Raw genomic sequence first — 72,089 nt, 5'->3', positions numbered from 1 at the left:
TTGTATTTTTTGTATTTCGTGAATTTTTTTAAAGATTTTTTTTCATGAAAATTATACTTTTTAAGTTAGGTGTGTCTAAAAATTAAAAAAAAATGCTTAAAATATTAAAAAAATTCAGCAAAACAAACAAAATATATAGAAAATAAGAAAGTAGAATTTTTTTGAAAAGTGTTTTTAGAAAACTCAAACCAAGGAAAGTGATTTTATTTTATTTTTTGTCATATACAAACAATCAAATTTCTCATTATTTATGCTATATTATAAATTAATAATTTTTGTTTGTATATAGATGCATAATTGTTTTCCAGATCAAGAACATATAAAAACAAGAAGCATTAAAGAAGAAGGGTTATTCAATTACAATAATCAATCTTTGAACTACCTTTCCCAATATACACAAATCTGATTATGTAAAAAAATCAAACTCTTCATAGATTTTTTTTTTTAATTTATTTTTATGTGAAGAGTTTGATTCAATCAAATCCCAAGATTTTTACATAGAAAACAAACAAAATTTTATTGTCTTATATAAATGAACACTACCAAACACAGGTCATAGATGTACAAGAATGTGGGGGAAAAAATAAAGCAAATCGGTTAATATATGCAACCTCTCCAAGTCCTTTGATTTCAAACAAAAAGCTCAAATAAAAACTAAAAAAGATATTATTATTATTATTATTGCTTGAATCGAAGCCAAAAAAAAAAAAAAAGAGACAAAATTAACATATCCACAGACAAAAAAAGATTACAAAACAAATACATAAGATAAGATAAGATAAGATAAGATGATTGGAGAAGCCTTGTATATAAATAAATAAAAGAAATCAAACACTTGATAATAACAATGAAAAGGTTTCAAAAAAGCTATGAAACAGATTATTTGTAAAGATTTACATTGTTTTCCAGATCAAGAATATATAAAACAATGAAAATTTTTACAAATATATATATATATATATATATATAACTAACTTTGAAAATAAAAAAAGGTTTAGAAAGTTCAAATTGAACAAAAAATCAGTGGAAGGGCCACAAATGCTTCTGATAAAAATCATATAAGGAAAACCCTATAAAAACCCAAAAACAAAGAGAGCAAAGTAAAGGGAAACGATGATTATCACCAAAAGAAGCTTTGCCAACGGAAATCGGCTAGAAAACCGCAATTGATCTACACATGCAAAACCAGAGCTCCTTATTCTCTACCTAGATGTATTGAGTAGCAGATCTCGGTTTGCTGAACCCTAATGTGTGTATCTATTAGATAGACAAGAAAAAGGTAAATTGGCCTTTTTAACTCTTGTCCCAGATCAGAGGATATGATATAATGGGGGGAGGCTGGTGTTGTATATCCATCAATTTTTGAGGATATACATTCCTATAGTAGATTATATCCTCTCTAAAAAAAGAGTGTTGCTATTAGCACTCCATGAATTATTTTGGACCCCTCATTTCTTTGGATTTCCACTTATAAATTTTGAAACCTTTAAAATTTCTTTTTTCTCCTAAATAATACCAAAATTATCCTTAAACATTTCACTCATTGAATACACACCCCTAAGAAAACCTCTCTTCCAAAAAACCCTAACAAAACCCACTAAGAAGAAGAAGAGTCTCATCCTTTTCAAAATCCACAAAGAAGAAGAATGATAATAATATTATTTCTGCCGATTTAATTATTGTCATAGTTGATATGCTCTCTCTTTCTCTTTCTCTTTAGATCATCATCTTCATCATCATCAATAACTCCCCTTGATCGATGATTCAATCAATCAAGAGAGATAATAATTCTCTCTCTATATATGTATTGTTTTGATTGTGATCAGTCTGACATTGTGAAGAATGAGAGAGAAGGATGATGAGATTGGATTCCCGTTTCAGTTTACCTCATCCTAGTATTTTGTCGGAGATTCCTTTCTCTCTCTCTTGTTGTCTAGCCGCCGTGTTCCTTTTTTATCTTTCTTCAGAGTAGAGAGAGAGAGAGAGAGAGAGAGAGAGGAGGAGGATAATTGGTTACCATTCGATTTGAAAATGGAGGAGTATCTGAAGGAGAATTTTCAAGTTCCGCCGAAAAACCCATAGGAAGAAGTTCTAGAGAGATGGAGGAAATTATGCCGAGTGGTGAGGAATCCTAAAAGGAGGTTTCATTTTACAGCAAACTTGAGCAAGAGACACAAAGCAGATGCCATGCGACGTACAAACCTGGTTACTGTAGTGAGTGTATTGTTATACCCCCAAACTCACCCCTAAAAGTTCGGGCATGACCTATGCAAAAACGGACACTTAACCTGATATACATAATATATGGGGCCTGAACGGAAGCATTTAATATTACAAAGTAACATAGAATAACATCCATTGAGCTAAAACTAACATGTCAGGATCACATACGTGAGAGCCATTTATCTATATACATACCCATACACATAATGGAGCGTATAATCAAACATTGGTAAAGAAAGGGGTTATCTACATACATTTTAACCTTAGGTAAATAATTAAAGTGCAAGCCAAAATCTTAACAACACTCCACATAAATGCATGGGCTTGGTCTGGGAGTCTGGGCATACTGAGGTTGACAACTGAAGGGTGAGCTTTAAGGGTTAGGACGGACTCCCAAAGTGATTACCTACAGAATGGACATAACACAAAGTGAGCGAAGCTCAGTGAATAATAGTACATAACAATTCAATACTCAACGTGAATTATAACACATTTCAATGCATACATAACTAAGAGGGCGTAAGGTTAATTGATTCTGTACTAATTTCATAACGGCCTTAGGCCCAGTCTTGAAACATAATGTCTTGAAACATAACGGCTTGAAGCCTTTGAACAGAGTGGCATAAAGCCCTTGAATATAGTAGCATTAAACTTTTAAACATGTTGGCATATAGCCCTTGAACTTATGGCATGAAGCTCTTAAACATGTTGGCATATAGCCCTTGAACTTATGGCATGAAGCTCTTAAACATGTTGGCATATAGCCCTTGAATTTATTCGTATGAATTCAAGAGGTGTCTCACACGGATTCTTGAGGTGACTCCCATCGTAGCACTTAATTCCATGTAGCACTTTATTTCATATCATAGCAACTTATACGGAATGGCCATAGGCCTCATAACTTTCATAACAGAATGGCTTTTAGCCTCATAACTTTCACAGAATGGCTTTCAGCCTTATAACTTTCACATATGTATGGACTCAAGAGGTGGCTCATCTTGCAACACTTTGTTCCATACTAGAAATACAGAATGGCCTCTGGCCTAATAAATCTTACAGAATGGCCATAGGCCCAGATTGGCTTTAAGCCTAGTTCATATATGTATGGACTCAAGATGTGTCTCACACGGACTCTAGACGTGGCTCACAGTGTAGCACTTAGTTCCAAGTAGCACTTTGTTCCATACCAGTAATTAATTGGTTTTACAGACCAACCATACATATCATGTCATGTTATAAACGGAAACAAATTCATACATATGCATTATGCTTGAATCATATACAGAAATCAGAATTCATACTTAATTATACATGTCACTTCAATAGCGCTAACAAGTCAACATATAGCATTCTTGTTAGTTCCATAAAGGAATTCCTCGGTACTAAGAACTTGTAACATCCTTGAACTTGTAACATACGTGAACCACGGTATTATTACCCCCAGGTAAGGGCCTTGTGCTAAGGATGCCTTGAATACCTTTATATAAATGAACAATCATTCAGTGATTCAAAACGTAACATGTTAGAAAATAGGGCGTTTCTTGTCATATCATGTTATTATCGTACGCTTAACAAACATAGAATAATTCACATTCTCATGAGGGTTATATAAAAATGTTAAACTTTTGCCCTTATGTCGTGGTTTCATAGCTTTCCAATTATTCCAATTTTTCAAAGGTGTCTACCTTTGACAACCTATAACTGTCTCATATTTACTCAAAATCCGTTCTTCAAGAATGAATATAATTTGTCTTTATTCCTTAAGAAACGGCGTAGTTCACTTGATCTATTAATTAGTAGCACCTAGAAGCATACACCTTTGTTTGATCGTTCGTATGTGTTAACATAGTTAACTTGTAATTAACAGAGTACTCATGGTAACCGTTACATCATTCACATGAGTTAACATAGTTAACTTAAGTCTAACAGGACATTCCTGATAATTATTAACAGAAGGTAAGCATGTTGTACAGATTGAATGATATCAGAGATACGTGAATACCATGGTTCCATAGTGCTTATACGTTCCCTTGGTTCGTCATGAATCACTATAGCTATCTTGCAAATAATGTTAGTATTCTCTATCAACAGTAAATAAAATGTACTGCGCAATAATGCCCTTAGATTTTTCAATCAACATAAGTGCTACAACGGAGTACTTGACCCTCCTGGAGTGTGCCCTCAAGAATCAAGCAAAAGAACGAAGCTTTGATGAGAATCCTTCGCAAATCCGAGTTCCAATTGGTTGAAAATGTTGATCTTCTCTTGTTCTCCATTCTTAATGCAAGAACTGTGGTGGATTGTTGATAAAAGTGGAGGAAATCAAGGTTTTTGGAGGCTAGGGTTTCGGACCTAGAATGAGAGGAAAGAGGAGGGGAAAAAAAATGTGAGAAATGATCTAAAAATCCCGTTTTTAAGCTGCTGAACTCGCGACATCCACTCGAGCGTCTCTATTCCCGCTCGAGCGTACCTGCTTCCAGCACAGATTTCAAAACTTCAAACAGGTATAACTTTCTCATCCGGACTCCGTTTTAGGTCGTTCTTGTGTCCAAATTGAAGCCCCGAAAATAAGCTTTCCAATGATTGTAACCTCACATACAAATTCAAAGTGTGGAAAAAGAAAAAGACAAATGAGTGATGGCTGATCGCAGGATGATTATCTGAACTAAAGTTTTTAGTCCAATCTTACTTTACCATCATATTACCACCTCAATCAATACCCCAAAATAAATAAGGAGGTTCCAAATACACTAATAAAAAAAATGCCACAAACGACCCACGTGCTTCAGAAATCCGTCCGAGCGTCTAACCTTGCGCTTGAGCTCTCAGACCAACAAAGCCGTCCGCTCGAGTGGCCACTTCTACGCTCGAGCGAAAATTTACAACTCTCAGAAAGTTTGGTCCCTCAAACTTTCTTTATCATGTAATCCTGTTATAAGTGCTCATGTAATTCTTCAGTTCAAATAATTCACAGGCTAACTAGATATTCCGCACAGTTATTCTAAAATTCTCAATATAATGAGCATCTCCTAGTCGTATCCATACATCAAATAAGATAAGGCCAAAAGAGTCTGTTGTAGAACATTCAAGGCATAAAATCTTCTGTAGGCAGGTTCTATATCCTGACAAGAAGTTCCCTTGCATCCTTTCTCATACACCAAAATATACAATTTTTTTTTTTAATACAGAGACATAATAAATATCGTTTCTTTAAGCATATTCTTCATGTGTTTCCATAACATACGTTAATTTCGGTTACCATAAAAAAAACATTCTTCATTACATTCATAATTGGATCAACCCAATATTAGTAAGTCATATGCAATTCTCATTAGAAAGTACACGTTCAACTTGTTCAGTTAAGTAATTCCTTGGGTAAAGTACATATCACAAGCCACTCAGAGACGAGTCATTGATTCAGATCATAGATAGGTTCCAAAAGAAATCAATTACGTGTCAGAAAAATGGAAAAGAATCCAAGTCAATAACATTAATTCTTCATAGTTGCACTTCTACATATATTAACACAAAAAGAACCATTACCAAAGCAAATAACATACATCTTTTCATGCAAACATACCATCGTAGTTACTTAGTCATGTCATCACAAGTCTAAATTTGAAGAATAAATACAACTATAAAAGCCATTATTTTGAACAAAGGGAACCACTCAAAACCAAAACCAGAAATCAAATCCAAAATCATGCTTAACTAATTAATCGTAACCATAAGGTGTAACATCTTTCTTTAATAAGCATTTCTTTTTGTTACAGCACAAACTAATTTAGTCTACTCTTAATCATTGTAGTATCCCTCATTCACATGGTTCTTTCTTTTCCTATCGTAAGACACGAAATCAGCCACATGGTTTCGTATTCATAACTTACCATTATCATGATAGTGGGTTAGCACATAGTCATACAGAAATTGTAGATCAGCCACAGGCAATTAACATAACAAGGTATACAGTATTCACATCCATCTAGATTCTATACGGTCTTGAGATTCAACAATTTAGCGACAAAATCATTTAGCCAATTAATATCAGAGTTAGAATTCTCATCCAGATCAGTTCAATAGGATAGAAAATCGATTCGGAATCACATTGCGCATATTAGCGCATCAAAAGAGGTAATTGTCCAGTACATATCGTTAACTTGCCATCAATAATTCCCTTGATTCCCCATCAGGAGTTGTCAATAATTTCTCGGCTTACAAAATCATCTTAATTATAACTTGTTTCGAAATCATAGTTCATAGTGCTTGACCAAGTCGGTATTAACGTTCAGTGTTTAAGCAATTTGTCTAAACAGAGGATAGGTAACTATCAATCCAAAAATAACAACTGATAACATACACCTTACTTAAGCATTTGCATATAAGTTGCCTTACCAACCATTGTTCCTTTTCATTCTGTTTAACCAGACGAAGGTAGGATCCTTCGGATCCTCTATCCTTATTCTCGCCATGTTCTGCATAACCAGCAATCACAATATGCACATGGAATGTCCAATCGACATAAATCAGAATCGTTAGCGTTAATAGATTGCGTTTAACGTTGCCATCATTTCCTTTCATATGCACTAAGGATGTCATGCATGGGGCCTAAATCTTTCTAGACATCCTAAAGCTCAATGGATTCGTGTGTGAGATGGCAACTCATGCTCTGATACCACTTGTCATACCCCCAAACTCGCCCCTAAAAGTTCGGGCATGACCTATGCAGAAACGGACACTTAACCTGATATACATAATATATGGGGCTTGAATTGAAGCATTTAATATTACAAAGTAACATAGAATAACATCCATTGAGCAAAAACTAACATGCCAGGATTACATACGTGAGAGCCATTTATCTCTATACATACCCATACACATAGTGGAGCGTATAACCGAACATTGGTAAAGAAAGCGGTCATATACATACATTTTAACCTTAGGTAAATAATTAAAGTGCAAGCCAAAATCTTAACAACACTCCACATAAATGCATGGGCTTGGTCTGGGAGTCTGGGCATACTAAGGTTGACAACTGAAGGGTGAGCTTTAAGGGTTAGGATGGACTCCCAAAGCGATTATCTACAGAACGGACATAACACAGAGTGAGCGAAGCTCAGTGAATAATAGTACATAACAATTCAATACTCAACATGAATTATAACACATTTCAATGCATACATAACTAAGAGGGCATAAGATTAATTGATTTTGTACTAATTTCATAACGGCCTTAGGCCCAGTCTTGAAACATAATGTCTTGAAACATAACGGCTTGAAGACTTTGAACAGAGTGGCATAAAGCCCTTGAATATAGTAGCATTAAACTTTTAAACATGTTGGCATATAGCCCTTGAACTTATGGAATGAAGCTCTTAAACATGTTGGCATATAGCCCTTGAACTTATGGCATGAAGCTCTTAAACATGTTGGCATATAGCCCTTGAACTTATTCGTATGAATTTAAGAGGTGTCTCACACGGATTCTAGAGGTGACTCCCATCGTAGCACTTAATTCCATGTAGCACTTTATTTCATATCATAGAAACTTATACGGAATGGCCATAGGCCTCATAACTTTCACAACAAAATGGCTTTTAGCCTCATAACTTTCACAGAATGGCTTTCAGCCTCATAACTTTCACATATGTATGGACTCATGAGGTGGCTCGCCTTGTAGCACTTTGTTCCATACTAGAAATACAGAATGGCCTTTGGCCTAATAGATCATACAGAATGGCCATAGGCCCAGATTGGCTTTAAGCCTAGTTCATATATGTATGGACTCAAGAGGTGTCTCACATGGACTCTAGAGGTGGCTCACAGTGTAGCACTTAGTTCCAAGTAGCACTTTGTTCCATACCAGTAATTAACTAGTTTTACAGACCAACCATACATATCATGTCATGTTATAAACGGAAACAAATTCATACATATGCATTATGCTTGAATCATATACAGAAATCAGAATTCATACTTAATTATACCTGTCACTTCAATAGCGCGAACAAGTCAACATATAGCATTCTTGTTAGTTCCATAAAGGAATTCCTCGGTACTAAGAACTTGTAACATCCTTGAACTGGTAACATACGTGAACCACGGTATTACCCCCAGGTAAGGGCCTTCTGCTAAGGATGCCTTGAATACCTTTATATAAATGAACAATCATTCAGTGATTCAAAACGTAACATGTTAGAAAATAGGGCGTTTCTTGTCATATCATGTTATTATCGTACGCTTAACAAAGATAGAATAATTCACATTCTCATGAGGGTTATATAAAAATGTTAAACTTCTACCCTTGACAACCTATAACTGTCTCATATTTACTCAAAATCCGTTCTTCAAGAATGAATATAATTTGTCTTTATTCCTTAAGAAACGACGTAGTTCACTTGATCTATTAATTAGTAGCACCTAGAAGCATACACCTTTGTATGATCGTTTGTATGTGTTAGCATAGTTAACTTGTAATTAACAGAGTACTCATGGTAACCCTTACATCATTCACAGGAGTTAACATAGTTAACTTAAGTCTAACAGGACATTCCTGATAATTATTAACAAAAGGTAAGCATGTTGTACAGATTGAATGATATCAGAGATACGTGAATACCATGGTTCCATAGTGCTTATACGTTCCCTTGGTTCGTCATGAATCACTATAGCTATCTTGCAAATAATGTTAGTATTCTCTATCAACAGTAAATAAAATGGACTGGGCAATAATGCCCTTAGATTTTCCAATCAACATAAGTGCTACAACGGAGTGCTTGACCCTCCTGGAGTGTGCCCTCAAGAATCAAGCAAAAGAACGAAGCTTTGATGAGAATCCTTCGCAAATCCGAGTTCCAATCGGTTGAAAATGTTGATCTTCTCTTGTTCTCCATTCTTAATGCAAGAACTATGGTGGATTGTTGATAAAAGTGGAGGAAATCAAGGTTTTTGGAGGCTAGGGTTTCGGACCTAGAATGAGAGGAAAGAGGAGGGGAAAAGAAAATGTGAGAAATGATCTAAAAATCCCGTTTTTAAGCTGCTGAACTCGCGACATCCACTCGAGCGTCTCTATTCCCGCTCGAGCGTACCTACTTGCAGCACAGATTTCAAAACTTCAAACAGGTATAACTTTCCCATCCGGACTCCGTTTTAGGTCGTTCTTGTGTCCAAATTGAAGCCCCGAAAATAAGCTTTCCAATGATTGTAACCTCACATACAAATTCAAAGTGTGGAAACAAAAAGACAAATGAGTGATGGCTGATCGCAAGATGATTATCTGAACTAAAGTTTTTAGTCCAATCTTATTTTACCATCATATTACCACCTCAATCAATACCTCAAAATAAATAAGGAGGTTCCAAATACACTAATAAAAAAATGCCACAAACGACCCACGTGCTTCAGAAATCCGCTCGAGTATCTAACCTTGCGCTCGAGCTCTCAGACCAACAAAGTCGTCCGCTCGAGCGGCCACCTCTACGCTCGAGCGGAATTTACAACTCTCAGAATCTCAAGCAACCTGAAAAAAAAATACTGGGGGCCTCACAAGTCCGCTTGAGTGTCAACTCCCCCGCTCGAGCGGAAGGAAAAATTTTGAGATCGTCATAATAAGCATATAAATACGCATAATGAAGGACAGAAATATACCGGGAACACATGTGAGGGTTGGGTTATTACATGTATAATGATGTCAAATTAATCATCAAGTACTAATGTTTGCAACAACTGAAAACAATTCAAACTAATGGATATAATTAAACTTCAAAAGCTCTACCAAACAGAGCCTAAGTTTCAAATTCAAGTTGGAGTTGGAGTTGATGGTGATGGAGGTGGGCGCTCTTATAAATCATAATTCATGATGTAGAGAGTGTGTAGATTTAATTGTCAGATAGGGTGTCCCAAAATTAATGATGTCATTTGTAGTAATTTTATTTGAGGTTATTATTGTAATAAAAAAAAAGTAAAAAATTGGGGGATTTAAAATAATGGGTGATTCTACTTACACCACTCTTTTACCTTCTTACACCCTCCATATAAGATTGTTTTTTTCTTCTAATTTTATCCATATGTGAAATTACTTAAAGGGACAAAACACTTAAATTAAATGTATTTGATTATCTCTTTACACCCCCTGACCTTTCAATTCCTACTTCTCTTTTTCCTTTCTCAACTTTTCTTTTCTCTTACACATCACTTTTGAAAAACTGATAATCATAGTGTTTTGATCATTAAAAAAAGCAATGGATGAAGAAACGGTGGTGAAAAACCATAAAAAAAGTGAAATGGTGAGTTTTTTTTTTAGTTTGGTAGGTTTTTGTTTTGATTTTCTGGGTTGGTGTGCGACTTTTGTTCGGTGTTTCAAAATTGAAAAAAATAACATAGTCCGGCATCACAGTGCCGAAAAAAAATTATAAGTCTAGCATTATATTACCGAACTGCCCCAAATTATTATTTATAACAAAGTGGCTCTGTAAATGTATACCAACAGAATGTTAGACAAATATATTTTTTCCAGCAACATAACACCGGATAAATGTAATTTGTCTACTATTGTGTGACTGAATAGACACTTCACAGTGAGCTCCACTGACTTTGTTATGAAGCAAATTGAAATTTTCCAATTGTATGGCAACATAATGTTGGGAAAAACTATTTTGTCTGGTAACACAACACTGGATTAATTAAAATTCATTAGCATTTTATTACTGAACAACCCCAGCACAAATTATTACCACATCATTTGGGAGGATGTGACTCTGTAAATGTATAGCCACAAAAGGCTGGACAAAACCATTTATTCCGGCGTTATAGCACCGAATTTTTGTAAATTGTTTCGCATTGTGTGATCGAGCAGGAACTTCAATGTGGACTCTACTGGCTTTATTGGAAAGCGAACAAAAATTATCCAATTGAACGGTAACATAATGCTGGGAAACAAAATTTTATCCAGTAATATGGAACTAGAGTAGTTCAAATTGTTTAGCATTGTATTACCGAACAGGCCCAGCACAAATAAAAAAGACATTATTTAGGATAAAGTAGCTCTGGAAATATATAGCAACTAAATGCTAGAGAGATCTATTGTTTCCGGCAACTGAACACCGGAATAATTCAAATTGTTTAGCAGTATGACGTTGAACTGGCCCATAATACTTAAAAAAACAATGTTACTTCTAGCAAATGGTACCATATCCCTCCAAAACACTTTAATACCATTACAATGCATTACAAACAATAACAAATCCATATGTTCACCAAAACAAGTTTCCATTGACATAAATATTTAATACAAAATAGATGTGAAACTGTTTAAAATTCTTACAAAAGTATGACAATTCATTACTTGCCCAACCAAGCATCCAGTTTATAAAAGATCCAAGGCATCCACAAAAACTATGCCATTAGGGAAAAGTATATCCCAAATTCTGTACGGCCTAGGCATTCACAAAAACTATGTCATAAAAAAAAAACTAGATCTCAAATTCTGTACGAGCTAGGCATTCACAAAAACTATGCCATAAAAAAAAAACTACATCCCAAATATCATGTATGGTTAACACAAAACTATATCCCAAAATGTATACGGGCTAGACATTATGTAAAATTATGTCATCAAACAAAAAGTAGATCTCAATGCTCATGTACGGTCCATCCTACGGCGTTTACGATAGTAGACTTGATGCTCTGTACGTATTGAAGTAGATCCCAAACTTTGTCCATCAAAAACTTGCAGCATGCGACCAATGGTTTCATACAGCATGTCAGGGTGCAAGACACACTTATCATGACCGAGCCTATGGACTGCATCACCAACATTGAAAGCAGCATCATTACACTGCAAAAAAATTGATAAAAATCGTACTTAGTGTTTGATTTATGGTGAACCACTTAAAAGTGAAAAAAGTTAATTGACAATTTGCTTACCCACTCAGGATCCATAATAACATCATTCTCGGGACGTTAAACACGTGGATCAAACTGAGAGTGATGTGTAGGATTTTGAACAACCCGATGCGAAACACGAGCATACGACTCACGGTATCCTTGTACACATTCAGATGGCCGCTGCTATACAGGCACACTACGAGCATTAATGGACAACACATGATTCTCTCATTGCGCCCATATTGTGTCATGGTATTGATACATGATTCTGTACTGTCCTGGTTTATTGCACCGTGTAGCTCGAACAGGAGATAATGGTTCTGGTGGGATGGTTTGGACCCTACATAATATGAAACCTTATGAAGTGGATGGTGTGTCCTACATAAATGGTATGGATCCCACTCGATCTACAAATAAGGAATGCAATGTTAGTCAGGAAATCTTTTTTTTTTTTTTACAATATCACACTATTATAAAATGTCAAACCTCATTAGCACGTAACATGTCAAGTTGCTCTCGTAATGTTTGCAAGTGGTCTTCTGTAAAACCTCCATCTCTCCGCGGACTCCAACGACATACACAAGGTTGTTCATCAGAATAGGACAAATTTGGGTGAGGCCTTCCTTCGACTTCGATCGCTCTCTCTATCTCTCTCGCCTTCGCCTTCGCCTCTCGCGATCTCTCTCTCTCTTCTCTCTTTCTCTCTCTCGGCTTCTCTCTATATAATATATATCTTATATAATATATATTTTTATATAATATGAATTATCAAATATTATACTGAAATATTATATTATACTTACATATTATCAAATAATATATATTTATACATATTAATAAAAAAACACAAATATATGTATGTAAAATCAAAATAAATTATATTATACTGAAATTATAAATTATTTTATACTGTTGATAAAATATAAATTATTTGTAATTATTTTACACTGAAATTACAAATTATATTACACTGGTGGTCAGTTTTTTTCCTTTCTCTGTTAGGAAAAAAAATTACAAATAATTAATTAATCACATAGTACATTACACTGAAATTACAAATTATTTTCAATTTATTTTCCACACCCTTTGTCTTGATTACTTTTATTTTAAAAAAAAAAATTGTCTTAATACTGTGAATGATTAGTCTATGTTAATTTATCTATTTTTTACTAAGATTGTGCGCCTTGCTTCAATAAAGCCCGTGCCACGCCTTGCGCCTAGGCCCCGAAAGACCTTCAGCGCCTTAGTGCGCCTTGAGTCTTTAAAAACACTAGACACTTCTAATGTTTGTGTCATGTGCGTTATGCTCCTGGAGTTGCTTCTTATGGTTGCCCAAGTGGAGATGCTATCTCTAGGGGCTAACATTTTTCCTGGAAAATATGGACTCCCTTTAAAGGAAATTTATATAAAATAAAAAATAGAAAAGGTTCTAATTAATGGCTATTTGATTCCCCATTATATTGTGACTAGAAAATACAAAAACCACAACTCTTGAACCAACTGATTCAATTAAAGGCTCCATTGCAGTGAGTTTGTGAGCTTATGAAAACCAAAACAAAATCTCATCTATTCTATTACATAAATCCTACACATAACTCTGACTCTATTTGACATGAAGTTTTGTGAGTATATGTAGCCTATGAAAAGAAAAACAAAATGCCACTCGGCACAATTCTAGAAAATTTGAATAACATTTTGAAATTTTTCACGAAACTGTCATTAGGCTAAAACAAAATCCCATAAGGTATGGTACGGCCATAGAGCGTGGTACCCTTCTACTACAAAATGTGTGTATGGACTAATTATGTTTCCGTTCGCTAGATTTTCTCAGCAACCAAACAATTAACAAGCAAAAGAGAATTGTTAACGAGAGTAATTTGAAACTACAGTTGTACTTGTAACTTGACAGCATACGCAACTTAAAAACTACTCAAAATGAAATCAAATTGAACTAATCCCAAGCAATAATGAACTAGTATACCTCAGAATCAGTGTGTTTCGTTTCACTTTTTTTTTTAAAAAAATTGAGTTTTTTTTTTTGTTTTTAATAAATATTTTTAAAAACTCTGCTGGAATTTTCAAAACTAACCTAGAAATTCAATTTTTTTCCACAACTATTGATAACCTTCTATGGCAGCTCTTTACCCATAGAATCCTAACCCTTTCCACTTAACTATCACTCTTAAAAAAAAAAAAAAAAAAAAGAAAGAAAGAGACAGTGGGCAAAACAGAGGACCAAAAATCTGATAAAACATAGAACCAAAATCTGAATTTCAACATTCAAAACTAGCACCAAAAATCACAAACCCAATTAAATTCCAAGATCAAAACCACCAAAGCTATGTTGGGAATGTGCTATTCTTTGTCTATTCGCAAAAAATGATGACATAGATGATATAGATATATAGATAGATACACATATCTATGTCTATCAATATAGAGAGAGAAAGAAGAGTTTTCTCACTTACCTTTGGCAAATGAGAAGAGTGAGTTCAATCGTCCACGTCGTCCGAACGCCTCCACGCCAGTGTTGTCTACTCTTCTTTCTTGTGTCGTTCTCTCTGCGTCGTTCTCTTTTCCCTCCAAAAGTATGGGTGTAAAGAGATGGGTTTTGAAGAGTTTTTTATCCTAGGGTTTGTTTTGGTACTTTATTAGGTGTAATGAGAATTCAATTTTTTTTTAAGTGGTGCAATGAGATGGGGGGTGTAAGGAGATAAAAGAGTGGTGCAAGTAAAATCACCCAAAATAATTTATAGGGTGCTAATAGCAGCACTTCTAAAAAAATTACAAGCATAGGATATATGGATCCCACAGTATATAATATTCAATCTAACTCTTTATATGTGGAAATCAAAGAGGACCAAAGAGTTTTAATCCAACCCAGCCCGATTGGCCGATTTATAAAATATTAATTTTAATTTGTATATTTTCTAGTTACAAAATAAAATAGAAAAATTATAAAAGGTAAAAAGATAAAGTATAAATATAAATATATATATATATATATATAGAGCTTAAAATAACCATATTTATTTTAGAATATAATTTTGTTAATATTTAAAATTCAAATAAATATTAAAATAATTAAAATAATTTAACAACCCTCAAAGGCTTTGAAAAAGAAAAGTTCATATTTATTAGATTAGGTGTGCCGGGATTTAGACATCTCTTTAAGCCGAAATTGAAATGGATAGATTAGGTCCGATGTTAAGTCAGATTTAAAATAATATATATACTTTTATGGAAAAGTCTACAATGTGCACCTTATAAAAAAGCATATAATATGCACTTATTGTGTGGTCCATATTGTGCCACATCATAAAAAGTGACCTGCTAAACTAGTCATGTAATAGGTTACAGAAAGAATCATAACTTTTTTTCAAATATCATAACAATACTACAATGAATCATAACAATGTCATAATATTGACCTAAGTGTCATAACAAAGACACTATAAATCATAACAATATAATAACAACTCATAACAAATATAGTTATTTGTAATTAATTATCATAACATTTGAATCGTAACATTTTTTATTATGATTCACCATGGCAAATCATAACTTTTGGCGGTACAAATCATAACTTTTAGTGATGAATCATAACCATAACATATTGAGTATAACATTTTTTCCCATAATCATAACGACATTAACAAACTATCATAACTTTTATCAATGAATCATAACATAGCATGTTGATTGTAATTTTGTCCCGAAAATCATAACAACGTTAACAAAACATCGTAACTTTTAGAATTTCAAACACAATTGATTGTGTAATCAATTGGTATAGCATATTGGAGTGAATGGAAAATCATAATTGATTGCAAAATCGATTGGATTGAAAGACCACAATTGATTATACAATCGATTAGTGGCCAGAGTTTTGAACTTTCACAATTGATTGTACAATCCATTAGAATATAAGGGAGATTCAAATCTGACAATTGATTGTACAATTGATTGTAGGGATCCTTGATATAATAAACCTAATTGATTCAATAATCAATTAGTTTTCATAAGCCACACTAAACCAATTAATTCCCAACTTATTCACAGTTCCCAATGAATTAGTAAAAGCCTAATCATTAATATCAATTTAGTCAATATTCAAATAGTAATTGATCGGTTGATCGGTTGCCATTTATATGTAATTTTGTTGTTGTGTTTTCATTACCTCAAACATTATCACTAACAAAAATGCCTGACACTCCAACTACGTTTGTCGTTTTACAACTCTCTCTCTCTCTCTCTCTCTCTCTCTCTCTACGCCAAGAATTTTCACTTTTGGTGACTAAATTTAGTCGCCAAAAGTCATATTTTAGTCGCCTATAGTCGTTAGCGACTAAATTTTTTGGTCGAAAAATTAGTAGTCAAAGAGTAGTCGGGAAATATAATTGCCGACTAAACCTAATTTAGTCACCAATAGGTTTGAAGATTAATTAAATAATACATTTTTGCCGACCAATTTTTTTTCTCGCCAAAAGCCAATTATTTAGTGGCCAAAAACTTTTTAGCTACTAAATTTTTTAGTCGCCAAAAGCAAAGACTAGTGTTTTGGCTACTAAAATTTTAGTCGCCTAAAGTCAATCTTTTTTGGCTACTAAAATTTTAGTCGCCAAATACTATTTCTTTTGGCTACTAAAAATTTAGTCGCCTAAACTTCAACATTTTTTGCTACTAAAAATTTAGTCGCCTATACTACGACATTTTTTGCTACTAAATTTTTAGTCACCAAAAGTCATATTTATTCTTCAACTTTTGTTTTTAGCTACAAAATATTTTAGTCACCAAATTTTTGATTTTCTTTTAGTTACAAAACTTTTAGTAACCAAATGTTTGATTTTCTTTTGGCTACAAAACATTTTGTAGCCAAATGGTTGTTTTTCTTTTGCGTACAAAAAATTTAGTAGCCAAATGTTTGATTTTCTTTTGGCTACAAAACTTTTAGTAGCCAAATGTTTGTTTTTTTTTTTGTTTTCCCTTTTTATTGGCTACAAAATGTTTAGTCGGCAAAAACATGATATTATGTTTTATTGTTAATATTATAATGTGTCCATAACCTGTCTGTATTCCATTCAACCTGTAATACGTATATAAATAAAATGATACATAAATTATCAATCATTCCACAATATGCATCCGTATACAAAAAATAAATTACTTTAACTATCCAAGTACATACAAACGAACTATTGTCCAAACTAAAATAATAATTCCATACAACATATACAATTATACAAAATGTAAAGCCTTCCATATACAAAAATTACATTTACAATACCATGCGAAATGACCATTTGGCATGGTACAAAGTACCATCGTAATTTGTACCACGACAAAAGGTGAAGTATGTACCAAGCCAAAAATACATTTATGTACCACGACAAAAAATCAATTTAGTGGACGATGTCAAAAGGTGATCTATCTACCATGCCAATAATTATCTGTTCGCTGCCAATAGTTTTCTGTATCAGGAATAGTTAACTGCACAAAAGCTAGAGACGACAAAAGAATTATATTACTTCTATACAAAAGTACAATTTCTTCTCCATACACAAAAATATCTTTGCAAGTCCACGCAACGAAGTCATCTACAAAAAACAAAAAAAAAAAAAATTAGAATTGGACCCAAAAATGCCCAACTTCATGAATGAATTTGGGAAAAAGTGACAAATAAAAACAAGTGAGAAGCAACCTTCCATGATGAATCAATTATCAGTCATTGTACAGTCTTTCTAAAGTCTTTTATTATACGGAACATTGTTAAATGCAGAACAATCATTACTAAATCTTTCATTAGTAACATATAGCTAATGTAACAATCTTCTATTTGTATGCAACATGTATCCAAATTCTGTGGCTAAACCAATATCAAAGCCCAATGTGAATAGAAAGTATTCTTTTTTACCAACTTCCTCATTATTTGTTTGCAAAAGGCACTTGAATCATTAGATTGGATATAAAACCATCGGTGCTTATTAATGTATGTCAGTGCCATTTCAGAGAGGATATTAGAACATGTGATAAAAATAATAACACATGTGTGTACGTTCACAAAATTAGCAAGTTTAAAACATTTTGTTAGTTGTCACAAGTCCTATTTGTAATGGAAAAGCTGCCCGCAAGAGTCAGACAGAGGTTCGGGGGATGTTTTGAAGTTTCACCCCCGAAACGCCCTTTTCCAACTAAGTTTTGGGCGTATTCATCTGTAAATCCCAACCTACGGGTCCGAATAACATCCCGTCAGTTGTCACAAGTCCTATTTGGCATGGGGAAACTGCCCGTGTTAGCCAAACGGAGGTTCAGGGGCTGTTTTGAATTTTCGCCCCCGAAACGCCCTTTTTCGACTAAGTTTTGGGCGTATTCGGCTCTAAATCCCAACCTATAGGTCCGAATAATATTCCGTTAGTTGTCACAAGTCATATTTGGCATGATGAAACTATTCGTTTCGGTCACACGGAGGTTCGGGGGCTGTTTTGAATTTTCGCCCCCGAAACACCCTTTTTCGACTAAGTTTTGGGCGTATTCGGCTCTAAATCCCAACCTATAGGTCTGAATAACATTCCGTTAGTTGCCACAAGTCCTATTTGGCATGGGGAAGCTGCCCGTGTCGGCCAAATGGAGGTTCGGGGGCTGTTTTGAATTTTCATCCCCGTAACGCCCTTTTTCGACTAAGTTTTGGACGTATTCGTCTCTAAATTCCAACCTACAGGTCCAGATAACATTCAGTCAGTTGTCACAAGTCATATTTGGCATGGGGAAACTGTTCGTTTCGGCCACACGGATGTTCGGGGGCTGTTTTGAAGTTTCGCCCCCGAAACGCCCTTTTCCGACTAAGTTTTGGGCGTATTCGTCTCTAAATCCCAACCTACGGGTCCGAATAACATTCCGTCAGTTGTCAAAGGTCCTATTTGGCATGGGGAAGCTGCCTATGTCGGCCATACGGAGGTTCGGGGGCTGTTTTGAATTTTCGCTCTCGAAACACCCTTTTTCGATTAAGTTTTCAGCGTATTCGTCTCTACATCCCAACCTACGGGTCCGAATAACATTCCGTCAGTTGTCACAAGTCCTATTTGGCATGGGGAAGCTACCTGTGTCTGCCAAATGGAGGTTCGGGGGTTATTTTGAATTTTCGCCCCCGAAACGCCCTTTTTCGATTAAGTTTTGGGCGTATTCGTCTCTAAATCCCAACCTATAGGTCCGACATTCTGCCAGTTGTCACAAGTCCTATTTGGAAAATTTAAGATGAGAAAATCTATCCTATCCAGTCTAGGTTTGAGCTTATTTCGGCTTGAGTTACCCATCCAGTCTAAGTTTGAGCTTATCTCAGCTTGAGTTATCCAAACTCAATACAACAAAACTTTTCGATTATCTTAAACCAATGTATTGCAATTTGTTTTTAAATATAAAAGTCTTGAGAAATTATAAACATGAAACATAATCCAGGTTGCTTGGTTAGAGAGATCCCATGCGATGTTCAAATTTAATTTGGATTGACAAATTTTTACTCTAAATTTGGAATTATACTAACCAAAGGCGTTAAATTTTGCAAGCTAAGGTTGTTCAAGTTAGACTCGCCGAAGTTTCACCCATAGCTCATGCAGCCATGCATATACTGGATCCTTTGTACCTAAAAAGCCTTTTGTCCCTCTAACTCATGCACACATGGCCACATGATTTAGGTCTCATGCACTAACAACCACATGATCTTGGTGGTCCTCAGTTCTCTAGGAGTACAACTGAATTATTAATTGCTGTGTCCAACAACCTCATCCCTTAAGGCAATGTTAGGCTATGTTTGGATGAAGTATTTGTGGTGGGAAGGAAATAAGAAGGGGAAAATGAATGAAATAGAATCATATTTCTCTTTCTGTTTTCTGTTCTTTTCTTTTCTCAAATCGTAAATCCAAACATAGTATAGAAGTGCTGATCCACCCTACAAAATGTAGGACAAACTTTTTACGCAGAAAAACAATTCATACAAATAACAATATGTTTCATGTTTGGTTTGCATCTGTATGCAGAAAAAAAAGGTTAGGTTAACATTTACTAATGAGGAGCATCTACCATTCCCAACCATCCAATATTGATTGGGATAAATAGATCCCCTGGTTTTGAGATTGAAGTTTACAAATGCCCACCTACAATTTATGATAAAACTAGGAAAATTGATATGTTGTAACTCTCAAATCACAGGTCTGAACCAATCTTGATTGTGCACTACAAAATATAGTGGCTAAATGTGCAAGTATTTTTAAAAGGACTAAGTTGACGAACACAGAAATTGGATTCATCTTTTTTGGGAGCCAAAGAAACCAGATTTACCTTTTAGGAAGATGACCTTTTGGATATCAATAAACTAGCAAAATCAGTTGAATTTATAGAGACATCCTTAACAATTTTCTTACAGAAGGAAACTAAATTTTTTTTCACATCCAAAATAAATTATGTGAATGAAATGAAACGCACCTAGATAAAGTTTTCAAGTTTGGTGCATAAGCCATACTCCAAGCTTCATACTGTGGTTTGATGAAATTGTTTAGCTCAAAAGAACACAATATCCTAGCAAAATGCTAATGCAGTGGCAATCCATAGGTGTGACAAAAATAGTGTGTTTTTGCTTAAAAAAAAATCAATAACTAGTGTCCTAATGTAATGAACAAAGATACCATAGCACCAATTCAATTTTAACATTTATTTAAAAGGACATACAAAATAAAAAGAATAAAAATAAAACATAAATTAACAGGTACCAACATTGGGAATTGTAGACAGGAGATTATCATAGTTGGAGGTCTGAATAAGCTGTCAGTTTATTAACAAACTAATGCTGCTCAGTGAATTTGTCGGAAAAGGAGCTACAGCGGAGGATAAAGCTTCAAGAAAGTTGATCTGGTCTTTTCATGTGAGGAAAATGTCTATTGACACCACTAAGTTACCCTATTTTTTTCCTAAAGAATTTTTTCCTGAAGAATTTTTCATCAACCTAATAGAGCCCAAAGAAACATTCCCACTAATGCCCTTGTAAAGGATGGTAAGGGAAATTTCTTTTCCTAAAAATTTTCCTTAGAATTTTTCACCAAAACAGCTCAAGCCTAACCCTAATGATCTTTTAAAGGATTATAAACAACACAGAAAAATTGATGATGCAATAGCATGGTTGGTGAAGCAAAGATTTAACACCCTATAAGCCTCTATAATAGATATGTAAGCCATTATTAGAGCAGACAAAAATAAGGAAAATGACCAAATAGAATTAGAAGACAGAGAAACCTCCAGACATCCTTCAAGAAAATATTTATGAAGCTTGAGTAAAATCTAAATTTTCCCCTATAAAAGGAAGGCAGAGACTAGCTCACTAGCCAAAATCCCAGCTCCTTTAGAAAGAAAGGTTGTAAATCCCATTCAGCGTCATCAAAACCAGACACCTCAACAACCCATCACGGCACAAAAATTGAATTTGAATTTGAATTTTAATATACAATCTTCACCACCACAATTACAAGCTTGCTTATGATTATGATGTTACTAGGCTAGCGCGCTTTCTATTGCCTACCTTGCCAGCCATATCAGCAAAAGAGGCATTACCTCCATGTTCACTGTTAATACATATTTTTGTATTTTCAAACAATGTCACAATCAATTTAAAAGGCTGTTGAGGCTTATGGATTAAGACTCACTTCAAAGATCAAGAAAAGCAGCTTACAACAAAACCTTGCAGCTTAAAAAAACAAAGGCTTGAGCCCAAGAAGCAAGGCTCTTATAAAAGACAAGCATCACACTTAGACTGATCTTATGCCTGCAATGCATGCTTCTCAACCTAGCCTAATGCAAGCAACCTATACCGATCATCACAAACTTACTTTTTAACTATCAGTCTTGCTAGTTTATTTCAACACATTAAGATACATACGTTCTACAAATCACACCACTAGTTATAGATATCCCTATTTTTACTTCTTTGCACGGTCAATTAGAAGTTCAAATCATAACAACTTGGTAGCTAAATTAAATTTCTATGAACTTTGCACAAATAATTTGCTCCTAAAACATAGAATCCCAAAAATAGTTGTAAGACATTGGTGTCCTCATATACTGTTAAAAATCTCATCATTTCATAACTTTTATTCTATTGTTAATACCTTGTAGATTTTCTAATTTAGGCCTTAGTCCTATCAAATTTTGGCATTTCATTGTCTCCAAGTTAACTCATAGACCATTTTATAGCATCTCCAACCTTTCACCAATTTTTTCAACTAATTTGATTTCAAATTTGAGTAAAAAAAACTTGATTTTATATGAACTACTCAAATCCTTTCATTAAAATCTTTTTAAAAACCTTCATCTTATCCAAAATTCCCCGTTTCATCAAATTTGATCAAGAAAACCCACCTCCAATGCTTCTTTTTTTTTTTCCCCATCAAATTTAGATTTACTTTATTGGTTCTCAATTTGTTTAAAAAAATAACTCTCCCTTCATGAGATTTAATGAAATAATTAGAGATAATTTTTTAACACTTTTGATGAAAAAAAACAAAAATAACTAAATGGGTATTCAACTAAGTCACAGTAACATCAAAATATCCATTCGTTTCTCACTTTCCACAATTCCCAAACAATTGCTAAAGGTAATACATCCCAAACCACTGTAATTTTCTTTCTAATAGGAAAAACAAGCCAGCACAAGAGTAATTGTTACAAACATAACAGATTTCAATAAACAAATAAAAAATTACAGTCTCATATCAGTTACATGAGTACAAAATTCAATTACCCACACATCAGATTTTACACACTCAAGCCAAATTTCAAGTGTATATAAATATATATGAAATCAAAACAACTACCAAAGCAAACAAACATCAAAAACCTAACTCGATTCAATTCATATTTTGACATCCTTTTTATTAAGGCTAAAGCAATCGGAGCTGATAAATACTGTATAGACACATCGATTATCAATGCTAGATTTTATATTTAGCGTAAAAGAGATGAAAAAAGAGACAAAATTTATATGAATTAAAATTTTAAGGGAGCACAATGAATTTCCTTGTGAATCATGGCAAACTTATGAGTTTCCTTCTCATGGTGCAGCATTATTATTTTCTTCATCTCCTAATTCTCTTTTGTCATGTTTTTTCATAGCTGATTCAAGAACCTCAATAAAACTGTTGGAGGAGGAGTTATGTTGTCTAAGGATGAAGCATAATGAGATCCTTCAAAGAATTAACAACATGCGGTACTGGTCAAGATCTATGTGAATGTGCATAAAAAAATAAATATAATACTACAGGTTATCTGAATCTCTTACTTTGCGCGGTTTGGCCAGTCTCAATATTGTTTGCACAGTTTGCACAATTGAAACAGATATATGGAGAGAGAGAGAGAGAGAGAGAGAGAGAGAGAGAGGTGTTTAGAGTGAGGAATTTATATGTACAATGGCTGTTTATGAATCCTTTGCTTAAAAGTTTCTAAACCTCTTTCTCAACTTACAAGTGTCTTTCATGAGCTAAATGGTTTACTTGTCATCATAATCAGCCATTACTGTACAAACTCCCTAATTTAGTACTCCATATCTTATCTACTATCAGACAGTAATCAACTAAAGCTTATAGATCTAGAGATGCAGTTTCTCTAGCATTTGTGATGAAGTTGTCTCACGGACTAATTCATGTTAGTAAACTTGGATTATCAATAATCAAGTTCAAACAGTTATATTTGGATAACATAAAAGAGTAGTTTGTATATTCCTCTGTTTTTCAACTCTCTTGTTGAGATTTCTGGTCTGTTCTTATGTTGTCAAATTTAATCGATTTACATTTCAATGCAGGATTAAATTGTTCAACCGCAAAAGAGGTTGGCAGTTTCACTTTCATAGTGTTCCACACATAATTAGTGCACTCATTGTTCTAGATAACAAATGGTGTCTGCATATTCTTTATGTTCTTTCACAAATAAGATTTGTTGCCTTTAATAATTTTGGATGCTACCAGCATGCTTGGTTTGGTTTTGTGAAGTCTTGTGTTAAGAAGTGTAAAAAAGCTAATTCTTTGATTCACTGTACTATTACTATGTCTGTAGAGCTATAATTGTCGTTTGGAACATTCCCTCTACACGGCTCCACTGCTAGCAATTTTTTATAATGCAGTAGATTAGGAGAGAAACATGGGTGTAATGTGCTTGCCACAGATAAGCTGATGTATATACTTCTGAAACCCATCCACATGTTGAGCAAACTAGTAATTCTTTCATGTTAAGTTTTATGGGTATTTCTCTCTATTTGACATTTGATGAGGTTTTGTGAAATTATTTAACAGCTATTAGAATGTCTAATACAATTCCATTACCTGGAATTTTGCAATCCTTTTTCCAAATAAAAATCTCTCAAAGCTGTGTGTGATAGTTTCCATAAAAGTATTACCAGCACTTCAGTTTTAGAATTTACTTTATCTGATTTCCTCATATAACTGACTGAATTGTTTTGGCACAGGGAAGGGTTCACTACATCATGCCTAGATTTCCAGAGGAATATTGAAAAGGGACAACTACCAAAGCAAACAAACATCAAAAACCTAAACCGATTCAATTCATATTTTCCTAATTTTATAAACCAACCTAGTGAGTTCACAATGGTGAAAGGGGCAGTTTCGAAGAAGGGAATTTCAGTCTAGGGTTTCATAGAATGGAGATGGAGAAAGGGAGAGAAACAAGTTGCAGCGAGAGAGAGAGTTCGAGAGACATACCTTGAGGCGAAGTCGAGGGCACGTTATGTTCGCGGGATAGTCTTCAAGGGCGAAGAAGAGCTTCGAAGTCGTGTCTGAAAAAAGCTTCGGAGTCGTGTTTGAAGAAGGCGAAGATGAGCTGCGGAGTCGTCTCTGTCGGATTGGTCTAAAGAATGGTTTTGGGAAAACAAAGTGAAGAGGGTTTCTGAACATACAACAATCGGTGAAGAAAATTGTAACCGGTTGAGAGGGTATTCAATACTTTCAATCAAACTATTTGATGGTTGAGATTATTTTATAAATATCTAATGGCTTAGAATAAATGTGTACATGATGTGCATTCTTAATAAAGTGCACATCTTAACAGCTCCCTTCTTTTATTATATAATGCAAATCTAGCCTAACTTGATGTATGTCCCATCCCTAATAAAATGACAATAAATCCATAATTGTGGTGGGATAAAATAGCAATTTGGACAATTAATTATGCAAGTTTCAACAATTTTTATAACTTGGTCCATAAAATCCTAGGGAAATGAAAGCCCCTCGTAATGGCAAAAAAAATCCTCCCAATAGAATAAGAGTTTGGCTTATTTTAAGGCCAAGTTTGGGAAGACTAAAAAAGTGCACTTTTTGTCTTTTTGGACTAAAAAATTGAGATTGAAAATATGGATGTTTGGGTTAACTTTTTGACTTTTTATTGAAAAATGTGTAATAAAAAATTGTAAAAATTGATTTGTAGGGAAAAATTTGAATTGGGAGTTGTGCAGCCGTAATTGTTGACTTTTGGTAAATAGTGTTAACTTTTTAGCTTTTTGAGTAACTTTTTGGCTTTTTGACTTTTTTGGATCTTCCCAAACTTGGCCTAAGTTGGCAATTTTAATTTGAAAGAGCGTTTAGATTTGATTAGTTTATTTTAAAAATAATTTTAATGATCTGAATTATTTATTTTTTAAAATTTATTAAATAAAATATTTATGTAAAAAAAATAAGATGATCGAAAATGAATAACTATATATTTAAAAATTATATTTATCATTTTATAATTTAAATATATAATTATCGATATTCAATTATTTTATTTAATGAATCACATAAATATTATACTTTCCATATATAATTATCGATATTCAATTATTTTATTTAGCGAATCACATAAATATTATACTTTTTAACAATTGATCAACCATTCGAATCACCAAAATCACTCCTAAAATAAGTTTATTGAGGATTTGGGGTCACTGCTGTGATAAATACACAGCAGTGACTGTTGTGGTTCATTTTGTAGTGCATTATGGGATTATTTTTATGATCTGAACCGTTCATTTTGTAAGATTTGTTGAATACTTCAAGCCTACCAAAAATCATATTAATCGGATACCAATAACTATATGATTGATAACCAAAAAAATAAACAAGAAGTTTTTCTTTTAAAAAATAGTATAAAAATATACAATTCGATCATATAGTTGTTGATATCCGATTAAGATGATTTTTGATAGGCTTGAAATACTTAACAAATTTTACAAATTAAACGGTTCAGATCATAAAAATAAATACATAATGCATCACAAAATGAACCACAACAGTCACTACTGTGTATTTACCACAGCAGTGACCCATAATCCGTTTATTGAAAACCCTAAAATAATGTAGGAACCTTGAACGCGAAAATGCCGTTACAACTCACTATTCCCAATTTCCCCCCACCCCCACTTGTTCACATTCTTTCGTCTCCATTAAGAAGCTTCAAAGCAGAGTTCACAAAGCCCTCTCAATTCCCCAATCTTCTCTACCTTCTATAATTCGACTCTGATCATCTTCCAAGTCTGGTATGTTCTCAACTGTGGATTTCGCTTATCTGTTCCTCACGTTACTCAATTCGTATGTATACATGTTGCTTTTCGTTGAAATCACACTTTCAACTTTTTTACAGATTTCTATGACCTAGATTTGAATTGTTTTTTGGTTCTCTGAAATGTGAGCTTGTTTATTCACTTGCTTTCTGTTTTTATGCTAATTTAGCTTTTCAGATAGATAAGATCTGATGCCAAATCTGCTATTCCAAATTATCGAAGATCCATTTTTTGAATTATTTTTATCTATCTGCCTATGTATATATATTAGAAGTGATGGCACACGCCATACGTCCGCATATGATCATTTTGTTTCAGAAAAATAAGATTAGAAATTCTATGATTAAATTCAAAATCTGAAAATTGAAATGAATTTGGAAAAATCATTAGTTGAGAGATTTGAAAAAAAGAAAAAAGAAAAAGAATTTAAGGTATAACTGCTCATGTAACTACGTCAACACCAACTCTAGCCTTCACATAGATATATACTAGAAGGTGTGTGCACACGTGACGAGTGTTCTATGAAAATAAATTTGTTGATGGTAGGTAGATGGAGGATCTTTTTACAATTTGTCCAAAAAATATAGATGGAGGAAGAAGAAAACTGAAAAGTTATTAAATTTTAAAGTTTGAAATTTGAAATCAAAATCTTAAGCAATTGTATAGGGACCATTTGGGAATACAAAAAGCATGACAAAATTCACGCGAAACGGAATTGTACAATTTATATAATATAATGGAATAGATATATAAGATAAACTAGAAGTTGTGTGCACACGTGATGCGTGTGTAATATAATTGTAGATCAATCAAAACAATTATTCAAAATCTCACATAGCTAACTGCCTGCTACCAAGGTTGTTAAAATCGGGATCCTACGTTGGATCGTTGGAGGTGTTTATAGGATCGGATCGTAGAATCGGATCGAGGATCGTAAGATCCTACCGAAAAGGACAGATTACATAATAATTTAATTTAAATAAATATTTCTTATAAAGTATACACGAAATGAACCTATATTCTATTAAAAAAAAGTGAAGATATTATGAAAAATATAATACTTGTAAAATGTACATATAATATTATATAATAGAAAACTCGATGGCAAAAGTATTATATTTCATCAAAAAAGAAGGTGAAGAAGAAGAAGAATTCTATAACAAAATACTTTACAATCTACAATAATGCATAAAAAGTGAGGAAAAAATATTTAACAAAGTTGGATATGAAAATATATTAAAAACTCAAAAGAATAACTTAACCGAATGATAAGGTTTGTCGTTAACATCCCTGGTGGAGCGGATTCAAGTCACAAAAATAATCTCTCCAAAAATTGGGATAAAATTGTAATCATCTTACCTTCCTTAGACTCTGCTAAAGCTAAGTTTGTTTTTCCGACTATTTAATTTTTTTAAATTACCGCAATATTTGAATGTTTGTTTTCTAGTTTGTTTTTCTTTGTCTATTTGATTCAATACTACTTAATTTTTATTATTTATTTTGACCACATAAATTGGTATTTAGACAACAAACATAAAATTTACAATAAAATATGTCACACAATACAAAATAAGGCTTGTAAATTGGATCGGATAGGATCGGATTCGGATCGGGATTCTACGATCCTATAAGATCCCACTACTAGAATCGAAAGATCCTACCTATAAGGAGTTTTTTGCACGATCCGGATCGATTGTACTTAAATAGATCGTAAGATCGTAGGATCGTAAGATCCGGATCGGGATTCTGATGCTACAGTTATGTGGATATTTTGTTCACACCAGTTGGGTGTTTAATAAGGTATATAGTATAGATATTGCAATCACACATTCAAATTTTTTATATTTCTATCACCTAGATTTGAATTGTTTTTGGATCTCCGAAATGTGAATGCATTGAGGTTGTTTTAGATTGATTGGTCACTTATTTATTCATACACTTTCTTGTTTTGATGCCAATTCAGTTATTCCAAATATTGAAGATACAATTTTTGAAGCTTCAATATATTTTGATTTTGATGAGCATGATTTTAATTCCATGTTGGAAGTAAGAAAGAAGTTGGGATATTGTTTGTAATGGAAGTGAAACTTTTGGTGGGTTTTGACGGATTTTAGTTTATTCAATCAAAGGGGCTTTGGGTGTTGAAATCTAAGGTCAGCAATGGAGGACGAAAAGAAGAAGAAGAAAAACAAGAAAAAGAAGAACAAGCAGAGTAAAACAACAGGTGATGTCACTGATGGCATTGGAGAATCAGCTAATGCAGATCAGAGTCATGCCATTGAGCAGAATCATCACAATGGTACTGAAGGAGTAAGTTTGGGTTTACCTAAAATTATGTTTTTCTCTAAACTCTGCTGAGTAACTTTGTGTTATGGCTCTCCGTTTTGGGGTTCTTTTTGTCATCATCTAGCAGCTGTTAATCTTTGGGTCCTTCTGCTAACTTTTGGTACTGGTATTAGCTGAAGCAGACAGAGAGGCAAGGGTAGATTCCAAATCTGCTTTATTATAATGCCATGATTATGTTTCTTTGATTTTGACATTCATCATCAGTAATTTACTACTGGCTTTTTTACGGGCTAACTTGGAAGAAATGATAAAAAAATTGCAAAAAGAAAATGATAACTGCATACAGAAAGAGGTAATAAAAATGGAATTTACTGGGAGGAATAGATTGGTAATGCAACATAGATCTTTGTTGAGATGCTTTATTTATTGTAATCATATTAATTGCATTTTTCTTCTGCTGTGTTGACTTCCTTTTTTTGTGATAGGATAAAACATCGGTTCAACTGTATAAATTACATGCTGGCATTGAAGAGGCAATTGAAAAATTACAAAATGAAAATGAGGCACACATACTGGAGGAGGTAATAAAAGGTTAATTTGTTGGGAGTAACATAGTGGCAATTGAACAAATGACTTTGTAGTTGTGCAGCTTGTGCTTACTTTTTTAACATACTGGTTTTGTGATGACATCTGTTCTTTTGTATGACTCACAGGCTAGATTGGAAGAGACAATCAAAAAATTGCAAAAAGAAAATGATACACACATGCAGAAAGAGGTAATCAAAATTTCACTTAGTGGGAGTGTGGTAAATTAACAAAGAACTTTGGAAACGTATTACATTTTGTTTCCACTTGCATCAAGTTAGCCATCTGGCTATCCGATGCAATGATAGATCCATTATACTGTATGATTCACAGGCTTTTTTGGAGATGAAACTTTTGCAATTACAGAGTGAGAAAGATTCCTGGCTTCAGAAAGAGGTGTGCTTTGTGTTGGATGATGCGAATATCTTGAAGTTTGTATATTTTGGAATTCAGCAATTTATTTTTACCCCTTTCAAATTTATTTGATAAAACAACAGTTTTCTTTCCATGAATACTGCACATGATCATTTTTGCAGTTATCTTTTAATAGCCCTTCCTTTATTCTCCAAATATGAAATTATTTTGATTGGTTTTTGTAATCTAGTAATTTGAGGTTTTCTTGAAATTTTTAGGAAGCTGGTGTAATCTAAATTCTTGTTGTATGCAGGTTGGTTTTGAGGAGAAAATTAATGAGTTGATGGACGAAACATCTACTTTGAGTTTGAAAAGGGTAATTGCTTTTGTACATCCTGATTTCATCAGTAACATATACTTTTACTTCATATCACATTTCATTTATTTATTTAAACTGAACTCTCTTTGCTTCTCCTTTTATTATCATTATCATTTGCTTAGTATTCTACAATTTTGCGAGTTATCTCCAGGTGAGCTTAGAGGAAAAAATCAAGCAATTGGAGGGAGAGATAGATTATTGGTTCCAAAAGGAGGTAAATGTTTTTTGGTTATTTCATTGTGTCATTTTTTGTTTTCGTTTTTGGTTGGTAAGTGAATGGCTTTTACTGTCATCACTTTGGAGGTGGAATCAATAGTTATTCACTTTCTGTGTATTATGCATCATTTATCCTCATCATTACTGTATGGGGAGGAAATAATTCTCCTCGTATAATCCTGTTGACCCAGTCCACGCTCCTCCGTATGACGTCGCTTTGTTACCTGAAAACACAAACGTGAGCTAGCCGGCGGGTGTGTGCCGGAAACCTCTCCGATGCCTAAGTCAGTAAGCTTGACAAATAGACAAAGTCTTATGCTCTCAGAAAGAATTGTGTTCAATTACCTCCTCCAAGGTGGTGCTTGTGAGCTTTTACAGGTTTCGAGTGGCATAATCCTAGTAGGACTTTTATTTCTCCATGCAGAGTCCTCCTAGGATTCATGTTCCTAAGGATAATGCTTATCCTTTTACACCCTCCCCCACTGCTTAAACCAAGTGGGATGGTTTTTACCATGGCCGAACTTCTATGTGACCGAAATAACACTGGCTATGCTGAGCCATAGAATAGGCCGAACTATCCTTAGTTCGGTCTTCTCTTCTAACTCCTTACCTCGGCTGCCCCTGTTCAACCTTGGTGTGTTCAGATCAAACTTCCAAGTAGCAAGTTCTGATCGTCCTAACCATAGTATGTCACGACCGGACTAAATGCAAGGTCGGACTTACTTCAAACTGCCACCGGACTAATTCTGAAACCGGCCTACCCAGAACATACTGCGACCGGACTAACTCTGAGACCGGCCTAACTCCAAGTTGCCTCCGGACCGGAGTAACTTTACACTTCCTTGGGCCGAAGCAACTATCCCTTCTTGAGCTGGAGTAACTACACTTGTCCTGGGCTGGGGTAACATTGCAGCCTTTTTTACCTAGCCCTTGGCAATTTTGGCCACAAGGCCCATCACATAGCTCGGCCCAATTTTTACCAAAAATTACCCTCTCAATTACCCCTTAATTCCATCTGCTCAGCATGATTGGGATTACCAGTCCTTCAGCCGAGCTAAAAACCCTTTAGCTTCTCCAGCCGAGCTAACTTTACTTCGGGCTTTACTTTATCCGGTCAAAACGTCCCTTCAATCACGACTGTAACGCTTCCCTTTCCAATGACACGTGGCAGATTCTGGTAGGCTGAGGACGGCTGTCACGCCGTCTTTCGTACTTCGCGAATTTTGAACAGTCCCGCCCAAATTTTGGGTTTTCTAACAAAAACAATCCCTGAGGCTAGGGTCCCTTCACTCTTGCTATTCCTTCATCTTCTCTCTCCGCTCTCTTGCTGTTCGTGTTCTTCTTTTTACTGCAACAGATTTTCAACTTCAGTCCCTTCTTCTTTAACCTGGTAAGCAAATCCACTTTCCCTCCATGTTTCTTTGCTTTCACATTTATTTTATGCATCTGTATATCTTGTTTCGTATGCTTTTTGCAAACATTTTGTTCATTTCTGGTTTGCTTCTGTATTTTCATGAAAAAACCATAGAACTTGTACGTGTATGAACTGTTATGTAGAAAAACCAGTCTTAGATCCAAAATCACATAGCAACCGAACTAGGATCCTGTTTGCCCCAAATACGTAGATCTTTATAGTCAATAACCGAACTAGGTCTTGAAAGGCTCAAAGAGTCATTAACGTCTCACTTCACTCTAGCCGAAATAAGATCACCGAGTTTTGAACATATCAAACTAGGAACCTCGGTTTTCAACCGAACTAAGCTTTTGGGGCCAAGCTAGCTTTCTCAGTTTCTAAACCGAACTCAGAAAGCTGGCCCTAGAAGCTTAACCGAAGTAACTATACTCACACTACAACCGATTTAGGCCTTGGGGCTAAACCAGCTTTCTTAGTTGTTTAGACCGAACTCAGAAAGCTGCCCCTAGACGATAAACCGGTCTAACGAGCAATCTGCTCAAGCCGAGCTACCAACCCTTTTGATGAACCGAGATAGAACTAGTTTTTTGAGGCCGAAGTAGGGCTTTTATACCTTGCTTTTTAAATTGTAGCACGGTCCGTTGATCAGTGCTTTAACCCCCCTCTGTTTTTTTACTTTGCAGACTTAGGTTACCCAGGCACTCCTGTGTGCGCTCAACCGAGCTACTGAGCATGATTTTTGCACCGATATAACTTATAAGTAAATTATACATCAGATGGGTAAGTATAGGTATCTAGTTGAGACCCCTAGTGGCATGGCCGAATTTAGGAAAGACTACCAAATTCCAGATGACGTCCATCTGACGTTGGCCAAAAAAGATGTTATCCCTTTTACCCTTCAATCCATAATAGAAACCGGACTACGGTTTCCTGTCCAACCGTTGATCTGCGAATTTCTTAGGCAAACCAGACTATGCCCAACCCAGCTATCCACCAATACATACCGGATAATAATGGGTATTGCCGAGCTAAATCGCCAAACAGGCTTGAACCTCGGTTTAGCCGAGATCTTCCACCAGTACTCCATAGGTTCCAAAGATGATGGCTGGGTTTATTACCTTAGGATACGCCGACGTAGAGAAAAGATAATCAAAGATACCCCGGATAAGGATGTTAATGACGACGACTTCTTCTGGGTATCGGGCAATTTCGAAGATCAGCAAGCCCCAATCCCAGGCCGAAGTATAAACTGGAAGAAAGGAGAACCTGGTAGAGTTACTTCGGTTTCATACATGTTTTTCTGTTACTTCGGTTTCAGATTTCACAACCGGTCTGACAGTTTGAATTTTTTTTGCAGACTCAGCTCATCTTGCTTCCCATTATAGTTATCCAAATCTGAACACACTTCGAGCCGCACTACGGATTAAAGAAAGAAGTTGGTCAAGGCTTCTAAACTTTGAGCCGACCTATAGATATAGCGGTCGTCGAAAAGCTCGAGTGACCGATTTCCTTCTTGAAGAAGCACCCGAACCGGACCCAACCTTGCCCGAAATACGACTTGTCCCACTAACAGCTGAAGAAGAGATGGCGAAGAAAAGCAGAGTGAGGGCCCTTCTAACCGCGACAACCAGGGCCGAAGTGCAACCATCCTTAGAAACGCAGCCTGCCGTTGTGGCCCTCCCTTCTCAGCAGCCTTCTTCATCTCGCCCTTCCAAGCGCGCCCGATCTACATCGACCGAACAGCAACTTGTCGATGAGGTTGGATCCATCCCCCAAAGTCCTCAACCTTCCCCCCAGCCAGAGCAAACTGACCGAGCCGAATCTCCGAAGTGGGCTCCGCCGCTGACCTTTAACGACCGAGACATCAAAGCTACTGACTCGGTCGTGGCTGAAAAAGATCACCAATTGGCCTTTAACCTGGCCAAAAGTGTGTGCCTCCCCAAGGACATGGAGCACCACTTAAAGCAATTGAACACCGAAATGAAGTCAATTCGGTCTGCATCCAAGTCCATGATTTTGGTAAGTAGCTCTGTCCATTTTTTCTTGTTTGAAGTTTCCAACTTTTACTTCGGCTTAAGAGAAGTCTTCGTTTTGTCAGGCCTTGCAGAAGAACAACATCACTTATAAGAAAGTCCAAGAACTCCGCAAAACCACAAGGCAAGCAATGGCGGAAGCCGAGGCAAAGGCGGTCGAACTAGAGGAGGCCGAAAAGAAAATGACCGAGCTTCAAGCAGAGAACGGTCGACTTGCCGATCTGGTTAGCTCGGCTGAAGCGGAGAGGCAGAAAGCGGCCATTGCTATGAAAGACAAATATCTGCGGGAGTTGGTGAAGCTTGAGAAGAGAAAAGACACCGAAATAAGCAAACTAAAAAAGAGCGTGGAGGCGGCCGAAAAGGAGGGGTACAAGCGAGGTTACAAGGAGGCAGAAGACGCCTATGTCAAACAATGTGACGCCGCGAAGGAGCTGTTCTTTAAGTGCGGCTGGAGGGCGGCTGTGGAGAAGCTCGGTCATGATCAACAGACCGAGGTCTTCGACCCTCCAGCTTACTTTATACCGAAGTCCCTTGCGGAGTATGCAGACGCCTTGCAACAAGAGTTTTTGGAGGACTCAGACTCTGATGACTCCTCTGCTCCCGAAGACATTCCGGTTGTAAGTGCAGACCCGTCACTTCGGTTGGAGCCCATGGTGGATGACCTACCTAACGAACAGCCAAATGAAACCGTAGTTCCAACCGAAACCAACCCCGCGACCGAGCGTGATCTTCCCCTTGAAACCGGTTTTCAAGTTGATGGTGATGCGGCCTTTGACGCCGAAATACAAGAGCTCTTTTCTTGACTTTGTACTTTTTTCTTTTTCTTATTTCGTCTTTGTAACCGGGCTTTGGTCCTTGTTTTGTACTTATTTTGACCTTTAATGAAATGGAAATTTTGCTTGAACTCTAACTTCGGTTTTGATATGTACGTCTGTACTTTGTAATGCCTTCAGTTACTCCAACTGTTATTTCGGTTTTGGCTGGTTAAACTACGATTACTAGCCAACCACTCCTTAGCCGATATAATCACTTCGGCTGAGGAGTACAAAGTGCTTAATCCAGTCAATCCAATTTCAGCCATACCCTTACTATGGCTGAAGGGTAACAAGTGTTGGTTTATTTCAGCCAACCACTCTTCAGCTATGAACTTACTTCGGCTGAAGAGTAACAAGTGTTGGTTTATTCCAGCCAACCACTCTTCAGCCATGAACTTACTTCGGTTGAAGAGTAACAAGTGTTGGTTTATTCCAGCCAACCACTCTTCAGCTATGAACTTACTTCGGCTGAAGAGTAACAAGTGTTGGTTTATTCCAGCCAACCACTCTTCAGCCATGAACTTACTTCGGCTGAAGAGTAACAAGTGTTGGTTTATTCCAGCCAACCACTCTTCAGCCTTGCACTTACTTCGGCTGAAGAGTAACAAGTGTTGGTTTATTCCAGCCAACCACTCTTCAGCCTTGTACTTACTTCGGCTGAAGAGTAACAAGTGTTGGTTTATTCCAGCCAACCATTGAAGTTAGTTTTTCCAGCTAACTTATAGTATTTGGTTATTCCGACCAAATGTCCTGCAGCCTATGAAGCACGGACACGGACACGCGACACGACACGGACACGACACGGACACACCGACACGCAAATTTTCAAAAAATGGGGGACACGACACGCTGGGGACACGTTCAATATATATAATTAATTTTATTTATTATATGTCATAAAATTATTAAAAAATAATTAAAAAAACATTGAAATAACATAAAATTGCATTCCATCAATACATAACATGTCATTTGAAGCTACCAACCATCAATTGTTACAAAATGCATGAAAATCAAACCACAAAATATAAAATTATCCAATGTACCAATAACTATCATCTATTACAAAATCCATAAATATCAGAAAATGTGAATTTAAGTAGAGGAAACTATTACAACATCTTCTCCTTCACCACCACCTCCATCTTCTCCTTCATCTGTAAATAGGACCGCCTCCATAGCCGGTTCATCAAGTGAGAGGTTAGCTATCCCAAGCATTCCAATATCATCAAGTGAGTCAAAATTATCTCCAGCAATGTCCCACATTTTTGTCTCTCCTTGCAAGTATTGGGAGCTCCTCCTTGATAAAAGACGAAGATTGCTATGAATGAACACCAAGTCCTCCACTCCCAGGCGCACTTCCACTCCCACTCTCACTCCCACTCCCACTTGCACATGTCCTCCTTTTCTTTGATTCATAAGCATAACTACTACCAATTGATACACTAGAAGGGGGTAGTGGTACATTTTTTGGATGAGCATTTTTAATTCTCAATTCAGCAGCATCATTCTCATTTTGCAATTGTGAAAGTTTTTGACTTGTAATTTTCTTACAACCACCAATTCCCTTTCCTGGAAGTTTTAATAGATGTGCCCTTGCTCTTGTATATGAACCTTTGAAAGTATTATTACAAAAATTACATTGTAATTGGCAATTTCCTCCACCTTCCCCAGGTTTTGCTAATTTAGTTACATACTTCCACAATGGTTTGTTCTCATCAAAATAATCATCAGGTACATCATTAGAACTACCACCCGCAGTAGCCATTGTTTCAGAATTACAAATTTGTTCCTATAACAAAATTAATAAACACACTTTATTATTAAAATTAACAAAACTAATAAAATATATATATATATATATATATATTAGCAAAACTAATAATATATATATATATATATTAACAAAACTAATAAATATATATATATATATTCTGAAATAAATACTGAAAAAAAGACTTATTAACAAAAATTAATTAATAAATATATATATATATATATTCTGAAGTAATATAGGGAAAAAAAATATAAAAAGAAAATAGAAAAAAAAAAAGAGAGAGACCGAAGTCGAGGAGAAAGAGAGAGACCAAAGTCGAGACGATGGACGAAGACCAGACAGAGAGAGAGAGAGAGAGAGGAGACCTCGACAGACACAGAGAGAGAGAGACATCGACTGGCGAAGACCAGAAGAAGAAGGAAGAAGACCGAAGCTGAGGAAGGAAGAAGATGTACCTTACGAGCGACGAGCGACGGCCGAGGAGCGACGACGAGTGACGAGCAGCGACGAGCGATGACGAGCGACGGACGAGCCCAGGTTCTCTTCTCCTCTGTTTCTTCGCCTTCTCTCTTTCTCTTTTTGATCTCTACTAAGCTGTTAGATCGATTAGGGCTTTTGATCGATTAGGGCTTTTTGATCGATTTAGGGCTTTTTTACAGATTGACCCCAAACATATTTTGTAAATTCTGAAATTGACCCTAAAAATGTTTTGTAAATTCTGAAATTGGCCCCGTGCGTGTCCGAAAGTGTCCATAACGTGTCCTGGACGTGTCCGGATTCAGAAAAAATAAAAAAAAAATTGGACACTCTGTAGTGCGTGTCCGACACGTGTCCACCGCGTGTCGGACGCGTGTCCGTGTCCGACACGTGTCCGACACTGGTACGGAGCCCTCGGAGAGGTGTCCGTGCTTCATAGCCTGCAGCCTGGATCCTTATCCTGGGCTTAGGAATGGTGTTGGTTTATTCCAGCCAACCTCTAAGTTAGTTTTTCCGGCTAACTTAGAATGAAAAATGCTTGCAATGCGCCTAATCTCTACTAAAGCTAACTTTTACAAGGAACAACTTGTGCTAAAAAGAATTTCTCATTTTATTGAAGGAAGAGAAAATTACATATGTTTGAAAAAGAAAAGCTAAAAGTAAAACAACTTGAGATTGGCCGTATTCCATGGCCTAGGGATTGCCTTGTCATCTTTGTCTTCTAGGTGGTATGCCCCTTTGCCTGCTAACCCAACCACCTTATAAGGACCTTCCCAATTTGGGCCTAACTTGCCGTCTCTTGGGATCAAGGTGTTTCCCATTACTTTGCGTAGTACCCAATCCCCAATCTTGAATTGTCTTGGATGCACCTTTTTGCTGTATTTTCTGATTAACTCTCGTTGGTATGAGGCGATGTGGACTAGTGCTCTTTCTCTTCTTTCTTCTGCAAGGTCGAGTTGTAAGGTTATGGCTTCTCCATTTAAGTCTGGATCAAAATTTTCGCTTCGAATTGTGGGGAGGCCAACTTCTAGTGGGATCACTGCTTCCATTCCATAAGCTAAGGAGAATGGTGTTTCTCCAGTTGATCGCCGGGGCGTGGTGCGGTAAGCCCATAAGACGTGAGGAAGTTCATCTGCCCACTTGCCTTTTGCTTTCTCTAGCCTTTTCTTTAGTCCATCCAAGACGACTTTATTTGATGCTTCAGCCTGCCCATTTGCTTGAGGATATGCCGGTGTGGAATTATAGAACTCTATCTTGTATTCTTCACAAAAGCTTCTAAAGATTCTGCCGTCGAACTGAGTTCCATTGTCTGAGATCAGTGCTTTTGGTATGCCAAACCGAGTGATGATATTCTGCCAAACAAACTTCTTCATATCTTTTTCTTTGATTGACGCCAATGCTTCTGCTTCCACCCACTTTGTGAAGTAGTCTGTTGCTGCGAGAAAGAATTTTCTGCCGTCGGGTGCTGTTGGAAGTGGTCCTACTATGTCCAAGCCCCACATTGCAAAAGGCCATGGGCTAGTTAATGGTAGGAGTTCTCTTGCTAGTTGATGTATTTGGTGCGCGAATTTTTGGCATTTCTCACACTTCTTCACATATTTCTCTAAGTCTGCTTGCATATATGGCCACCAATATCCTTGCGAAATAGCCCTGTAAGCGAGCGATCTTCCCCCTTGATGACTTCCACACACCCCTTCGTGTATTTCGAACAGGAATGCTTCTACTTTGCTGGGATGAGCGCACTTGAGGTAAGGTCCAGAGAACGACTTCTTGTATAATGCCAAAGATGGAGATAGCCAAAATCGCTGCGACTTTGTCCTTATTCTGTTGGCTTCTTTTTTCTCTTCTGGTAGGATGCCGTCTTTTAGGAATAGGATGATGGGATCCATCCAAGAAGGGCCTAATTCTATGCAACATACTTCTTCTGCTTCGGGGTCTTCTATGCTTGGTCTTGGTAAGAAGTCGACGAGTAATGGATGAGGGATTGATGTATCTGCCATTGAGGCAAGGCCTGCTAATTCGTCCGCTCGGCTGTTTTCCTCCCTGCCAATTTGTTCTATCCTTACCACATCAAACTTCTTGATCTCTGTTCTGACTAACTCTTGGTACTTGGCCATTTTGTCGTCCTTTGCTTCGTATTCGCCAGAAATTTGGTTTACCACCAGCAGAGAGTCACTGTATACCATTAGTTCGGTTGCTTTCATGAAGTGTGCTGACTTGAGTCCTGCGAGAAGCGCCTCATACTCCGCTTCATTGTTGGATGCTGGGAAGCCAAGGTTGATTGCTTGCTCTATAACCAGGCCGTCTGGAGAGATGAGGACTATGCCAAGCCCTGCGCCATGTCGGTTGGATGCTCCATCCACAAAGAGCTTCCACATCTCTCCAACGAACAGTTTCCAGCAAGTGGAAGGATCAGATGATGTCGTGAGGTCAAGAATGGTGTTTTCTTCAAGGTCCATGTTGGCTGTCTGTCCTTTGTCCTCTGTTTGAACTGCTGGTGAGCCTTTGTTTGTCTCTCCCTTGTTGTCCTTAGTATGGTCTGCCTTGGTGCTTGGTTGACTGCCTTCCACTAGGGGTTGCGCTATTCCGGCGTCAACTTCCGTCCCTAGTTCGGTTGTGTCAGTTAGGTCGACTGGGCAGATATGATGACTTCCAGGAGTAAACTCTGCGACGAAGTTTGCCAAAGATTGGGCTTTTATTGCGGTCTTGGGTTGGAACTTGATGTCGAATTGTCCCAACTCTACTGCCCACTTCAAAATTCGCCCACTAAAGTTCGCCCTTTCGAACAGAGCTTTTAATGGAAAGGCTGTGAGGACGACTATGGTGTGGGCGTGAAAGTAGTGCGCCAACTTTCTGGATGCCATCATTAATGCTAATGCCAGTTTCTCCAGGGGCAAGTACCTTGTTTCGGCTCCCAATAATGTCTTGCTGACATAAAAGATGGGCAAGTGTTGTATTCCTTTTGCACGAACCAACACTGCGCTGACTGCGTGTTGAGAGACTGTCAGGTACAAAAAGAGTTCTTCACCAGGTACTGGTGTAACAAGTAGTGGTGGGGAAGACATGTACTCCTTTAAGCTTTCCAGAGCTCGGTCGTATTCTTCATCCCACTCAAACTTGGCTTTTAAAGCTTGGAAGAATGGTCGTAGTCTGTCTGACGACCTGCTTATGAACCGGTTGAGTGCAGCCGCCATACCAGTGAGATGCTGTACTTCTTTGACTGAGTTTGGTCTCTCCAACTCCTGGATTGCTTTGATCTGAGTGGGGTCTGCTTCTATACCTCGGTTGGTCACCAGGAAGCCCAAGAATTTGCCAGATCCAATTCTGAATGCACATTTGGACGCATTGAGGCGCAGCTTGTGTTTCTTCAGGATCTGGAACATCTCGCCTAGATCTTTAAGATGGTCATTCTCATCCTTGCTTTTGACCACCATGTCGTCGATGTAAGCCTCCATTGTTCTGCCTAACAATGGTTCAAACATCTTGGTGACCATCCTTTGGAATGTCGCCCCTGCGTTCTTTAGGCCAAAGGGCATGACCTTGTAGCAATATAACCCCCTTGGTGTTGTGAAGGATGTGACCTCCTGGTCTGGTTCGTGCATGGCGATCTGGTGGTAGCCTCTGTATGCATCCAGAAAGCTAAGTCGGTTATGCCCTGCCGTTAAGTCCACCAGTTGATCTATCCTTGGTAGAGGAAAGCTATCTTTCGGGCACGCCTTGTTGACTGTTTTGTAGTCGACGCAGACACGCCATTTACTATTCTTTTTTGGCACTACAACTGTGTTGGAAATCCATCTTGGGTAGTGCACTTCCCTTATTGCTCCTGCCTCCAGCAGGTTGCCTACCTCTTCTGCCACTATTTCGGCGTGGTGGAGTGCCGATCTGCGTGTGCGTTGGATGACTGGTCTGGCGGATGGGTGGACATTGAGTTGGTGACTGATGAAGTTTGGATCAATGCCTGGTATGTCGTAGGGCGTCCAGGCAAACACTTCGATATTAGAGGTCAAGAATTCCAAGACCTCTAATCTCTCAGTGCTGGACAATGATGAGCCAAGTAAGAAGAACTTATCCGGGTTCTTCTCATTTATTTTTACCTCCACCAAGTCCTCCACCGCTTTCTGATCAGCCTCTTTGCCGACGTCCGCGAATAGTTCATTACTTTCTGGTTCTTCCACCGAATGAACGTATCCTTTGGCAGCTCGGCTTCCATTCGCTGTGGCGAAGCATTGTTTTGACATGATCTGATCGCCATAGACTTCTTCAATTATACCGGTGTCGTTAGGGAACCTCATTACCTGATGGTATGATGACGCTACCGAACGCATGGCATGCAGCCATGTTCTGCCCAAGATGATGTTGTAGGTGGAGGGGACCTTCAATACCCAGAACTCCACTTGTTTCGTTACGCTCCCAGCTCTGACTGGAAGGATTATTTTGCCGACAGGCCACTCTGGCATGGAGTTGAATCCAATCAGGGGAGAAACTGCAGGTGCCAAGTCTTTGTCTTGCAGCTTTAATTGCTTGAATGTGTCGTAGTACATGATCTCACATGAACTACCCTGGTCAATCAGAATCCGCTTGACGTCAAAATCCTTGACTCGGAGAGTGACGACCATCGCATCATTGTGAGGACAGTATATTCGATCCAAGTCCTTATCCGAAAAGGACATGACATTTGTTGCCTCTGTCTTCCCCTTCTTGGCGGCAGGTTGGGCACTTAACACTTCTCTAAAGTGCTCAGCCTTTTTAATTGATCCCCTGAGCTCGCATACACGCTCAGGTTCAAAGACTCCATGTATTACATTGATGATGCCCTGTGGTGGGGCGTCGATTGGTATTCTGTTGGGATGGTCATTATGATCTTGGGGGGCCGGTTGCGTCCCTCCTTCAATGTATTTGTCCAAGTGGCCTGCTGCCACCAATTCTTCCAAGTGCTGTCTCAGTGGCGTGCAATTCTCAGTTCGGTGCCCCTTTTCTTTGTGGAAGGTGCACCGTGATCTGTCGTCATAATTTTTCTGTCCTTCCCCTAGCTTGGCTGGCCACTTGACAAAAGGCTCGTCTTTTATTTCGCTCAGAATCCAATATATTGGTTTTTTGAACACCGTTGTTATGGCAGTGCGGATTCTCAACCATCTTTTGTCTGGGTCTTCTCCGTTATCTCGTCTGCCACGCCCGTTTTTGTTCTGCCTATCTACTGTATTGACCTTTGCTGAGGCCTTCTTTTCTGGTACCGTGGTTGCACTAGATTTTGCTTTTGCACGTGCGCCATCCTCTTCTACCCTGATGTGCTGATGCACTCTTTCCATCAGGGCCTCCATGGTGAGGGGTGGCGTCATGGTAATCGAATCCCTTAGTCTGTTCCCTACTGGTAAGCCTCTTTTATATTGCGCAATGGCTAGATTGGTGGAGCAGTCTCCAATCTGGTTGAATGTCTCCCAGTAGCGACTGTTGTAAGATTTGAGGGTCTCTTTTTCACCTATGTCGATGGAGAGTAACTGGTCTATCTCCACCGGTGTTTTAGTGTTTGTTCGAAACCTTGTTACGAACGCTTCTGCCAATTGGGCCCAGGAGGCTATGCTGCCCTCTGGGAGCTTTTCGAACCAAGTCAAGCCTAGGTCGCCAAGACTTGACGGGAAGAGTATGCACATTAAGGCCTCGTTTCGCTTGTACACAGCCATGACTTGGCGAAAGTGGCTCAAGTGTGAATACGGGTCCGTCTTCCCTTCATATGTTGTAGAAATTTAATGTATAAAGAGAAATAAAGAATTGTATTATTGATTCATGTATTGATGTATATTACAATGATTCATGGTTCCTATATATAGAAGAGGGTGAGTGTGTAGTAGGTAAGGAGTAGGTGAAGTGGAGGTGGTAGTGGTGTAGTGGGTTAGGTTTAGTGGAGTAGGTGAGGTGGTAGTGGTGTAGTGGGTTAGGTTTAGTGGAGTAGGTTTAAGTGGGTGAAGTAGGTGGAGAGTAGGTGGATTTTAACAGCCCCCCGCAAACTCAAGGGGGATAGGAACTAACCAACTTGAGTTTGGAGAGAGTAACAAAACAAGAAAATACATAAAAATAAAAGAGGATAAGAGACACTGTATGGTCGTGTCAGACCATTGGTGAAGACACTAGATGGTGGTGTCATAACGTTGTAGAGGACACTGTATGGGGGTGTCATAACCATGTAGAGGACACTGTATGGTGGTGTCATAACAGTGTAGAGGACACTGGATGGCGGTGTCAGACCGATGTAGAAGACAGTTTATGGGGTCATGTCGGACCGTTGTAGCAGACAATGTTGTGACAGTTGTTGTGACAGTTTACAGAGTCTTGCTGGACCCTTGTAGAAACTAACCGGAATCAATGTCGGGACAGTTTACAGAGTCTTGTCGGACCCTTGTAGAAACTAACCGGAATCAATGTCGGGACAGTTTACAGAGTCTTGTCGGACCCATAAAGGAGCTAACCGGAATCAATGTCGGGACAGTTTACAGAGTCTTGTCGGACCCATGAAGGAGCTAACCGGAATCAATGTCGGGACAGTTTACAGAGTCTTGTCGGACCCTTAAAAAGTCGCACCCTCAAAAGGTGTGCCCAATCTTTCAAAAGGTGTGCCATCAAAAGGCGTGCCCAATCCATAAAAAGACGTGCCATCAAAAGTTGAGCCCTCAAAAGGCGCGCCCACTTCATCAAAAGTCGTGCCCGACAGAAAGCGTCGAGCCATCAAAAGGGGCGCCTGACACGCGGCGATGCACGTGATTGACAGAGCGCGTGTCGGCCTCGTCGTCTCTGTCTTTATAAACCAAAGCGAAGTCTGAGGCTTGGAAGCATAACAAACCAGTTGAAACCTCTTCGTTCTCTGTAACATTCTGTAACCAACCCTTCTCTGAAACACTCAGCAACCCAAAAAACATGGCCTCTTCTTCCCGTTCAGCTACCCAGAATATGGCCTCTTCATCCCGTGGTTTACTCACTCTCTTTCCCGACCTCAATGAGTCAACAAGAGAGAGAACTGGTGCGGTGGCCAGTGAACCTCAACCAAACACCTCTGTGTTTGCTCCGTTGAACTTTCCGATGCGGTCGGTGGAGCAAAAAATGGCGGTGCAAACTGATATTGAGGCCAATCAGTATACTCTGAAGTCATGTGTGGAAACCATGACTGCGGTCACAAACTTGTCGCACCGGCTGCAGAGCAGGACAAATGAGGTGCAACAGTTAAACTCCCAGCTGGCTCTGCTCCAACGCATGTATAAGGATGCGCGAGCAGAGATAAGTGTGCTAAAGGCAGAAAACAAGGAGCTGAAGCGGAAGGCCACCGTTATGTTCCGATTTGGAGGGCCGCCATATGCTGTAGTGGAGGAGCAGGGAGGAGGCAACTTGCTTGGTGGTCTAGGAAGCATGGAGGCTGGGCAGTCACGGGACAATCAAGAGAAAAGCAAGAAGAAGAGACCCGCAGTAGAGTAGAGAAGAAAAATCCCACTGGGGGTGTGGGTGTTTTGTTTTTTGTTGGTTTGTTTGTTTGTTTTTTTTTTTTTTTTTTTTTTTTGGATGTAAAATGGTGATCGGGGTGAGTCCCGATATGAATAAAGCAAGTGTGTTTGGCAAACTCGAATGGTAGGTGTGGTAATGCAGAAAAATTAACTGGAATGAAATTTTTTTTTTTTTTTGTTTTTTGTTTTTGTTTTTGATATTGGTATCATGGAGTGGGCGGTGGTACAAAAATATTGTGTAGAAAAAGAGGGAGATGGTGGAAAATTATTGTTTAGACAGAGAGAAGGCATGTGAGGTGTAAAGTGGAGGACAAAATAAAAGAAAAAAAGGTGAGAAATGTGATGATTTCTGTCCCTTCGCACAAAAACAGTACCACTAAAAGATGTTGTGGCTGCAAAGCCTGAAAAACTCAATGCATCAGTGGTTGATGGCGGAGACAATTGGAGTGTGGGACAGAGACAGCTTCTGTGCTTGGGGAGAGTCATGCTAAAACACAGCAAGATTCTGTTTATGGACGAAGCAACGGCTTCTGTCGACTCCCAGACCGATGCTGTCATTCAGAAAACCATTCGCGAGGACTTTGTGTCGTTTACAATAATCAGCATAGCTCACAGAATACCCACAGTTATGGACTGTGACAAAGTGATGGTTATGGATGCTGGATGGGCAAGGGAATATGAAGCCCCATCTCAGTTGCTCGAGAGGCCTTCGTTATTAGCCCAGCAATACTCAGATTACTATGCATTTAGAGGCCATGAGGTGTACCAAACACCATTCAAGGAGGGGAAGAAAAGAGGGTCTGAGAAGCTTGATCAGAAGCAGGTTGTCCATAGGAAGTCCATTGATGCATTTGGACAGAGGACTTCACAGTATAGAGGTGTCACAAGGCATAGATGGACCGGTAGATATGAAGCCCATCTATGGGACAACAGTTGTAAGAAAGTTGGAAGAGGCAGGAAAGTGAAGGTATGTGTACAAAATTCCAGCGGGCAGCGAAGGCAAGGTTGCCGGCCGGCTGCCCGCCGGTGAGAAAACAAAATACGGGCCTAAATCTTATGGCTCTGATACCATGTAGAAATTTAATGTATAAAGAGAAATAAAGAATTGTATTATTGATTCATGTATTGATGTATATTACAATGATTCATGGTTCCTATATATAGAAGAGGGTGAGTGTGTAGTAGGTAAGGAGTAGGTGAAGTGGAGGTGGTAGTGGTGTAGTGGGTTAGGTTTAGTGGAGTAGGTGAGGTGGTAGTGGTGTAGTGGGTTAGGTTTAGTGGAGTAGGTTTAAGTGGGTGAAGTAGGTGGAGAGTAGGTGGATTTTAACATATGTATTGAATTTCGGCTGAAGGAAGCCTGATGGTAGGGGCGCGTTTTCGATTGCTGGGACAAACGGCGAAGTCTGTAGTCTTGCCAATGCCTTGTCCGTCGGTTCGTAGGCCGGTCGCGGTATTGGCATTCCAACCTCGACGCTTCCATGCGTCCGAGGAGCCAACCGTTGTAAGGCCGAAACTCGGTGTGGATCCCTTGTCCTGGCATCCTCCTTGCATCGTGCTTTTTCTTCGAGCACGGTTCGTAAGTCGGATGACCTGGGCAGCTCTGTTTGTCTAGATCTGGTTTGGTGTGAATGTGAAGGCCAATACGTGCTTCCTTCAGTGTATGATCTTTCGGATCTCGTCCTCTCAGTCCTGGAGTGACGAGTCCTGGAAGATAAGGAATGAGTGTCGCCTGTCCTGAGGCTTCTGCTTTCTCCTTGGGAGGGTGTAGTATTCCTACTACGATTCTCTGAGTGGCGAGGGGGCGTCTTGTGCTTGCGCCCCTCTCCTGTCGCCACATCTTTAGTCTTCATCTGGCGTTTTAATGCTTCCATGTCCGCCGCCATCTTCCGAATTAGTTCATCTTGTTCCTTCACGCGATCTTCCAGGGCTTGAGGATCAATCCTCCTCCTTTGCCTGTCAGGACTCTGAGAATGGGATTGACGGGGGCTGTGAGTCTGTCTCCCCCTAGCATCCCTCCTGGAGGTATGTCTTTGGGGCTCCAAGTCCGCCATGGGAGGGACAGAAGGTAATCCTTCACGCCTTGCGCCCCCCTCTGGAGTTAGTCCGTCGACGGCGGACTGCGGCAAGTCTTCAATGTGTGCCATTGAATGAGAAAAGGAGAAGCTTAGTCAAGAGGTTTTTGTTCTTGTCTGTTCTTCCCACAGACGACGCCAATTGTACGGGGAGGAAATAATTCTCCTCGTATAATCCTGTTGACCCAGTCCACGCTCCTCCGTACGACGTCGCTTTGTTACCTGAAAACACAAACGTGAGCTAGCCGGCGGGTGTGTGCCGGAAACCTCTCCGATGCCTAAGTCAGTAAGCTTGACAAATAGACAAAGTCTTATGCTCTCAGAAAGAATTGTGTTCAATTAACTCTTCCAAGGTGGTGCTTGTGAGCTTTTATAGGTTTCGAGTGGCATAATCCTAGTAGGACTTTTATTTCTCCATGCAGAGTCCTCCTAGGATTCATATTCCTAAGGATAATGCTTATCCTTTTACACCCTCCCCCACTGCTTAAACCAAGTGGGATGGTTTTTACCATGGCCGAACTTCTATGTGACCGAAATAACACTGGCTATGCTGAGCCATAGAATAGGCCGAACTATCCTTAGTTCGGTCTTCTCTTCTAACTCCTTACCTCGGCTGCCCCTGTTCAACCTTGGTGTGTTCAGATCAAACTTCCAAGTAGCAAGTTCTGATCGTCCTAACCATAGTATGTCACGACCGGACTAAATGCAAGGTCGGACTTACTTCAAACTGCCACCGGACTAATTCTGAAACCGGCCTACCCAGAACATACTGCGACCGGACTAACTCTGAGACCGGCCTAACTCCAAGTTGCCTCCGGACCGGAGTAACTTTACACTTCCTTGGGCCGAAGCAACTATCCCTTCTTGAGCCGGAGTAACTACACTTCTCCTGGGCTGGGGTAACATTGCAGCCTTTTTTACCTAGCCCTTGGCAATTTTGGCCACAAGGCCCATCACATAGCTCGGCCCAATTTTTATCAAAAATTACCCTCTCAATTACCTTTGCATTATTATTATTTTTCAGTTATGGGCGGAAAAAAATCAAATACAATGGCTTTTACGGTTTTCTATATTTGATTCTATTGATTTTCTTTGACAGAATTCAACCGAAGAAACAATTGCTAAGCTGAATGGCGATAACACAAGGCTGCAAGCACAGGTACATAGCTGCAGAAATCAGTAGCATAGGATCATGTTATTGCTTCATCTGAAGGTGGATAGGAATTGGATCAACAATTTTTGTGTTTTTCTTTTTCCTGGAAGTTTCCTATTACATCTATCTATTAAAGCCTTCCTGTCTTATTTGAACATTTTCTGCTTTTGTAGAAGCCATCTGATGGGATCCTTTGGTTTCATGACCTTTTCTTTTTGGTTTTATTTATTTAATCATTTGTTTTTTATCCTTGGATTCCCATGCCCCGTTTGTTTGTGTGGTTATTTTGCTTACTACAGTGGAGATGGAAAAGATGCCATAATTTTTGCACAACTTGTCACTTGTTCACTAACCATGTAGAGCAAGCAGTAGTTTTCGTTCTGATACGGAAATTAAAATCAAAGCCTGGCAGGTGATGGAGTCGGAAGAATCCAGAAACAATCTCTTACAAGAAAACCAGTGGTTGACAGAGAGCATGTCTGGTATGAAATTCCGGATCCAGAATCTTGAGACTGCTTCTACTCGGACATCAACTGTGATGACAATGGTTTGTTTCCCGTATCCTTTATTCTAGTTTCTTGGTATATTTTGGACCGGTCATATTGTGGTTCTTGTGCTTAACTAGGAGTTTAATGTGTTTTAAGGATCCACCATCACATTAATGATAGAACAGGTATAGACGGTATTTTTCTAGAATATTTCAGGGAATCTCGGTTCATGATGTGCCTTTTATGGTCCTTAGTGAAATGCAAGGAATTGGACTTTCATCAAAGTGATTTATGTTTGAAAAACCAGTTCTTTAGCATTCAGAATTTTTGGGAAGATAAAATTGGAAAAAAGTAATGCAGTGTGGTGTTTGATTTAGTAGTATATTGTACTGATGAAATGATATAAATGATGAATGACTTTATGCATAATGTGAGATGAATGATATGCGCTTCCTTCTGTAACCTTCCGAGAGAATTTCCACTAGCGAATAATATTTTTCTAAAATTATGGAAAATAATAATTCCATCAGTTTTCACAATGGAACAATTTTTGCCGAACGTGTATCTTTCCCAGATATTTTTTCTTACTTGTATTTCAATTTCTACTACAGCATGCTTCTGAAAGTGAGGACATGAATGTTCAGACAAAAGCAGCACAGCCACTTGTTGAGAATTTGGTTGCCAAAAATTCAGAGCTTGTTGAGAAGGTGATAAACTATTCCCTTTCAGATTTTGAATATAATAAAATTTAAAAAGAAAATCTCCAAAGACGGTGTGCCATGACTGTTACATGTTCTATACTAGATCTTGGAATTGAGAATTGAGTTATAGACGTTCTAGGTTCATTTGATTGTTCCTACGTGTTTTCCTTGTTTTTGTTTTACCAAATCAAGTTTAGTTTTCTATATGATTCTTTTTGCTGTATTCTGTTTCAGGTGAATGAATTATATGTTGAGCTTGAAGGACGGGTTGTAACAGCCAACCCTTCTCCAGCTGTTGGCACTGAACAGACGGTTGAAATCGTTGAAACCATCCATGTTCCGGATCCTATGCTTGAATTTATTGAGAAGACACCATCTGGTGACAGAATGGATTCACATGAAGATGTTATTAACGATGACAATGCCTATTCCAAAGATAATGTCTGTGTTGCTGATTCCATGTCTGAATTGAGTGAAAGGGTGGAGTTCCCAGAAGATGTTTCTATTAAACACGAGGGGGAGGATGGTGAATATAATTATTATGCCGAGGACACCACTGTAATTCCAAACTCTCCAAAAGCCATCAATTCTGAAGAAATTGTGCAGATTGCATCGGATGAGAATGAAGTTAGGGATCCAGAGTTCGAAACCATCCACAGTGATGCAAAAACTGATGTCCCGATAACAGATGCTCCATTAATAGGGGCTCCTTTTCGGTTAATATCTTTCTTTGCTAGATACGTTAGTGGTGCTGATTTGGTAAACAAGGGCACTGTGAATTGTGTGGGACATTAAATTCCCACAATTAATTCGCGATAACTTATACCCGTTCTGATTAATGTAGCAAGATAGTGAAATTTCATGTAGGTGATAAGAGATGGACCCAAATGGGGTCAATACACATTGGTTTTCAAGGGACATTCTAGCTTCTCAATTTGGAGGATGTACTGCTAAAATTTACTGTACTATTTTTTTCCCCATATGCTCTGATGTAGTAGTTATATTATACAATGGAAAAGAACGATCATTTAGTTTTGTCATGGCCCAAGCAAAATTCTGGTTGTGATATTTTTTTTTTTTTTTTTTCCCCAGAGATCTCGTTGTTACCTCTTGAAGCTTAGAGGCTTGTATTGAGCTTTGTTGTATATTCATTTTTTGGGGCAATAAAATGCTAACTTAACACTAACACACTCAACCAAAAAAAAAAAAAAACAAAACACAAAACAAAAAAAACCCACAAAAACAAAACAGAACAGTAGATCAGTACAAGAAGGAAATCGTTGAGGGATGCATCTATAAACAAATCGGGTATTAAGTTGTTCAAGAGTTTTAAAATGTATTCAAACTTTACATATTTACATAACAAACTAATCCCGAACAAGTTTTTAACAAGCTATATACAAATGAAACTCGAGGAGTTGGTTTTTTTTATAATAATGGTTTGAAATAATCTAAATAAGTATACCTTTTGACTTTTTATGAAATATAAGTTAGATATAGATTGGATTTGAAGTATTGTGGTAGAAAAGTGATGTATAGATTGGATTTGAAGTGTTGCGGTAGAGAGGTTATGTGATTTAAATAAGACGATGTGACTGAAATAGGATAGTGACTTTTTAACTTTTTGACTTTTTTAAGTTAAGACAAATAAGGCCTAAATTAGTTTATTAAGCTAAGCAGTAGAGTTGTTTAAGCTTGATTTAATAAACTTAACAAGCTTGAAAATATATTTAAGCTTGATTTGTTTATATAACGAGTTGATTACAAATCGAACTCGAGTGGATTTGTTCGAATAACAATCTTATTAACGGAGCACGGGTGGTCTTAACTTTTACCAGGACAGATTATCATGAATAATATAAAATGAAATGAATTCTCCATTCCCTTTGCTCTCTAAAAAGAAACAAATTCAAAAGATTATGATCTTTAAAACCAAGCAAGTAATTTTTCAAAAAAATATTAAATATTGAAAAAAATAAAAATAAAGAACAAACCATTTTCACAGGTGTTACAAGGGGTCAAAAGGCTCAGGCAGAGACTCAAATCCATTATCAAAGATCAGTCCTTGGTCGGACTTATCATCGACACTATGCAGCCAGTGTGTGTTCTTCAAGTCTTCCTTGAGCAGAATTGTATCATACCTCGAGCTCTCATAGATGTCCAATTCACTCAGTTTTGCAGCGTCCCGAAAATTCTCTTCTTTGGTCCCGTTTTCAGGAGACCTAATGATATGGTTTCCGTTTTTTGAAATGACACCGTTACTGCCGATAGGCAGGTTTCCATTGCCAGAAGCTGGAGCACTTAAAGCACGACCACTAGTTTGGCCTTTTGGATTGGCAGATCGAATACTCTGAGGGAAGAGCGTTGAGCTCGAAAGTGGACGAGTGTTGCTGGTACCATTTCTAATGTCCTAAAAGTAGAATAGAAATGTGTTAACAATTGATACTAACATGATAAAACTAGACATACAATAGGAAAAATAATAATTTAGAATTGATATCTAGAAAACTTTTGAAGATCACACTCGCAATACCAACCTCGAATTGCTTGAAACACCATGGAAAGACTTGAGAACAACAGTAACATTGTGATACTTTTTTAATTAATTCGGAAAAGCTAACGACGATAATATGAAGATATTGATTGTGATATATATACATGTGATAATAATAATAGTAATGACTATAATCACAATGCAATCATAACAATTAAGATGATAATGTGATACGGTAAGCAGAAGTAATGATTATTTGATGGTCAAGATAATATATGTCAGACATGATAGCAACAAATTTTTTTTTTTTTTTGATAACCAGGTGTCTAAGTCAATAACAATATTGATGGCAAACCCGTGATGCAATGACAGCCACTAAATATTTACCAAGTTGAGGATGATTGTGATGGTGATAATTGCATTTATGTCAACTTTTACAATATATGCCGGTTGTAACGTGTTTAAATATCATACTAGAATGACACTAGTATATTTCTGAGAGTTCTGTGGAGAAAACGAGTCTATACATTGAAAATGTAGATATCCTGATCTATGCATTATGATATAAAACCTACAAAATTGGATACAATCACAAAAAGAGAGTATATGTACCATATGTCTGATGGCCATGTCCAGTGATTTCTTTGAGATATTCCTCCCAAATCCTGAGTTATCTGTCGATGTTGCTGAAGTCTTTACAGGTTTCCGCGTTAACAAATCCGACACATGCAATGCCTTCCGTGACTCCATTGTATCAACAGCTTGCCCGTTTGCATGCAACCTGCCCCTTGTGGTGGATTCTGTGAGTCTTCCCCTAGAGATGACAGGTGATGGCTGTCTTCTAGGCAAATTTACAGTCGGGGACTCCACATTCCCCTTTCCGGTAACAGCCACACCTGGCCTGGACCTACCGGCAGAGAGTGGTCTGTTGGGCAACGTTGTCCTCAGGTTTGGTGGTGTCTCAAGTGAGAAATCAGGAAGAATCATTGGCTGTGGCACGGGCCGAACTCGTGGGCTTGGGGAGCTAGGTCGGGACCCCGTTGCCGTGCTGCGCCCATTTGATATAGCACGCACAGAAGATCCCGTTGCAGTAGACAAAGAAGTTGCTGCTGCGGAAGGTAAAGAAGGTGCTGAATTTCGACGAGTAGGGGTCGATGGGCGAGAAGCTGACCTATTGACTGAGGTATTCAAGTTTGCAGGAATTTGGGGCCTAGAACTTGGAGTTGAAGGTCTTGAATTTTGGGATGGTCTAGTTCTCTCAATGGAAGAGCTGGTGAGTGATGGACGAGGTTTAGAAGGAGTTGAGGATCGGGATGGCACGGAATGGGCAGATGGAGTGGAAGGTCTCGCTGTAGATGAGGAACGGGTAGTGGGGGTGGACGGTCTTATGTAGGAAGAGACTGAAGCTGAGCTTGTGTTGAGGATTGAGGTGGATTTATTTGAGTAGGTACTATATTGGGTACTAGAGATTGAAGGGCGAGTCACTGAACTGCTTCTGATTGGTCTTGAGTGATGGTTGTTCTCTGATTGTGACACTGAAAGCTGAAATTGAAAGATTGGTCATTCATGATTTCTATCTCCCTAACTGATATCATGAAATGCTACTTTACCAGCAACAAATCATTATTGCATTAGAGATCTATGCTTAAGTTAGATCATAAAAAAGAGGAGGAGTACTGAAACAGGAAGGAACTTAATAGTATGATAAAATAAAGGTGAAATTACATTAGGTTAAACAATCTAATATATAGAGAAAGTACTGGATAAGAAATATGTAATTTAAATGGATAAACCCTTGTGGCACACTGAACTATGTTCAACAAGCGTGGATTGAAGCCAAATTAGTGCAAATGTAAAGAAGTGACCAAAGTAAGCCTAAAACACATCAAACAAGTCAGTTACATCAGATCAGTACCTTGGTTGACTAGAGACCTCCAGCCAACTCTAATCCACTGTATTGGCTTCACCCCATTTGACAAAAGGAATATCCCAGTTCCCAACCGGACCATTGTATCTACTTTCATGATTTTCTATGCTTTTGCAAATATACTAGAATAAGTAACTAAGGTTAGTTTTGGATTCGGATTAAATTCATTGTCTAGGCATAAAAGATTTTCCAAACAAAAGCAAAATATCCAATGAAAGAATTTTAGTAAGTTCCATGATAAAGGATCCCTGTAGAAAACCTATCAGTCTCAGCCTTGAACAGACAACATTCAAAACTCCCTCTTTCAAGATTGGGCAAGGATGACAGTAGTAGACAGAGTCAGAAAAACATATAACTATTTAACATTTCATTGTGTCATTTTCAAATTGCTGAGTGATCAACGAGTGCTATAGATTCGATAAGTTTACTACAATAGGTTGGCTTTGGGATCAGCAAGTTTGGATATCAGGCAGATTTCCCAGTTTCCAAACAGCAGGACAAGGAAAGATCTCTCTGTCTGGTGATGGTTACTCTATGAGCATCACATACAAATAAAAGGCAAGGCAAAAATCCTAGCAATGATTTAAAATTTTGGAATAAAAATCTTATTCAAAAAAAGAAAACAAAAAAACATACCCTTGAAGCCTTAGTTGTAGAAACTGATCTAACCGTGGAACTGCTTCTTGGAGCAGCTGACGGTGGTTGAGACTCACTTCCATTCAATGAAGGAAAAAGAGGAGTTCCAGGAGGAGTGAGAAGCCTATAAAGTATAAACATGAAATGGAATAACTATTAATCAGGAAACCATAATAATGATGATGTCTAGATATTTTATTCAAGTTTTGCCAAAATAATTATCGTAGTACAAGAAATGTTGTATAGAAATGTGAAGTTTCTAATGGACCAATCATAAGGACGTCCAACTGTATTTGTATCTTCAGGAACAATTATGAATAGAGAACATGAAAATAGAAGTGGAGAATAATTGTCATTGTGTTTATACTTAAATAATGCCAAACCTTTTAACTTAACTTATCAGTCCCCACCCTGCAGAAGTAACACACACCTCAAATTCACAAAATCAATTTTATTTCATCTCTAGATAAATCTTACAAGGTTGTTTATTCCTACTTGACAGAAAGGAAAAATGTAAAAAAACAGATGAAATGACTAATAGTTATCTGGTATGCAGTTCTGTCCAATCTTCAGTGGTTTCATTGGTGAAAAAATGAATCATGTCAATGAAAAAAAATGCTTTATATAGTTCACTGGAAATTAAGCTATTCAACTCCAAGGATGAACAAAAAGGAATTTTTTTTGGGGCTCTATTTCAGTACGTATCAAAAACTCACGTCAGCGCTTCTAATACATTATCTATTCCTACCGTTGATGCCAAGTGGCATAACTACAATACATAACTCAATATATACACGTATGATGTAGTCTCTTAGCAAAATCCACCCATTAAGAAGAAACTACCATTATTTACGGTTGGTTCTAGAGTGACAACTGGAGACTTTGAATGCAACAATTGGTTTGCCAGTCAAGATAGCCAGAACGGTAAAATTTGTCAGCTTCTGCTAACACTATATATGTGCATCTCAAGTAGTTAAACTAACTTTACATCCCATTATAATAAAAATGATAAATGCCAAATCAATCAAAGAATGAAAAGTGCACTCTAACTGACAAAAACAATGAAATCAATAATGCTTTCACGTAAGCAGACAAACTACAAAGAACATTTAATTATTTTGAAAATAAACTCCAGATCACAGATACGTCCAAAACAAGAAAATAACACGGTCCAAACACAACAATAGACACCACACAAGGCACAAGTAATTTTGAGCAAGTTATTATGCCATCACAGTGATTCCTAATTTCCATTGATTTAACTCAACATGATCTATGTTACTGGTGATGCCAATAAGGTATTTAAGATGTTAGATCTGAAATTGGACATAATTCAATTAAAGTCAAATACTTTAAATGACGGAAATATGTTCAGGATGTTACCAATCATAGTCATGCTTTCCTCCTTCGGCCGATGACAATAGATCATCCATTCCACTCTTAGCCAATTTTGCTGATCCAACTGAAAGTTTCCCCAATTTCACCAAAACTGAAATAAACACAACATAATAAGTAAACATTAAACCATTTCCAGTCCCAATAAATAAATAATTCTTTTACAAAAATTTTGTTAATAATTAAAAATAAATAAATAAATAAATAAAATAGAGAGACTATTCTGGATTCATAACATCCTATGAATTGACTTTCAAAAAAAAAAAAAAATCCTATGAATTCAACGTGTATCGTTTTGCCCCTATCCGACTCAAAAAACGAATCATTAGCGATGACGAACAATGCCAGAAAACAAGAACTATGGCTTTCACTTTGTTAAATCATCAATCTGAGACACAAAATTGCTCGTCTAAAGCCGACAATCAGAATTAAAAACATTTTTATATAAAATACACAATACATTATATATATATATATATATATATAAATCAACTCGGTATCAAAGGACCAAATCAACGTCCACAATAATCCAAACCTCACAGAATTTTACGGAATATATCAGTGTTCATGAGAGTATTCGAATCGACGGAACCAAAAACAAGAGGAAATGAAGAAGAGTCGTACTCGTACCGTCAGATTCATCGGAGGAAGCGACGGAGAGGCTCCGGCGATTCCTAGAGAATAAATCCAAGTTCTCGTCGGCATCTCTGGACATTCCGGTGAGGCTAAGACCTCGACGGTGCTGAGTTCCAGCCGGAATATTCCTCCCGCCGATCATAGATTCCTTCAAATTCCGATTCATATCTACGAATGCGGCTCCAAAAACATCTCCAAAAGCAAAATATTGTGTGGAGAGAGAGAAAAGTAGAAGAAGATGGCAGAGACGGAACTTTTTTGTGTATTTTACGTCATCGAACTAGAGAGAGAGAGAGGGAGAGAGAGGGAGAGAGAGAGATTTGGGTAGTAGTTTCAGGGGGCATCATAATGGGAAGTAGTAAAAGAACTGACAACGGGGATGGTTAGCTTCTCTTCCCTATTTTCTATTTGATTGAAAAATTGAAAAATAAAAAAAATAAATATATAAAATTAAGTAAAATATAAATATATTTTTTATTTTTATTTTTATTTTATTTTATTTTATTTTTTTCCTTTTTAAATCTCTTAATCAAATAACATTAATGTCTTCTTTCCATTATAATTTAGGAGGAGCCTTCGTTCCAAAATTTAATTTATTATTTTGTTATCAAAAATATATATAATTTATTTTTTTAAAACATAATTATCGTATACTTTTTTAATAAAAATAAAATAAATTAAATAAGTTACAATTATTAAATCAATTTAATTTTTTTTTAGATGAAATATAGAAGTGGTTAACAAAATAAACGATTCGAATTATCGAAACGAGATTCATGATAAGCCCTAAAGGTCCAAACAGTCTCTTTTACTCCAAATTTGGGCAGGAGAGAATCCTCCTCTAATAATTTACATTTTTCAATTAACAAACCTACAAATTCAAAAAATTTATTCCAAATTTTTTAATTTTTTTAAGTTGTTAAAATGATTCTTTTTTTTTAATGAGAGCTCGTTTGGAATTTTTTTTTTTATGAGATGAAATGTTTAGTTTGAGTTTCTAAGAATATTTTTTGAGAAAATATAAATTAATTGATAAACATAAACATCAAAAAATATTTTTTAATTTTAAAAAATTATTTCTATCATCCAAAAAAAAAAATTATATAAATGATTAGTGTTGTGATATTTTCATTTTTTTTTACAAAACTAATTTTTACATTTTCAGATTATTTTTTTTAAACAAGTTTTTTAAAATTAAGCCAAAAATATGGTATTTGGAATAATTTTTTTAATTGAATAAATAATTGTGAAAAAAATAATTAATTAATAGATATGATGTAATGTGATATTTTGACTTTTTAACGATTTTAAGGCCAAGTTTCGCATCCTCCAAAAAATTTAAAAAGTCAAAAAGTCACTATCCTATTTAAGTCACATCATCTTATTTAAGTTACATCACCTCTCTAAGACATCACTTCAAACCCAACCCAAATCTAACCTATATTTCATAAAAAGTCAAAAAATTTACTTATTTAGTTTTTTTAAATTTGGCCTAAATTTCACTGGCCTTAAGTTTGGCCAATGAGTTAAGAATTTTTTTTAAAAAAACAAAATAAACTTTTTAATCAATAAATTAGTTTTTTAATCACAACCAAAAGAAAATTCAAAGACATTTGGAATCAAATACCAATTTCACGTGAATTGGTAAGAGCAAGAGGTAATGATTGTATAAATTATCACTATTGGATAAATCAATAAATTAATTTTTTAATCACAACCAAAAGAAAATTCGAAGACATTTGGAATCAAATGCCAATTTCACGTGAATTGGTAAGAGCAAGAGGGAATGATTGTATGAATTATCACTATTGGATAAAAGAAAGGTAAGGGTTAAAAAGAACCCTCCTTCCACAGCATTTTACTTTCCTTAATAAAACCAAAAATGAAAATGGAGGGTTTATCACTTCCATTGCAGTTGAAAAATCAACATGCTTCATGGCCCACCATAAATTTAAGGTTTACAAAAGAAGATTGAAAACATTTTTACATGTGGTGACAATTAAAAAAATGATTTTTTTTTTTTTTTGTTGTGAATTTAATTGGAGAGATTTTGTTGGGTTCTTGACTTCAGAATCTATCTTAATAATTAAATCATTTATGTACGGGTACGAAATATTCTTCCCGTATAATCCTGTTAATCAAGTCTGCACGCATCCGTACGTTGTCGCTTTACTCCATGAATCACAAACGTGAGCTAGCCGGCGAGTGTGTGCCGGAAACCTCTCCGATACCTAAGTCAGCAAAATAGACAAATAGACAAAAAGCTCTGTATGTTTGGGAATCAAAGTTATGTTACTTCTCCATATGTGATGTTGTGAGCTTTTATAGGTTCCGCGTGGCACAATCCTAGTATGACTCTTACTCCTCCATGTAGAGTCCTCCTAGGAGTCATACTCCTGAAAGATAATGCTTATCCTTCAACACCCTCCTCACTGCTTAAACCAAGTGAGATGGTTTTACCATGGTCGGGCTCCAATATGACTGAGGTAAGCATGGCTATGCTAAGCCGCAGACTAGACCGAGCTAACTTTAGTTCAGCTCTTCCATTCACTGCTCTTACCCCGGTTTCTCCCAGTGCTAACCATGGTGTGATCAGACTGAGCTAACAAATAGCAAGGTTCTGGCCGAGATAACCACGATAAGCCATGACCGAACTAACTTTGAGTACGGCAACCGGGCTATATTCAAAGCTTCTCTAGACCAGACTAACTTCAAGATTCTTTCGGACCCGGATAACAATAGAGCTTACCAGGACCGGGCTAACTACAAGCCCTCTTTCATCCAGCCCTTCTTACTGTGGCCCAAAGAACGACCTATTTACCCAGCTCGCCCTATTTACCCATCTCGACCCAATTTAGGTATAAATTACCCTTTCAATTGCCCCTTAATTCCATCTGCGCAGCATGATAGGGATTTACTTGTTTTACCAGCCGAGCTAAAAACTTTAGTCTTACAACCGAGCTAAACTTTTAAGCCTTTACAGCCGTGCTAAGACTATTTAGCCTTCCCAGCCGAGATAAAACTCTTTAGCCTTTCCAACTGAGCTAAAAAACTCTTTTAGCCTTTCCAGCCGAGCTAAATTAACGCCGGCTCTACCTGTCTGGTCAAAACGTCTCTTCAATCACAGCAACTGAATCACTTCTCATTCCAAGGACACGTGGCATGCTCTCATTGGCTGAAGGCAGCTGTCACGCCGTCTTCGTATCTCGCGAAATTTGAACAGCCCCGCCCTTTTTGTCCTTCCTTCTACACAAAACAAACTTTTCATTTTGAATCTACCACTATACTATTCATCTCCTTCACTCTCTCTCTCTCTGTACCTCTACTTCTTCAACCCCTAAGCTCGCTGAGTTCGTGTTCTTCACTGTCGTTGCTTCCATCTTCAATTTTTCCGCCTTAACCTGGTAAGTAACTCAACCTTCTAATTCCTTTTGGTTAATTTTGCACCTTTTTGTAATACATTCCTAAGTATTCGCATGCTTTTCAAAACACACTATGTCTGCTTCCATTTTCTACTTAACTTTGTGTTTTCTACAAAAACTTAGTAATAGAACCGCTTGGATTCAAGAAAGAAGATGAGAAATACTAGTTTTGATCCAAAATCGCAATATAACCGAACTAAAAAGTTGTTTGTAGTTGTTGTCAATCTAGCCAGAGTATCCAACCGAACTAACATTTCACATTTCCGTAGTTTCAACAAGTCAAACCATCTTTTATTTTAACTTAGCCGGGCTAACAAACCGTACTAAGTCTGCGCAAGTGTGCTTGAAAGTCTCAACCACGACCGAGCTATATCTTGGGGCTAAACCAGCTTTCCTAGTTCAGACCGTACTAAGAATGCTGCCCTTAGATGCTCAATCGGACTAACAAATCCCTTGCTAAAACTGAGTTAACAGACCCCTTGCTCAAACCGAGCTAAGACACGAAGCACTTCACATAGCCGAGCTAGGACTTCATTTATCTTGCCTGTGTTTCTTTTAGCACGGTCCCACGATCTGTGCTTAACACCTTTGTTTTTCACTTTACAGACATAGGTTGCCCAGGCACTCCTTTGAGCGCTCAACCGAGCTACTCAGCACCATTCTTTGACCGAGCTAACACCCACGTATAATTTATTCATAACTTAAACCACAAATGGAAAAGTATAGGTTTTTAGTTAACTCGCCTGGTGCAATGGCTGAATTTCGTAAGGACTACCAAATCCCAGATGATGTCCACCTTTCACTGGCTGAGCTAGACACCGTCTCTTGGGAAAAACAAGGTTTTGTCCCCTTTAACGTTATTTCAATCGTAGAGTGCGGTCTACGTTTCCCTGTACAGCCCCTACTCTGTGAATTCTTTAGGCAAACCAAACTCTGTCCTACTCAATTATCCACCAATTCTTACCGTATAATAAATGGCATTGCCGCGTTAAACCACCGGGCTGGCCTTAACCTGGGCCTAGCCGTGCTCTTTCATCAATACTCCACAGGATCAGCCGAAGATAGCTGGGTTTACTACTTACGAATAAAGCGTCGGCGTGAAAAAATAATAAAGGACACATCGGACAAAGACTTGAACGATGACTATTTTTTCTAGGTATCTGGGAATTTTGAAGACCACCAAGCCCAGATCCTAGGCCACAGAATAAACTGGAACAAGGGTGTAGTCGGTAGGGTTACCTCGGCTTTACTGCATTCTTCTTGTTATTTCGGTTTTCTGATTGTGAACCGTACTGAATGTTGTCTTGTTTTTTGCAGATAGGAACTTTCTTAAGTCCTAATATAGCTACCCCAACTTGAACGTGCTTCGTGTCGCGCTGCGATATCCAGATCGGAGTTGGACTGACCTGCTGAATTTTGAACCGACCTACCGATACAGTGGAAAACGAAGGACCAAGGTAACTGACTTCCTGCTAGAAGCCTCTCCTGAACCGGACCCATCCTTGCCTCAAATCAACCTTATCCCACTTACTGCCGAACAAGAAATGGCCAAAAAGAGAGCCGTACGAGCCCTTCTCACCAAAACAAACCCAACCGAGGTACCCCAGCTGGTCAACCTCAAGAGACCGTGGTGGCCCTTCCATCTCATCAACCCTTATCATCCTGCCAAAGGAAGCGTGCCCGGACTACTCCAAACGAGCAACGTCTGGTTGATGAAGACGAAACCGTGGTCCCTCAAACCACTCTATCAACTCCTCCACTGAGCCCACAGCCGGAGTGTTCGGACCGAGCTAGCTCTTCTAAGTGGGCTCCAAAGATTTCTTTCCAAAACCGGGCTATTCAGGACATTGATTCAATGGTCGCTGAAAAAGATCACTTAATGGCATTCAACCTTGCCAAGAGTGTTTGCCTCCCAGCAGACATGGAGCACCACAACCATTTGACCGAGCTAAAGGCCATCCGCTTGGCCACAAAATCCATAGTGCTTGTAAGTAGCTTCCTTTGCTGATTTTTCTAACTTTCTGCTCGGTTTTACTACAAGTCTCATCCCATTCTTTTCAGGCCATGTAAAAGAACCATATTGCTCACAAGCGAGTGTTGGAACTTAGGAAAACAACAAGGCAGGCCATGGCAGAAGCTGAAGCCAAAACGGTCGAGCTAAAAGTATCTCAACAGAAGACGGTCGAGCTAGAGGCCGAGGTAACCCGTCTGACCGGACTAATTACCTCGGCTAACGTTGACAAACAAAGGTCCCTGACCGCGATGAAAGATAAATACCTGCGTGAGCTGGCCAAGCTTGAAGGCAAGAAGAACGCTGAGATCGCCGAGCTGCAAAAGAAGGCAGATGACGCGGATGCTCAAGGTTTCAAGGAGGGGGAGGCTCTTTACATTAAGCAATGTGAGGCAGCCAAAGACTTGTTCTTTAAATGCGGATGGAGGGCGGCCGTGGCCCAGCTCGGTCATGGACCAGAGACCAAGGTTTTCAACCCTCCTCCGTACTTTATCCCGGGTTCAATGACGGAGTACGCTGCGTCCGTTCAGCAACAGTTTCTTCAGTCTGAGGATAATGAAGAAGAAACCGAGCCAGACAATGCTCCGGTCGTTCTAAATAATGCCCCGGTCGGTAATGAACCTGCTGTTCAGTCAACTGAGTTGGAGCCATCGATTGAAGATCTGACGACCAAGATAGTAGATGAGACCGGGCTACCAGATGAAACCGGACTCCGAGTTGTACTTGACGCGGAAATCGACGACCTATTTGCTTGATTCTGGTTTTTTTTTTTTTTTTTATCTTTGGACAATTGTAACCGGGCTGAAGTAGCATCCTTCTGTACTTGTGAACTTTGAATGAATGCTTCTTTTTTGTTCAAACTCTTATTTCGGTTGATCTTTATGCTTGTGCTTTTACTTTCTAACTGATGTCTTGCATGAGGTTCAGCATTCTCTTACCGAGATAATTTATCCCGGTCTTAACATTGCAACTATAAGTATACCTGCCAATCACTCTTTAGCCGAGATCCCTAACTCGACTGAAGAATACTAAAAGTTGGTTTAATCCAGCCAACCACTTTTTAGCCGATGTCCTTACTTCGGCTGAAGAGTACCAAGAGTTGGTTTAGTCCAGCCAACCATTCTTTAGCCGAGATCCTTACCTCGGCTGAAGAGTACTAAGAGTTGGTTTAATCTAGCCAACCACTCTTTAGCCGATATCCTTACTTCGGCGAAAGGGTACTAAGAGTTGGTTTAATCCAGCTAACCATTCTTTAGCCGAGATCCTTACCTCGACTGAAGAATAATAAGAGTTGGTTTAATCCAACCAACCCTTCTTTAGCCGATATCCTTACTTCGGCTAAAGAGTACTAAGGCCTCGTTTGGCAAGAGGCTATTTTAGCCAATTAGTCAAAAAATTACTAAATTAGCCAAAAAGCCAACAACCCATACCAAAAAGTCAAAGATTCTCTTTTCTCTCTACTTTTTGCACATCTTTTCGTAATTAGTCAAAAAATCATCCCAAACATACAAGTTTTTTTTACTTACATTTTTAGCCAAATAGTCAAAAAGTTACTAAATTAGCCTATTCCCAAACGAGGCCTAAGAGTTGGTTTAATCCAGCCAACCTCTAGATTGGTTTTTCCAGCCAACCCAGAGTAAAGTGTTTGGTTATTCCGACCAAACGTCCAGCAGCCTGGATCCTTATCCTGGGCTTAGCAGGTGTTGGTTTTTCCAGCCAACCTTTTAGATTGGTTTTTCCAGCCAACCTAAAGTAAAGTGTTTGGTTATTCCGACCAAACGTCCTGCAGCCTGGATCCTTATCCTAGGCTTAGGAGGGTGTTGGTTTTTCCAGCCAACCTTTAGATTAGTTTTTTCAGCCAACCTAAAGTAAAGTGTTTGGTTATTTCGACCAAACGTCTTGCAGCCTGGATCCTTATCCTGGGCTTAGGAAGGGTGTTGGTTTTTCCAGCCAACCTCTAAGTTGGTTTTTCCGGCCAACTATGCTTTCAATGCCCCTAGCCTACTAAAACAACTTTTACAGAATAAAAACACTGATGCTGAAAAAAAAACTACTTGTTTTATTGGGGAAAAGAAAAATTACAAGTATTTTAAAGTAAAGCTAAAAATAAAATAGTTTGAAATTGACAGTGTTCCATGGTCTGAGAATTGTTTTACTGTCTTCGTCTTCCAAGTGGTAAGCACATTTTCCTGCTAATCCAACCACTTTGTAAGGTCCTTCCCAATTAGGCCCTAATTTGCCATCTCCTGGGACCAAGGTGTTTCCCATTACTTTACGCAGTACCCAATCTCTGATTTTGAATTGTCTTGTTGTATTTCCTAGATAACTCTTGTTGGTATGAGACAATGTGAACCAGCGCTTTTTCTCTTCTTTCTTCGGCGAGGTCAAGCTCCAATGCTATGGCTTCTCCATTCAAGTCTGGGTCAAAATTTTCGCTTCTAATTGTGGGGAGGCCCACTTCCAGCAGGATTACTGCTTCCATGCCATAGGCTAAGGAGAATGGTGTTTCTCCTATTGATCGTCAAGGTGTGGTGCGATAAGCCCATAAAACATGAGGAAGTTCCTCAGTCCATTTGCCTTTTACTCTTTCTAACCTTTTCTTCAGTCCATCCAAGATGACCTTGTTTGATGCTTCTGCCTGGCCGTTGCCTTGGGGATATGCCGGTGTAGAATTGTAGAACTCTATCTTGTATTCTTCACAAAAGTCTCTAAAGATTCTGCCATCAAACTGAGTGCCGTTGTCTGATATTAGGGCTTTAGGTATGCCGAATCGAGTAATGATATTCTGTCAGACGAACTTCTTCACATCTTTTTCCTTGATTGATGCCAATGCTTCTGCTTCCACCCACTTTGTGAAGTAGTCTGTTGCAGTGAGAAAGAACTTCCTGTTTCCGGGTGTTGCTGGAAGTGGTCCTACTATGTCCAAGCCCCACATTGCAAAGGGCCATGGGCTGGTCAGTGGTAGAAGTTCTCTGGCCGGCTGATGTATTTGGTGTGCGAACTTCTGACATTTTTCGCACTTCTTCACATACTTCTCCGAGTCTGCCTGCATGTATGGCTACCAGTATCCTTGCGAAATGGCTTTGTAAGCTAACGATCTTCCTCCTTGGTGGCTGCCGCACACGCCTTCGTGTATCTCGAACAAGAATGCTTCCACTTTGCTGGGGTGGACACACTTTAGATAAGGTCCTGTGAATGACTTTTTGTACAATGCCATAGATTGGGAGAGCCAAAATTGCTGTGACTTTGCCCTAATTTTGTTGGCTTCTTTCTTTTCTTCCGGTAAGACGCCGTCTTTTAAGAATAGTATGATGGGATCCATCAATAAGGAGCCTAATTCGGCGCAACATACCTCTTCTGCTTCGGGGTCTTCAATGCTTGGTCTTGGTAAGTACTCAATTAGCAACGAATGAGGGATGAATGTATCTTTCATTGAAGCAAAGCTTGCTAGTTCGTCTGCTCTGCTATTTTTCTCCCTGCCAATCTGTTCTATCCTTACTACTTCAAATTTCTTGATCTCTGTTCTGACCAACTCTTGGTACTTGGCCATCCTGTCATCCTTTGTTTCGTAGTCGCCAGAAATTTGGTTTACCACCAGCTGTGAGTCCCTGTAGACCATTAGCTCGATGGCCTTCATATAGAATGCTAGTTTGAGACCTGCAAGAAGCGCTTCATATTCCGCTTCGTTGTTTGATGTTGGAAATCCAAGGTTGACTGCTTGCTCCACAACCAGGCCGTCTGGTGAGATGAGTACTATACCAAGTCCTACACCATGCCGGTTGGATGCTCCGTCCACAAAGAGCTTCCACATCTCTCCAACGAATAATTTCCAGCAAGTGGAGGAATCAGATGATGCCGTGGGGTCAAGAATGTTGCTGGTGTCTTCTTCAAGGTCCATACTTGCTGTCTGCCCCTCGCTATCTGATTGAACCAAGTCTTTATTTGTTGGTGAGTCTTGGCTTGGTGTAGCATGGTTTGCTTCTGCCTTTCTCTCGTTACTCTAGTCTGCCTTGGGGTCCGACTGAGTATTCTGCACCAGGGGTTGCGCTATTCCGGCATCAACTTCCATCCCTAGTTCAGTTGCATTAGTCAGGTCGACTGGGCAGATATGATGACTTCCAGGAGTAAATTCTGCGACAAAGTCTACCAAAGCTTGGGCCTTTATCGCGGTTCTGGGTTAGAACTTGATGTCGAATTGTCCCAACTCTACTGCCCACTTCAAGATTCGCCCAGAAAAGTTTGCCCTCTCAAACAAAGCTTTTAATGGGAAAGCTGTGAGGACGACTATGGTGTGGGCATGGAAGTAGTGCGACAACTTCCTTGAGGCCATCATTAAGGTCAAGGCCAGTTTTTCCAGTGGCAAGTACCTCGTTTCGGTGCCCAGTAATGTCTTGCTGACATAATAGATGGGCAGATATTGGATTTCTTCCGCACGGACCAATACTGCGCCGACTGCGTGCTGAGAGACCGCCAGGTACAGGAAGAGTTCTTCTCCAGGCATTGGGGTGACAAGCAATGGTGGAGAAGACATGTATTCCTTTAAGTTTTCCAGAGCACGGTCGCATTTTTCGTCCCACTCGAACTTGGCTTTTAATGCTAGAAAAAATGGTCGTAGTCTGTCTGACGACCGGCTAATGAATCGGTTAAGTGCAGCTGCCATGCCGGTGAGATGATGCACTTCTTTTACTGAGTTAGGCCTCTCCAAATCCTGAATAGCTTTGATCTGGGAGGGGTCTGCCTCAATACCCCGGTTGGTCACCAGGAAGCCCAGAAATTTTGCCAGATCCTACACCGAACGCGCACTTAGATGCATTAAGGCGCAACTTGTGTCTCTTCAGAATTTGGAACATCTCACCTAGGTCCCTTAGATGGTCGTTCTCATCCTTGCTTTTGACCACTATGTCGTCAATGTAAGCCTCCTTTGTTCTGCCTAACAATGGCTCGAACATCTTGGTGACCATTCTTTGGAATGTTACTCCTGTGTTCTTTAGGCCAAAGGGCATGACCTTGTAGCAATACAGCCCTCTTAGAGTTGTAAAGGACGTGACCTCCTGGTCTGGTTCGTACATGGCGATCTGATGGTAGCCTCTGTATGCATCAAGAAAGCTAAGTTGGTTATGCCCTGCCGTTAGGTCTACCAGTTGATCTATCCGTGGTAGGGGAAAGTTGTCCTTTGGGCATGCTTTGTTCACTGTCTTATAATCGACGCAGACACGCCACTTGCCATTCTTTTTTGGTACCACGACTGTGTTGGAAATCCATCTGGGGTAGTGCACCTCTCTGATAGCTCCCGCCTCCAGCAGATTTCCTACTTCTTCCGCAACTATTTCGGTGTGGTGAAGTGCCGATCTGTGAGTGCGCTGAATGATTGGTTTGGCGGATGGGTGGACATTGAGTTGGTGATAGATGAAGTTTGGATCAATGCCTGACATGTCGTAGGGTGTCCAGGCGAACACTTCGATGTTAGAGGTTAAGAATTCTAAAACCTCTAATCTCTCAGTGCTGGACAACGACGATCCGAGCAAAAAGAATTTATCCGGGTTCTTTTCATCTATTCTTACTTCTACCAAGTCTTCCACCGCTTTTTGATCAGCTGTTTTGCTGACATCTGCGAACAGTTCATTGCTCTCAGGTTCTTCCACCGAATGAACATATCCCTTGGCAGCGCGGCTGCCATTAACCGTGACAAAGCATTGCTTGGACATAATTTGGTCTCCAAAGACCTCTTCAATTACCCCGGTTTCGTTGGGGAATCGCATTACTTGATGGTAGGATGAAGCTACCGCTCGCATGGCATGCAGCCATGCTCTTCCCAAGATTAAGTTGTAAATGGAAGGGACCTTCAATACCCAAAATTTCACTTGTTTTGTCACGCTTCCTGCCTTGACTGGAAGGATAATCTTGCCAACTGGCCACTCTGGCATTGAGTTGAATCCGATCAGGGGGGATACAGCTGGTGCCAAGTTTTTGTCCTCCAATTTCAGTTGTTTGAAGGTGTCGTAGTACATTATCTCACACGAGCTACCTTGGTCTATTAAAATCCGCTTGATGTCGTAATCCTTAACGCGGAGTGTGACGACCAGCGCGTCATTGTGAGGGCAGTATATCCTCGCCAAGTCTCTGTCTGAAAAAGAGATGACGTCCGTGGCCTCTGTTTTCCCATTTTTGATGGTAGGTTGGGCGCTTAGTACCTCTCTTAAGTTCTCTGCCTTCTTTATCATGCCCCTGAGCTCGCATACACGCTCAGGTTCGAATACTCCATGAATCACGTTGATCACGCCTTGAGGTGGGGGGTCGATTGGCATACCGTTCGGCTGATCGTCATTCTGGGGGGCTGGCTACGCCCCTCCTTCAATGTATTCGTCCAGGTGATCGGCTGCCACCAACTCCTCTAAATGTTGTCTCAATGGTGTACAATTTTCAGTGCGGTGCCCTTTTTCTTTATGGAAGGTGCACCACGATTTTTCGTCGTAGTCCTTCTGAGCTTCTCCTAGCTTGGCAGGCCATCTGACGAAAGGTTCATCGCGTATCTCGCTTAGGATCCGGTAGATTGGTTTTTTGAATACCGTGGTAATGGCAGTGCGGATTCTCAACCATCTTTTATCCTGATTTTCTCCGTTGTCTCGCCTGCCTTGTCCGTTTTTGTTCGGACGTTCTACCGCGTTAACCTTTGCCGCGGTCTTTTTATCTGGTACTGTGGTCGTGCTAGACTTTGATTTAGCACGAGCGCTATCTTCTTCTACCCGAATGTATTGGTGTACTCTCTCCATTAAGGCCTCCATTGTGAGAGGCGGTGTCATAGTAATTGAGTCCCTTAGTCTGTTCCCAACTGGAATGCCTCTTTTATACTGTGCGATGACGAGATTGGTGGGGCAGTCCCCAATCTGGTTGAAGGTCTCCCAGTAGCGGCTATTGTAGGATTTTAATGACTCTTTTTCGCCCATATCGATGGAGAGCAGTTGATCAATTTTCACCGGGGTTTTGGTGTTCGTTCTGAACCTAGTAACGAATGCCTCCGCCAATTGCGCCCAGAAGGCTATGCTGCCTTCTGGAAGTTTTTCGAACCAAGTCAAGCCTAGGTCACCAAGGCTTGATGGGAAGAGGATGCACATTAAAGCTTCGTTCCGTCGGTATACTGCCATAACCTGACGAAAATGGCTTAGGTGCATGTAAGGGTCTGTCTTCCCTTCGTACGTGGTAAATTTAGGCTAGATGAAGCCTGAGGGTAATGGTGCGTTCTCAATTGCTGGAACGAACGGCGAGCAATGGAGTCTTGCCAACGCTTTATCTATTGGTTCGTAGGCAATGTGTGGTATTGGCATCCCAACCTCGACACTTCCATGTGTCCGAGGGGCCAACCGCTGAAGGGCTGAAACTCTGTGTGGATCGCGCGTCCTAGCATCCTCCTTCTGTCGTGCCCTTTCTTCAAGAACAGTCCGTAAGTCGGACGATCTAGGCAACTCAGTTTGCCTGGGTGATGTATGGTGCGTGTGTGAGGGCCGATAAGTACTTCCCTCTGTGTAAGACCTTAGTGATCTCGTTCTCTCAGACCTGGAGTCACGAGTTCTGGAAGTCCTTGAATGAGTGTCGCTCGTCCTGAGGCTTCTACTCTCTACTTGCGATGTCGTGGTATGCCTACTACGATCTTCTGAGTGGCGAGGAGGCGCATTGCCTTTTCGCCCATCTCCCACCCATTTTCCCTTGATCTGGCGCTTCATGGCCTCCATGTCTGCCGCCATCTTCCTTATCAATTCATCTTGCTCCTTCACGCGGTCCTCCAGAACTTGAGGATCAATCCTCCGCCTTTGTCTATCAGGACTTTGTGAATGAGAGTGACGGGGGCTGTTGGTCTGCCTCCTCCCCCTTGCATCCCTCCTGGGATTCTGTCGCTGTGGCTCCAAGTCCACCATAGGAGGGATAGAAGGTAGGCCTACGTGCCTCGCACCCCCCTCTGGTGTTTGTCCGTCGATGGCGGATTGCGGAAAATCTTCGTTGTGCGCCATTGCTTATAAAGAAGAAAAGCTTGATCAAGAGGTTTTGTTCTAGTTTGATGTTTCCCATAGACGGCGCCAATTGTACGGGCACGAAATATTCTTCCCGTATAATCCTGTTGATCAAGTCTGCACTCCTCCGTACGTCGTCGCTTTACTCCCTGAAAACACAAACGTGAGCTAGCCGGCGGGTGTGTGCCAGATACCTCTCCGATGCCTAAGTCAGCAAAATAGACAAATGGACAAAAAGCTCTGTATGTTTGGGAATCAAAGTTGTGTTACCTCTCCATATGTGATGTTGTGAGCTTTTATAGGTTCCGCGTGGCACAATCCTAGTATGACTCTTACTCCTCCATGTAGAGTCCTCCTAGGAGTCATACTCCTGAAAGATAATGCTTATCCTTCAACACCCTTCTCACTGCTTAAACCAAGTGAGATGGTTTTGCAATGGTCGGACTCCAATATGACCGAGGTAAGCATGGCTATGCTAAGCCGCAGACTAGACCGAGCTAACTTTAGTTCGGCTCTTCCATTCATTACTCTTACCCCGGTTTCTCCCAGTGCTAACCATGGTGTGATCAGACCGAGCTAACAAACAGCAAGGTTCTGGCCGAGATAACCACAATAAGCCATGACCGGACTAACTTTGAGTACGGCAACCGGGCTATATTCAAAGCTTCTCTAGACTGGACTAACTTCAAGATTCTTTCGGACCGGGATAACAATAGGGCTTACCAGGACCGGGCTAACTACAAGCCCTCTTTCATCCAGCCCTTCTTACTGTAGCCCAAAGAACGGCCCATTTACCCAGCTCGGCCCATTTACCCATCTCGGCCCAATTTAGGTATAAATTACCCTCTCAATTTATCTTATAAGTTTTATTCTACAAATTATTTATGTAAAATTTTTAATTAATCGAATATTGATAATTTATATGATAAGATCATATTTGTCTTAAAAAAATAAATAATAAATATAATATTTTAAGATAATATTTTTAATTATTTTAATTTTTTACATAAATACTTTGCCCAATATATCTTATAAAATAAATTGTTAAAATAATCGATGTGCATCACAAGATTGGCTCACCAAGGTCTAATCCAACCTCTCCAGTCAAATGCTCAACTAAAAAGAATCCAAATCCAAAGTAGGCAGTGGTGGGATTTGAAAGAAGAAAACTTCCATTTGGTTTAGTTTTTAAAATGAGATTTAAGTTTTGAGTTATATTTTGAATGATAAGTTTTTGAAATGAGATTTGAAAAGAGAAAATTTATTTGATTTTGATTTTTAAAAATAGTTATTAGTTTTTGGTTTATTTTGAAATTGTTTAGAGTTTATTTTTTTAATATTTAAAAATTTTCTTTTTTTTTATTTTTTTAGGGTAAATATTTTTATTTTTTTTAATGTGGGTTGTATTTATTAGATTAGTATACTTTTTGATTTCTTATAAAAGATATACAAAAAAATAGAAAGGTAATGTGATCCAAAAAAACTAAAAAGATAAAAGAAAAGTGTGTTATTTTAGTTTATGCCAAACAAGCTCTCAATTTTTACAATTAATTTTAGATTTTATTTCAATTTGATCCAATTAATAATATCATTAGTATTTTTAAAGAAAAATTATCACTAAATTAGTTGAGATTAACTAACTGACTTAAATAAGTTTATAATTTTGCCCCTAAAAATATAGCACGTGACACTTACGTGTATATTTTTTTTAAAAAAATGCTAATTAATTGGACCAAATTAAGACAAAATTATAAATGCAAAATCAAAATTGAATAAATTAAAAGTACAGAGATTAAAATAATACAAAGAATAAAATATAAGAACTATTATCAGAATTTACGCAATTATTTTTCACTAAATTCTTGTCCTATTATCTGAATGCACTCTAATAATGAAATCATGCATTTTAGAAGATTGTATATTAAATTTTTTATTTAATTTAATAATATATTGAGACATGAGAACGAAGAATTTGAGAGGAAAGAATTCTTGATCCCTTTATATATATATATATATATTTAACTCATTTTGTGGTATAATTGAGTGACGGTCGAACTACATGTTAGTTTTCATATCTCTATCACTTGATTTTTTTAAAGAATATATATTATTGCTTTTAATAAGAATGAAGCTATCTAATCTTTTAACCTCTTCTTGAAGACTTTTTTTATTTAAAAAAATAAGTAAAAATAAATAAACAAACCATATCTGGTTAGATCTTGGAGATGGTTGGAATTTGTCTTAACCAAAATTTTGTCCAAATGACGTACCAAAGGGGTTAGAGAGTTATTATTATAATTTGTAGGGTAAATTACGTAAATAGCCTTTGTATTTTACACGATGTATCAATTTGATCATTGTAGTTTCAATTTGCTCGATTTTGCTCCTTCATTTAACAGATTGTGTCATTTTAATATAATAAATAACGGTTGTTAAGTTAATTTAATGGTGTTTGATTAAAAAAGTTTCTAATTTCTCTCTCTAAAATATGACCGTTGAAGCCGCTAACCACGCAACCTCATCGGAAGAACAGGACCACCTTGATCGGAGCAAGAAAAAGGTAAAACAAACGGACACGACTGCTGCAGAACCAACATGACTCACTGGAAAAGCTAGACGAGAGAATGGTGGAGGAA

At 38.3% G+C, this 72,089-nt stretch overlaps 3 protein-coding genes and 1 long non-coding RNA gene across 11 annotated transcripts; 2 read left to right on the top strand and 2 right to left on the bottom strand.

Annotated features, from left to right (window-relative positions):
• Positions 1–26,454: 26,454 nt before the first annotated feature.
• Positions 26,455–49,964, top strand: LOC114318017 (uncharacterized). Of its 7 annotated transcripts, none has more exons than XM_028264841.2 (11): positions 26,455–26,671; positions 28,825–29,005; positions 29,467–29,562; positions 29,695–29,757; positions 29,900–29,962; positions 30,234–30,296; positions 30,451–30,513; positions 47,687–47,746; positions 48,153–48,287; positions 48,840–48,935; positions 49,164–49,964. In XM_028264841.2, exons 2-11 carry the CDS (start codon positions 28,856–28,858, stop codon positions 49,722–49,724), a joined length of 1,350 nt encoding a protein of 449 aa, XP_028120642.2. In that variant the 5' UTR covers positions 26,455–26,671; positions 28,825–28,855; the 3' UTR covers positions 49,725–49,964. The 7 variants fall into 7 exon arrangements, with proteins under 7 accessions (XP_028120642.2, XP_082747271.1, XP_082747269.1 ...); XM_082891143.1 differs by having other exon boundaries at positions 26,502–26,671; positions 28,810–29,005; XM_082891144.1 differs by having other exon boundaries at positions 26,518–26,671; positions 28,659–29,005.
• On the top strand, positions 33,366–34,903 carry LOC145801039 (uncharacterized). The gene is made up of 2 exons (XM_082891150.1): positions 33,366–33,948; positions 34,028–34,903. Exons 1-2 carry the CDS (start codon positions 33,514–33,516, stop codon positions 34,763–34,765), a joined length of 1,173 nt encoding a protein of 390 aa, XP_082747276.1. The 5' UTR covers positions 33,366–33,513; the 3' UTR covers positions 34,766–34,903.
• On the bottom strand, positions 35,705–37,472 carry LOC145801038 (uncharacterized). The gene is made up of 3 exons (XR_014341858.1): positions 37,010–37,472; positions 36,443–36,569; positions 35,705–36,077 (listed from the first exon to the last, which is right to left on the bottom strand). It is a non-coding gene; the product is annotated as an uncharacterized LOC145801038 (long non-coding RNA).
• An 819-nt stretch (positions 49,965–50,783) lies between the features above and the next one.
• LOC114318016 (uncharacterized) lies at positions 50,784–56,415 on the bottom strand. Of its 2 annotated transcripts, none has more exons than XM_082891142.1 (5): positions 56,012–56,415; positions 55,370–55,475; positions 53,987–54,110; positions 52,036–52,965; positions 50,784–51,339 (listed from the first exon to the last, which is right to left on the bottom strand). In XM_082891142.1, the coding sequence occupies exons 1-5, from the start codon at positions 56,181–56,183 to the stop codon at positions 50,938–50,940; spliced, it is 1,734 nt and encodes a 577-aa protein (XP_082747268.1). In that variant the 5' UTR covers positions 56,184–56,415; the 3' UTR covers positions 50,784–50,937. The 2 variants fall into 2 exon arrangements, with proteins under 2 accessions (XP_082747268.1, XP_082747267.1); XM_082891141.1 differs by having other exon boundaries at positions 56,006–56,398.
• Between the last annotated feature and the right edge of the window lie 15,674 nt (positions 56,416–72,089).

Source organism: Camellia sinensis, chromosome 10, assembly GCF_055761805.1.
Source record: "Camellia sinensis isolate YWXY chromosome 10, ASM5576180v1, whole genome shotgun sequence".
NCBI classification, from domain to species: domain Eukaryota; kingdom Viridiplantae; phylum Streptophyta; class Magnoliopsida; order Ericales; family Theaceae; genus Camellia; species Camellia sinensis.
The sequence above is the reverse complement of the archived record's forward strand: the minus strand, read 5'-3'. Positions and strand labels throughout refer to the sequence as shown.

What these genes read in the sequence shown, in the direction of transcription:
- LOC114318016 (XM_082891141.1), bottom strand. Translation starts at nt 56,183, where the DNA reads ATGAATCGGAATTTGAAGGAATCTATGATCGGCGGGAGGAATATTCCG. An exon ending in CTACAACTAAGGCTTCAAGG is followed by an intron (nt 52,966 to 53,986) that starts GTATGTTTTTTT and finishes TTTCAATTTCAG; the next exon opens with CTTTCAGTGTCACAATCAGA. An exon ending in ACATGGCCATCAGACATATG is followed by an intron (nt 51,340 to 52,035) that starts GTACATATACTC and finishes TTCTACTTTTAG; the next exon opens with GACATTAGAAATGGTACCAG.
- LOC145801039 (XM_082891150.1), top strand. Translation starts at nt 33,514, where the DNA reads ATGGCGAAGAAAAGCAGAGTGAGGGCCCTTCTAACCGCGACAACCAGG. An exon ending in CATCCAAGTCCATGATTTTG is followed by an intron (nt 33,949 to 34,027) that starts GTAAGTAGCTCT and finishes TCGTTTTGTCAG; the next exon opens with GCCTTGCAGAAGAACAACAT.
- LOC114318017 (XM_028264841.2), top strand. Translation starts at nt 28,856, where the DNA reads ATGGAGGACGAAAAGAAGAAGAAGAAAAACAAGAAAAAGAAGAACAAG. An exon ending in ATACACACATGCAGAAAGAG is followed by an intron (nt 29,758 to 29,899) that starts GTAATCAAAATT and finishes TATGATTCACAG; the next exon opens with GCTTTTTTGGAGATGAAACT. An exon ending in CATCAACTGTGATGACAATG is followed by an intron (nt 48,288 to 48,839) that starts GTTTGTTTCCCG and finishes TTTCTACTACAG; the next exon opens with CATGCTTCTGAAAGTGAGGA.